General features: G+C 45.5%; 1 protein-coding gene across 2 annotated transcripts; it reads right to left on the reverse strand.

Annotated features, from left to right (window-relative positions):
* Window positions 1-2,419: 2,419 nt before the first annotated feature.
* On the reverse strand, window positions 2,420-60,120 carry LOC147453873 (uncharacterized). 2 transcript variants are annotated; one of them, XM_086515938.1, is made up of 7 exons: window positions 59,425-60,120; window positions 23,273-23,348; window positions 23,052-23,176; window positions 22,886-22,956; window positions 3,053-3,134; window positions 2,895-2,940; window positions 2,420-2,665 (listed from the first exon to the last, which is right to left on the reverse strand). In XM_086515938.1, exons 1-6 carry the CDS (start codon window positions 60,100-60,102, stop codon window positions 2,920-2,922), a joined length of 1,053 nt encoding a protein of 350 aa, XP_086372064.1. In that variant the 5' UTR covers window positions 60,103-60,120; the 3' UTR covers window positions 2,420-2,665; window positions 2,895-2,919. The 2 variants fall into 2 exon arrangements, with proteins under 2 accessions (XP_086372064.1, XP_086372063.1); XM_086515937.1 differs by having other exon boundaries at window positions 2,420-2,940.
* Between the last annotated feature and the right edge of the window lie 11,969 nt (window positions 60,121-72,089).

Genomic DNA, 72,089 nt, shown 5'->3' on the forward strand with positions numbered 1-72,089 from the left:
GTTGACCCCAGGATTTGCTCGATTATTTTGTTGCTCGGTAATACACACTCACCAATTTGTATAACTCTAAATAGGCCCACCTCATTATACAAAGTTTTTAACTAGTGTTTTTAAATGTGTCTTGGGTCATTTAGAGTTTGTAGCCAGCTTTTCGTCTCAACAATGTGCACAATGCATCAAACTTGACAACTTGAGGGTTTCCTTGCATCATAAGTCTCCTAGGAGAAAAAGTCTCAATGTGTTTTGGGTCATCCATAGTTTGCAACCAAATTTTCGTTTAAAGTTTTCTCTAGACTTTATTACCAGCTATGTTGTACGTAGATTTTCAACATTTTTGATTGAGGATTTTAAGACATTTTGTACAGCGAAATGTTCCTTTTACTGAAGATTTTCTAATTCTTTGGTTTTCCCGCTCGCTTGATTCTCACAAGGTAGTGGTTGTTGCGATTGCTGCAATTTTAAAATGTTTTGGAACTAACTTCAAACTCTAGGTTGGATTTTGGAGAACGGAAGGTGATTTTGACTTTGGAGCATCTCAGCTTCTAAAACAATCGCTTTTATATCTAACAAGCTTGAAGTTATTGACTCTTGAATGCCATATACTTTGAGATTGAGATCAATATCGAGGATCAGTTGGTGAGACCTTTGTGATGTAACCCCAAGGTTGAGGGTTCGGGTGTATTCTCCTCCCCTATTGGGGGGGTGGTTCCCATGATTGCCCCTTGAGGGTGTAATGTACAGTTGTAAATACATGATATGTGTATAGTTTCTCCCTACTACCTTCTCTACGCTGATGGTGGAAAAAAAATAAAATTAAAAATTAAAAAAATCGAGGGTCATATCGGGAACTGAGATTGAGATTCACACTTGTTGCTTGTCGTGAAGTGATCTAGGATAGTCAGGTGGTTAGAGCTCCTTTAGGAAGATTGGGCTACTATTATAATTAATGATATCAACACAAGAAATACCTTCCTCCTCACATCTATTTTTTGGTCTTCTTCCCCTACCACCTCTCTTTTCATACACCATTCTCTATTTTCTTATGTGGTGTCAGAGAAGACCAATCCTTTGACCAAGAAATCTTATGAGAGAAAAATAAAAAACAAGAGGACTTGATCAAAAGACTTTGTGTGTATTTAAAAAAAGCATAGACAAAACCAAAAACGAGAATGTGAGGTGACAAAGATAAATATTTATTCATATTTGGCTTGGAAAACCAAAGCATCCCTAGTTGCAGCACCAAAGGTGGAGACACTTCCTTCACATTACTAAGGGTGGGTTCATTTTATAGTAGGATCACCCCTCCTGCATAGGCTTCTATTTATCATAGGAAAGCTTTGGAGCTCTTCCCACCAGCTAGAGATAGAGCGTTAGATACACTTTGGTACCCACAAAGCAAGGGATTTTCCAGCTATGTGACCTAAAGCATGAGACAAGGGATCATTGCATATGTTGGTGCCCAATATATTATGAGATACAAGGACAATTTCATTATCTCCTATGAAAGGGATTCAAGCCCTTGTTCAAGATGATAGACTATGCTAATCAAAGATATTCTAGTTAAAATTACGTCATCACATGCATGCTTTATTACAAAGTTTTACACTAGCAAAGAGCCCATTTAGAGGCATGCGACAGGCTTCTTCTAGTGCAGTAGGACCTAGGGGGGTGTCCATCTTCCAGAGGAGCAAGACCTAGAGGGGCCATGACACGTTACTTTTCAGGTCATGAGATTCTCCCAGGTATAGCTACAAAGTGATTGATATATTTTTTCCCAAGTTAGGCTATAAACCTCATTATCTTTCCCCTGTTATTGTTTATCTGGTGGGTCTCCTATGAATTGACCTTTTGTAAATCATGACCCATAACATCATAGAACGTAAGACTTTTGTCTATATCTATGCCCATCACGGTCATAATATATGTTAGCCATGGCATAACATTGAAGTTTTAACTTCTTGTGGATGCTACTTTGGCTCTGTAAAGATTTTTAGATTCAATTGGATAATATCGTTCGGGTTTCTAATTGGGTAGAATCTACCTGATCTCAAATGCATCAAGAAACAAGCACCCTTGCAAAACCCTAACATGTTACCTCTTTAAATGCTCCCAAAACTTCGACTTGGAATCACCTCAAGCCGCAATGCTCTAGCCCTTGCAATTTGCACAACAAACACTCGACGGCTTTGAGCTCATAACCGCTCTCTTAGTCAACATTCTTGATTTCACAAAGCAATTACGCTTTTGACACGAAACCTATTTTGGTGCTTGAGGGGTAGTCCACTAAAGAGATCAAGCTTTGGGAGATGGGCCCCGGTGCTTTCTATTCAACTAGTAACAGGGATTTTTTGCAACACCCAATCAGTCTAAAATTAGACTTGATGATTGTATTTGAACTTCAAGCTTAAAAATGTCGATATATGGTGAATTTCTGAATTCCTCCTTATGAATTTCAAAATTGTAACTTTTGTTGAACCTTCATGTAGCCTTGCAAACCAGCAAATAGGTGTGCAGCACTCACAGCGTACCAATACACAGCATTTTAATCTGGAGTCGATAATAAATCAGATAACAAGTTGGTTGATTGATTGTTCACAATTGGCACTGATTGGGAAAGGAAAGACCTTGGTATGGAGCACTCTGGTGTAGCATGTGATATTATAACCTGTTTAAGAAAAAAATACAATGGGTCACAAACAAGGAGAACCCATGTGATTTAGAGTATTCCACTGCCTGCTGTGGCCCATAGCATTTCCATCACACTAGCACTATCATGTAATAGCAATTTTCCTTTGAGAGAACAAGCAACACTGGCCCGATGCTTTAACTTGATACTGTGCATTCAAGATTGTACACAGAAGTGAGTATAGCGGTATTAATGGAGATCAGGCTACCTTGAAAGCAAAAAGACAAAGTGTCTCATTTAAAAGGCTTTTGACCCTGCAAAACACAAATTAATAAAATTCTATGTTAATTGATGAAAAGTGAAGTCAAGCACAAGAGTTCCATAACTCTGACAACTACAATTTTCAAAAGTGCTGTATGCTTTCACCTTGGAAATCAACAGCTCATTCGTTGCTTGCAACACGGTCTTGTCCATAGTAAGAATTTTTGAGAGTATATTAGGATTCACTCTGTGACAAAAGGGGAGGGGGAGTTGAATCATTGCAATGAGTACAACATTTTCAGATAAGACACAAAGACAATTAAACAAAAAACTCACACTACATCAATAAAAAAGTCCCACAACTCAAAGCAGCATCTTTACCTCAGTCATGCATGCAGCAAGATTGATGCATAGATTGTATGATTTGGCTGTTCTGAGAGAGATTACAAGGGGTATCTTGGCACTTTATGAGATGGTGACAGGTACAGTGCGTGCGCCAGAGGGTCTATCAGAGACACCGTTGGAGTGAGGCAGGAATGTCCACCCTCTCCTACTCTTTGTGGTTTCTACGTTGGTGACATATCAGATTATAATGATAAGAGAGGGTGATAGAGGTGTACAATTATCACGCACTCAGACACCCTCGTTGCTTTATGCAGACAATATTGTTGTCAATGCTAACTGCCAGAGGGGCTACAAAGACAGTTAGGTGCATTACAGAACGGTGGATAGAAAAGAATTTGTTTGTGGAACTTGGCAAGACTAAGGTGATGATATTCAACATCACAGCACAGCGGGTGACAAAACCAGCACCAATGTTTGCTTAGGGTCAGGAAGTGGTGGAGAATGTAAGTGTCCTAAAAATATCTGAGAGCCATTTTTACAAGATCCTCTTTCTCTATGAGAGAGGCAACAGCTTCGAGATTGACACGAGGATATGCAACCCTGACAATTGGAGCAGATGTCCTCATTGGTACAGTTTCATGTTACAGGCTTGGATACTCCAAGCGAGAAATCAATAGCAACAGACAAACAAAAACTGCAAATAACTGAACTGAACTTGGAGAGAGAGAGAGAGAGAGAGAGAGTCGACACGGAACAGCAGAGTTCGGTCCCTAGATGCACTTTCACCAAAGACTAGCGCCCCTTCCGCTATTATTGTTGCACAAAGGTCCAACTCCCCGAGGGTCCAGCTCTCTGAGACTCTGCGTACAGATGCACCCTAGAGATTGCCCCAAGAGCTCTTATAAAGAGAATAAGGGATGCCCAAAAGCTCTGGTCCAAAAGCACTTGGCACCAAAAGCCCAACAGCTTGCGCCAAATCAGCCAGCACAAAACATGGAAATCCGTACAGCTATGCCACGTCATCATGTCAATGATTTTACGGACATCTGGGACAGCCCTCACGCTTTTGTCTTTTTGAGATTAGGCCCCTCCGCCGGTGTTCTTCAAGTTAGTAGGGGTTAGGTTTTTAAAACCCTAACCCCCTAGGCCTCTTGGCCACAAGAGCGAGTTCTTCTCGGTTAGAGTTTTTAACTGTAACCCCCTAGTCCTCTCGGCCAATCCTTCCAGTTCAGCATGCCACATTAGAAACTTGTGACATGCCCCCTCTTGAAAGAAATGTAATCGCCCTTTGATTACGCTTGCAAAACAAACGAAGGCCAAAAACTTTCTTCAGTAGACACTCACTCTATGTACTCAGGCATCAGACTACGCAAATCCAGCACTTTCACAAAGATATCAATCATTGATCAAATCACATTTCCTTGGAGGGTCCAAAATACACATCATGATCATTGTAATTGTAACATATTTAGCAATCACATCCAAACCACACTGATCTTTTCACGGATGTCTTGATCTACTAAATCTTGTTACAATCTGAGATGTAGCTTTCTTTTCACATTTCAAGCACACCATGCCCATGACCATGTTACCATATATGTGGTAGTGACGTGTGTGAGCACAGGACCGCCGGGGCACTTTTTCCCTCACTAGAATGTTTTTTCCCTGTGGATTGTATATACACCCATCATTCTAGGGCTAACTTTTTATTTGCACACTAAGCAATACACTCTCTATTGTGTGCCTTGAGCTTCTTCATCTTCTCCAAGCTGTTTATGCATCCCTGCAACCGTAGTTCCAACAATTGGTATCAGAGCACGTTGCATCCTCCCAGGCATAGTTACCAGCACCCCCCTCGTCACTTTCTTCGATTTCGGTGAGCTTCAGAGAGCGTCAGAAAGTTGATAAATACTTTGGGAGAACTCGTAGAGCATGGTGTGCTTAGATTTTCGATTGGGGCTCATTTCGACCTCCATTTCCACTACATGCAAAACTGTGCTAGAAATTTCATCCTTTTGTAAAGAATTTTTGTCAGAGCAATTTTCTACAAAACATCCTTTTCGGGTTGCGCTATATAGCACACATTAGTCCTGCTTCATTTTTCCTCTTTCGGGGTAGTTTTCACATCAGGTGCAGTCACTCACCATGGGTGACAACAACATGGATGTTTTCAAGATGTTTGCTGCGGAGGAAAAATTGGATGGAGATAACTACCCAATGTGAGCTTATATGATGACGCGTGTTCTTTGTGTCAAATGGCATCTAGAATGTTGTGCAAGGCATTGATGTACGTCCCGCCTTCTATGGATGCACGCTTTGTTGAGGATGTTGCAGGTTCTAACAGATCTGTTGTTGCTAGAGTTGTTTTGCCTATGGCTGAGGCTGAGCAATCTCGTCGGGATGTAAGAGATGAAGAGGCTCATGCATTGATTGCATTATCTGTTAAGCGCACTATTACTCCTCACATTCACTAGGCAAAATCAGGAAAACAGGCTTAGGGATACTCTGGCTGGTCTTTATGCAAGTCGCCATGAGGCAAAATTTGCATTGTTGCATAAAGAGCTGTAGTCAAAGATTATGTAAGAGGAAGATGACACGAACACTTTTCTTGTTGGTATCAAGAATATCAATGAGCAACTCATTTCTGCAGCTGAAGTTATTTCTGGCAATCCACTTATATAGATTGTTCTTGAAGATGAGTTGCTACTCTTACTAGACTTTTGCTCGTACTTGGAGACTTATGACCCAAGGAAACTCTCAAGTTGTCAAGTTTGATGCATTGTGCACATTGCTGTTACAAGAGTCACTTTCATGAAAAAATAGGGCTAAACAACGTGCAATTGAGCAGGCTTTTGTTGCTCCTCAAAGAGGAAGTGGTAGTAATAATGCAACCACTTATGGAGGTTCTTCTATGAGTAGCAGGTCACCTATGTCTAGTGCCTCTGCTGGCAGCAACTCCTCTGGAAATTCTGGTGAAAAAGACAAGAAGATGATGCGTTGCCACTATTGCAAGGCTAATGATCACTTGATCAAGCAATGCCCTAAGTTGAAGGCCAAAGAAGCCAAGAAGAAAGAGGCTGGATCTACTACCAAAATAGCTATTGCAGAATCTTTATAAATGGAGATTGTGACAATTATGTAGATGCAGAATGGGCATTCAATGTAGAGTGTACTTATGATCCTTCTGTCCATGATGCATGTATGTTAGTTGCTACAAAATTACATGTTTGGTACTTCGATAGTGGTGCTACAAAGCACATTACTTCCCATCGTGACTTGTTTACCTCTCTCCAGGTTGTTCCTCACCAGAATACGGTCATTTGTGCCAACAATGCCTCTTATCACTTCAACGTAGGTGGAAAGATTGTGGTAACTACTGCGAATGGTAGTTCTTTCACACTTGTTGATGCGCTTTATGTACAAGGGATCAAAAAGAACGTTTTGTTTGTATTTGCACTTGCAATCTTGTTGTCAGATTTGTGGATGACAGATGTACAATTCATGATCTCAGTTCTGGTATTGAAATTGTTGCATCTGGCATTTTGTGTTGTGGGCTGTATAAGCTCACTTTGTATGACAAGTGGGGTAAAAGTTTGCAACTGTAGTTGTGGATTCAAAGGCTGTTTCGATGCAAAACTTTGGCATGCACATTTGAATTGTGTGAGTTTGTTGCATTTGCAAAAATCTGTCTTGCCACATCTACAATAATTGTTTATACATGACTTTATGCTCTTGCACAAGACGTATATCCACATCTTGATCTACATGAGAGCCAAAACCTCTACGAAAAAAATTATGTCTAGAACCGTTGTGCCAATGTAATGCAAGCAATGAAATTCCAAGTGACAATATGTAAATCCATGAGTCAACCAATGATGAATCTGAAACCTCAAAGGCATACATCAACCGTGTCAACAGCTAGAAAACTGAGGATCAATGCCGAGCCCTCTTGATCCCTGGCCGAAGCCGTGGAACAAGAGCTAATGGAAGCGCATCCTCATCATGTGGTAGTGCTCATCGGAGTTGTCTTGAGACAAAGGAGCAAGCAACTGTAAACCAAGAACCGAAGTAGTCAGAAGAGCATCCGCGTGTGGAGACTACTGCCGACTTCGACCGTACTCGCATGGTGTGAGGGATCGGGGAAGTATGTTCCACAGACAGAACATGTGGTAAACAATACCATTCCTCAGTATGTAGCCATTGTATAGCTCTTATGCTCTTTGCCAATCTATCTAGAGCAATGCATGATGGAATGCATCTTGCCCAAGTTTGGATAGCCTACAAGGTGTGGCAAAGAACAAAATCCATCACTGTAACCTCTGTCCATGTCTCGATGCCAACAAAAGATAGGAAGAAGAGGAGCATGGGACTCTGCCTACTATCTAAAAAAGAGTGTGGCTTCTATGCACGCAGTAAAATGTACAACCGATAATGGACTAGTGGTATCACTGTTGTACTCAGCTCTAGAGAACTGCCAAGCTGACAGCGCACAAGCTATGAAGGATCGAGGAACATGAGGGTGGTGGGACACATAGTAGATATGGGGAGGATGGAGTGCCATGGGTGAGGGTGGGTGGCAAGGGTGCAATGTTGTGGGGGGTGGTGAAGGGCCTAGTGAAGATTGTAAAGGTGGGAAATCAGTTTCCATAGACAAATGTGAGGTAGCCATGGGCGGATGCTGCAAAGTAGAGGGTATGTCCGGTAGTGGCTGAACCACCTAAGTAGTTGAAACCTGTGAGACTGTTGGAGAGACTTGGGTGTTGTGTTGCAGGAGGCTGTGCCCGCCGAAAGGTATGGCGACGAGGGGCCTTCTGCCAACCCTCCGCTATGCCCAGAGGTGGGGGAATTACCGGCCACTTGTGGCTGTTTCCTACTTCCATATCTTGATTTAGTCATCATTGTACATATCTCATTTTTTCATTGGAAAAGTCTTCCCTCATGCTGATGTAGCCCCCCCCCCCCCTCTTGTTGGGCAGTTTGTAGCTCAATGGGCACTTTTATTAACTAATAGAAGGATCTTTTTCTTGGAAAAAACATCTTATACAAGAACTCACTGATATTTCCATCGTACATCTTTGAAAAGTTATCATGGCATTGCATAAACCAAATGGAATAACCAGATACATGAAACTCACTGATATTTCCATCATACATCTTTGAAAAATTATCATGGCATTGCATAAACAAAATGGAATAATCAGATACATGAATGCTCACCATTCAATGATAAAAGTCCTTGTAGCTCTATGATCTGGTGCAATCTTTCATCAAAAACATGGGGAGACTCTCCCAATGAGAAAAAAGTATGTACAATAAAGGCTAGATCGCGAGATGGAAGAGGAAAGAGCCACACTGGTGGAAATACGATCCGGCTGGAGCCGACAAACTGAGTCAAGAGAGTCGCAAAATCGAACGAGTTATAAAAGCTCTAGATCGGCCGGAAAACTAGGATGTAATGCCCGTTTTTAAGTGTAAATAACCTTATAAACTTAGTAGCCGATCAGTATGAAAGCAGTCAAATGTTTTAAACATTAAACTAAGGCTTAAAACACAGCAAACTAGCATGGAAATTTGGAAAGGCCAGCGCTGGCAAATTGCGAGCACTTCTCCCTCTCTCTCTCTGGCACCATCTGGCAAGAAATCAGCATACACAAGCGTTATAAGGAGAAAGCGCTACCAATTGGTGTCTGTCTGCAACAGTTTCCACCCAACATAGGAGACTCTCCTCTCTCCGCTCTCAAATCAGAACGTTCTCTCTCTCTCTCTCTCTCTCTCTCTCTCTCTCTCTCTCTCTCTCTCTCTCTCTCACACACACACGATTTCCTTACTCTGGGATCCGTCCAAGCCGTGCAAAGGCTGTGAAGCCTAAGACGAAGGCAAAAGGCAGCCATAGGAGCTTGTGTGTGTCCCCGCGGGGAAAAGTCGCACTCAGACAAGCACAACACCAGCTGTCCATGAAAATTTCAGCATTCTAACGCGTTCCAGAAGTAGAATTCAGCCAAGGAAAACTTGTGTGGGCATCTACTGTGCAAGCAGATACCAACAAAAGCCACTCCCACGCAGAAATTCTTAGTACGAAGCAAACTTAGTTGATCACGGCTACAGGTATGAAAAATTTCAGCCAATAGGCTTATGAATTTCATGCATTATGCATCAAAATAGTATTTGGGATACGAACAACGTATGCCGTTTCAGATTTATGTGCTTGTAATTTTTCAAGAAGTAATTAAAAAACTCCTTCAAGGGGGAGGGACCAACCCATCTTCTAGTCCCTAGTGCTGTGTCCGTCTTCAGCGTCCTATTCTCTTTTTTCTTTTGTGGAATCTCCTATGAAAAGCTAGATTAATTTTAAAAGTTATAAGTTCACACTTCCGTTTTGTGACAGTGGTATCAGAGCAAGATCCTCTTGTTTCCTTCTTAAGGAGAGACGGTCCTTGGTAGAAAAATACCCGTCATGGCAAGACCAGCAGAAGAGCTTGAGCAACTTAGACAACAGATGGCAGAATTACAAGATACTCTCGCTCAGCCAGAAGTGCAGAAAGTGCTTAAGACCCTTGAAAAAGGGAAAGCAAAGCATTGTTATCCGGAACAGGAATGGGGAGGAGAAAGGGGGAGGGGGGGGGGGGGGGGGGGGGGGGGGGGGGGGGGGGGTCGGAACGGGAACGAGGCCGGAACGGTCGACTAAAGTAAGGCTTAAATTACCTCCATTAAGCTTAGTCCCAAATCAACTCCTAAACAGACCAAAACCTGCCCTCAAACTGGCCCAAATATGTCCCCCAAACAGCCTTAAATCTGCCCCCAAATGCCTACTTTTTCCCGTTCCGCCCCGCCTTCCTCCCTATTTTGGAACACCGTTCTGGTTACACCCCGTTCCGGAACGGCGTTCTATTCCCGACTTTGTTTCGGGAATGGGACTCATTTGGCACGCCGTTTCGGAATGTTTGGGTTGCGTTCCGCCTATTCCCTATTACATTGAAGCAAAGATGGTGGAAGAGCCACCTCAAAATCCCCTAGTACCAACTCACGGAATAACTAGGGCCCCAACACGGCCTCAGAGAAACCCTGCAGTAGCAACGTCCCGGCAACATGAAAGAAGAAGAAGAAATCCCTTCGCCGACTTACTCGCCAAATTACTCTTTCATGAAGAACCTGGACAATATCATTCCTGATGAGGAACTTGAGCTGCCTCCAAACACAGAGACCATGGACGACTATAACCAAAGGTTTCTCGACGTCTACCTTCCAGTGTCCTTTAAGTTCATTTCCTTGGAGGACAAGTGCGAGCGATACACCATTGGACTTCCATCACCATTGCAGGAATATTATCTATCCAAGCAAGTCTCAACCATGCAAGAACTTATGGACCATGCCGCAGTCGGCTACAAACTGATGAAGGGAAAGTTGGAGTTTACCACAGAACCAACTCCGGCCACCAACCAAAACTCTCGGCAACACAGAACAAATTCTTGAGAGTCTCGTGAAACCCAACCTCAAAGCCTCGTCTGACACAGCGTCAACGAGAAACCCTTTTACAAGAAGGAGGCCGATGTTTCAAATGTTTTCAAACAAGACATACATTCACTACATGTCCTGAGCGGGCCTCGACGTCTATAGAGCAGCCTTCTGCTCTCACGATAGAAAGATCCGCAAGGCCACCTCTAGCTAAGAGAGCTAGACTTGCTATTGGACTAGTCCTTGATATCTATGGCATACGCCTTGAGACTACAAATGAATTGTGTTGAGCATATGGCACAGTCAACGGCTTGAAAGCCCTTATTTTCTTTAACCCCGGAGCTACAGAGATCTTCATCCATCCAAAATTCTTGAACCAGATGCACTTTGATTATGATGCAGACGGTGGAGAAATTGAAGTTGAGCTAGCCATGGGGCAAACTCAAAAAGTGGTACCACTCATTGGTGCTCTTCCAGTGACGATTTCCACATTATGAAGTTGGGCAATTGCGACGTTCTCTAGGGCATGCCTTGGCACGACAAGAATGATGCGACTCTCCACATCCTGAACCGAACCATTACCCTGATGCAGAAGGACAAGCCAGTCATCCTTAAAGTTCGATTGTCCGAACAAAAACCTGAATGAATTTTCTAGTTGTATTGTAGTTAGATACTTTTGAACTCTGTTTGAGAAAGTATTGTTTGAATTTGTTTGAAATGGATTGTATCTGTTTTAAACCTATCTTGGTACTGATTTGAATTGTTTGACTCTGGTTTTAATACTTGTTTCATTGATTGGCAATTTTACTCCCGAGTGGAGCAATGAGAAATGTTGTTTTGGTATTTTCTGAACCTCGGAATGACGCAGACAAGATGTTTGGGGAGGGTTTCGTTGTATGCTTGAAAACCTCGGAACGACGCAGACGGGATGTCTGGGGAGCGTTTGGTTGTATGCTTGAACCTCCAAGCGACGCACGCTACGGTCTGGGGAGCATTTGGTTGTACCAGTCCTTTGAACTCATGGTGTCACAAGACGAGCACCATGTGCCAATAGAAAAGAATAGACTGAACAGACTTTTAGCACTTCATTAACAATTGAATTGAGAAAGAAAGAGAGAGAGAGAGAGAGAGAGAGAGAGACGACACGCGACACGGAGTGGCGGAATTCCACCCCAGAGAGTATTGGCCCCAAACCTTGGCGCCCCTTTCGGTATTTCTTTATATTGCATCAACATACTACAAGCCGGTACTCCAGACTCTGCACCTTCTCCAAGAAGCATGCCAGAGAATGAGCCCTAGCCTCATATTTAAAGGCCCTTGGCTTGAAAAGCAGTTACAGTGAAAAGCCTTCAAAACTCAAAAGCATCTGGTCCAAAAGCAATGCTCAAAAGCTGCCAACGTAAAATCCGGAATTTCATACAGCTGCCACGTCAGCAACCAACGCAAAACGCGGAAATCCATACGGCATGCCACGTCATCAGTCAGTGTGATTTTCGAAAATATGCCACGTCATCCACTAGCTTCGCAATTCTTTTGTGTGTGTGTGACTCCTGCTTTATTTTAATTCTTTATGTCACTTGGGGCCCCATCGGACAGGGTCCCCATAAGTTGGTAGGACTTCTTCGTTTTCTGCTACTTGTTCTTCTTAGGGTTTAGGCCCCTCGGCCAACATTTGCAAGTTGGCTCAATTCTTAGGCTTTGACATGTCAACAGTTTGTGACGTCTCCCCTTCTGGAAAGAGAGTATTCGTCCGCGATTACGGCATATTTGCAAAACAACTCAAGTTAGCTCAAAAGTTTCTGAGGGTCATTCCGAGGGACAATCAGTTTGCTCTTTTTATTAAGGAGTTAGCTTCTCCTTTCTGCTCTTTTGATCAAGGAGTTAGCTTCTCCTTTCGGCTGTTTTGATCAAGGAGTTAGCTTCTCCTTTCGTCCAGATCGGAACTCTTGAAATTCCGGCGTAGTAAAATAGCCATCACACCCAGACCGTACTGATCTTCCCCGGGTGTCTTGATACACTAAAATTACTTACCCAAGCAATCTCATCCAATTAGGAATATTCAGTAATTGGCACATCACAATGCAACACAAATGCTCACATATGCATGTTGCAAGACATAGAAACATAAAGTCGCCGATGAACACTCCTCCCGCATAACCTAACAAGGTCTGGGCCGGGAGATATTCAACGACTCCCTCATCACTCCTCCAGCATAACCTAAAAAGGTCCGGACCGGGAGATATAGAGGCCTTTTACAACCAAACGCCCCCCTGACCGCAGTCTGCGTCGTTTGGAGGTACTGAGATTAACCACTGCTTAGACTTCTTAATACTCCTCCCGCATAACCATCCAGGTCCGGGCCGGGAGTCACAACAACACTTACTTTACAAGCATACAACCAAACAGTCCCCAGGCATCGGCCTGCGTCGTTCCGAGGTTTTCTAGCATACAACGAAACGCTCCTCAGGCATCGGCATGCGTCGTTCCGAGGTTCAAACAATACCAAAACAGTATTTCTCACTTCTCCACCCGGGAGTAAAATCACCAATCAATGAAACCAGTATTAAAACCAGAGTCAAACAATTCAAATCGGCACCAAGACAGGTTCAAAACAGATATCATCCATTTCAAACAATACTTTCTCAAACAAAGTTCAAAAGTATCTAACTATAAAACAACTAGAGAGTTCATTCAGGGTTCTGTTCGGACAACCGAACTTTGAGGACGATTGGCTTGCCCTTCTGCATCATGGTGATGGTTCGGTTCCGAACATGGAGAGTTGCATCATTCTTGTCATGCAAAGGCCCAACTTCACAATTGCCCAACTTCATGATGTGGAAATCAGCTTTTCCATGATAATCTTGAATAGTCTCTTGAATAGTCACTGGAAGAGCATCAATGAGCGGTACCACTTTCTAAGTTTGCCCCGTGGCTAGCTCAGCTTCAATTTCTCCACCCTCTGCATCATAATCAAAGTGCATTTGCTTTAAGAATCCTGGACGGATGAAGTTCTCTGTAGCTCCGGGATCAAAGAAAATAAGGGCTTTGAAGCCATTGACTTTGGCATATGCTCGACACAATTCATTTGTACTCTCAAGGCGTATGCCATAAATATCAGGAACTAGTCCAATAGCGGGTCTAGCTCTCTTAGCAAGAGGTGGCGCTGGGGTTCTGTGCGGGCGTCGGTTCCTCTGGTATATTAGTGCGTTTGGGACAATTAGAATGATTATGCCCTGTTTGAAAGCATCCAAAGCATCGGCCTTCTTGTAGTAAGGTGTCTCGTTGTTGAGGCGTCAAACGAGGCCTTTGCGGTTGATTTTCACGAGACTCTCAAGAATTTGTTCGTTGTTGCCGAGAGATGTGGTTAGCGGCCGGAGATTCTTCTATGGTAAACTCTAGCTTTCCCTTCATCAGTTTGTAGCCGACCGTGGCATGGTCCATAAGTTCTTGCATGGTAGAGACTTGCTTGGATAGACAATATTCCTGCAATGGTGATGGTAGTCCAATGGTGTATCGCTCGCACTGGGCCTCCAAGGGAACAAATCTAAAGAAGGACATCGGAAGGTACACGTCGAGAAACCTTTGGTTATATTCGTCCATGGTTTCGATGGCAAGCATTTTCAAGTTGCCCCACTCTGCCAAAATCCGAACATCGAAGTCATGTAACTACGTGCAAAAACTGTCTTGAAAGCTTGCCAGGTCCTTGGAGCATGTTGTTGTGTCGCGATTGAACTCCACCATTGCATAGTATTATCTTTAAGAAATCCTGCTACTCAAGAAATCTTGGATTCTTCTGTATAGTTCCCCAAAGCATAGATGTTGTCGAATTGTTGTAGGAACTGCAATGCTTTCTTGCGATCTTTCACCCCGAAAAAAGTGAAAAATTTGACTGTCGTGCCACCATCTTTGAAATCTTTGCATTGGTTAGGCGCATATCCAGGGTATGGATAATAAGGGTATCCATATGGGCTCCAACCATTGTAGCCTGGTGGCGGTGGCGGTGGCGGCGGCGTGGTGGTGGGGGCAATGGCAGTGGCAAAGGCGGTTGCACTGGATCAGGGTCAGATGGTTGCACCATATTCCTGAAGACTCCCTCGATTGGAACAGACGGCTGAGAAGGTTCCCGGTTGGAAGCTCTCGTACTTTCTGGTGCCGGAGGAGGAGGTACCACCTGGGGGATCAGAGGGGGTAACATGTAGTTCAAAAATTGTTAAAAACTTTGCAGCATCGAAAGATTCTGTTGAGGATGCCGCGAAAGAATGTCGTGAAGCTCATTGAGCAGAAACTGCAAATATTCTGTTGAATCCATGAATTCCAAGTATTGGGTTCTTTATGGCTTATGCCCTGTACGACACTGCGATGAAGACGGGAGCGCGCCCGATGCGCGATGAAGTAAGGGTGGGAGTGGCTAATAAGTCTGGGTTGGAGGACGAAGATAACTCAAATAAAATTCCAAAAAGCTCTGTCTGCTCTTTTGTCGGACCGGTATGCTTTCAGAAAAGCACACGCCTGATGCTCTGATACCACTGCCACAAGATGGGCACCACGTGCCAATAAAAAAGAACAGATTGAACAGACTTTTAGCACTTCATTAACAATTGAACTGAGAGAGAGAGAGAGAGAGAGAGAGAGAGAGAGAGAGAGAGAGAGAGAGAGACGACATGTGACACGGAGTGGCGGAATTCCACCCCAAAGAGTATTGGCCCCAAACCTTGGCGCCCCTTTCGGTATTTCTTTATATTGCATCAACACAGTACAAGCCGGTACTCCAAACTCTGCACCTTCTCCAGGAAGCATGCCAGAGAATGAGTCCTAGCCTCATATTTAAAGGCCCTTGGCCTGAAAAGCAAGCACAGTGAAAAGCCTTCAAAACCCAAAAGCATCTGGTCCAAAAGCAATGCTCAAAAGCTGCCAACGTAAAATCCGGAAGTCCGTACAGCTGCCAAGTCAGCAGTCAGCGCAAAACGCGAAAATCCGTACAGCATGCCACGTCATCAACCAGCTTCGCAATTCTTTTGTGTGTGTGTGAGTCCTGCTTCATTTTAATTCTTTATGTCATTGAGGGCCCCATCAGACGTGGTCCCCATAAGTTGGTAGGACTTCTTTTTCTGCTGCTACTTGTTCTTCTTAGGGTTTAGGCCCCTCGGCCAGCATTTGCAAGTTGGCTCCATTCTTTAGGCTTTGCCACGTCAGCAATTTGTGACACATGGCCCAAACCTTTTTAGGTTATTTGAGGGGGGAGTGACGAGGTAGTCACTGATTAGCTTCAAACCGCAAATCGTCCATCTCCGAGGAGTGCTCAACGACGCTGTTCTTTGTGTCTTGTCACATGCATATGTGAGCATTTGTGTTGCATTGTGATGTGCCAGCCACTGAATATTCCTTTTTGGATGAGATACTTTTGGGAAGTCAACAACCTAGGATATCAAGAGTTCCGATCTGGAATGAGACTTCTTATTGGATGAGATTCTTCTGAGAGGCCAACGACCCAGGAAATCAAGACTCAAGAGCTCCAATTTGGAATGAGAAAACTGATTGTCCCTCAGAATGACCCTCGAAATTTTGGAGCTAACTTGAGTTGTTTTGCAAATGTGTTGTAATCGCGGACGATTACTTTCTTTCAAGAAGGGAGGATGTCACAAGCTGTTGACGTGTCAAGACACTGAAGAACGGAACCAACCTACAGATCCCGACCGAGAAGCCCAAACCCTAAGAGGACGCAGCAAAAGAAGTTCCAACCAAGTTAAGGTTCCCGTCTGATGGGGCCTAGAGTAAAGCAGCCTACACACACACACACAAAGCATAGAAGCTGATGAAGTCGCAGCAGAAGTACGGAATACTGAAATTTATGCTGGACTACTAGCGTGGTAGTTGTACGAACAATATGGAATTCTGCAATTTGCGTTGACTTTGCTGACGTGGCATATTGTACGGATTTTCGTGTTTTGCGCTGCATGTTGACGTGGTAAGTGTACGGATTTCCGTAAAACGTGCTGACAGCTTTTTGGGTGCAGCGCTTTTAGACCAGATGCTTTTGAGTTTACTGCTTTTCATGTAACTGCTTTTGAGGCCAAGGGCCTTCAAATATGTGCAAAGGCCAGTCTATGGCACTCTTCTGGGTAAAGGTGCAAAGCACGAGTACCGGCATTGTACCGAGTTCAAGCAATATAAAGAAATACCGCAAGGGGTGCCAAGGTTTGGGGCAAATACTCTCTGGGGTGGAATTCCGCCACTATGTGTCGCGTGTGCTCTCTCTCTCTCTCTCTCTCTCTCTCTCTCTCTCTCTCTCTCTCTCTCTCTCTCTCTCTCTCTCTCTCTCTCTCTCTCTCTCTCGGTTTAGTTGTTGAAGTGCTAAAAGTCTGTTCTTTTCCATTGCCACAACGTGCCCTTCCCGTGACAATAGGACCGACTGTAGACACTTGACACGACGGTCATCTAAAAGCTACACTTGAAAGATGCCACAACCGAGCATGAAGAGCTCCAAGATGCTGCCTTCGGAGCCACTAGGGCAGACTGGAGTCACTTCCCAAATGTGCCGTGTAAAGGGGAGAGGCCCACCATGCACCCAACCAATGTCCAGCCCAAGTAATGTATAGTGGCTGCCTCAATACTGGCTAGGTTCTCCGTAGTCAAGTCATATGTCCAGGTGAAGGGTGCGTGGACAGTCATCGTGATGCATGGTGCAGGTGTGGTGGCCGCCATGGATCAAGAACTAACTAAGGGTAGAAGTCTCTCTCTCTCTCTCTCTCTCTCTCTCTCTCTCTCTCTCTCTCTCTCTCTCTCTCTCTCTCTCTCTCTCTCTCTCTCTCTCACACACACACACACACACACAAATGAACGCATAAGCTTTTTAACCATTGTAAGCTTTGATGGACTGCTGTGGGTAGATGATGGATCACGAATGTAAAAGATGTGCATCTGACAAGGTAAAATTTGTAGTGCCAGAGAAAAAAATAACTTGGAGAGGGCTAAAAATCCCTGCTACAGAGAACTCCAATCGTTGCTAGGAACAGTAAAATTGTTGATGCGAGGATAAAAGTCCCCCCCCCCCCCCCGGCGAGCTTGGAGCTGCAAGAGTGCAACAAACTGCGGCCCTCCAGGAATGGTAGAGCCGGGCAAGCTTTGAAAATGCTGATGGCTGCAACTTTGCTAAGAAGCTCTTTTTTGTTGATCTATGGTGTAATGACGTGCGAAAGGGCCACTTTTGTAATTCGCTGCCTTTGCAGACTCTTATTTCACTCCAGTCTTATGGTTGTTCGCATAAACCTTTCTTGCAAGAAAAAGATCCTTCCTTTAGTTAATAATAACTGCCCAAGGGCTACAAACCACCACTGCAGGAGAAGGCTAAATCAGAAAACATGGGGAAACTCTCGCAGCGAGAAAAAAGTATGTATAATGAGGGCTAGATCACGAGATGGGAGGAGGAAAGAGCCACACTGGTGGCCGGAAATGCCATCTAGGCGCACCCTGAACCATGGTGAAGAAAGGCCCAGGGCGCCAGAGTCGCACGAAAGTCTCTCGACGCTCCCGCATGCGGTCGGAGCTGCCCTGAAGGCTCTCAAGCTGACCCGAGTGTATGAATTAGCTCCAGCCAAATGTCACAAACAGTCTTTGCCGATGGGACAAGGCAAGCCTCGAAGATGCGAAAGCAGCGGACCTGCCAGATGAACCAGAGTGTCAGGCCGCATACGAGCTCCCAACACCACTCTCTATCACTGCACCACTCCTGGGGGATGGCTCCGTGGCAAGTTGAAGTGTAGGTCGACCCCTCTGGAAACTATCATCCTGCTGGTGGAAGCCAACTCAAAATGGAGCGCAGGGCCCGTGAGAGTGGACCAGGCTGTAGCACCCCAAGTGTAGTGTCGGGTTGTGGAAAGGGTTGGCATCAACCGAAGAACCCGAAGCCAGACCTGTTGTGCCATATGGCAGTTTCAGGAGTCCTTTAACCACAAGCTTCCCAAGGAGGCCTCTACTTTGCCGTGCTTGGTCAATGAGCTCCAGCCCTCCCTGAGAACATGGTAACGTGATGACCTGCCAAGACACTTTGGCCTGGGTTGACTTGGTGTCACGCCTTGACCACAACAAATTCTTGATCAACCTCTCCGGATGGCTGATGCAGTAGCTCAAAAAAATCGAGCAAGACGTGATGTACCACATGGTAGCCAAAAGCACCTGGTTGGCCACTACAACTTTGCCAGCCAAAGAGAGCCGTGCCAATATCCTGCTCTGGAGACAAATCCAATCCAGCTTGATAGGCCAAATAACGTATAGAAGTCCCTGGGGCGACCAATCAGGCGTAGGAGCACTGCCAACCCAGAAAGCTACAATCTTCCTCCAGTTGATTGGTGCTCCTAATGCACAACAAAACACCTCAAGAGCTTGCTCACATCTGCGCAGACTGGCCTCATGGCCCTCCAAGTACATGCCTAAAGTCGTCGGCAAACTCAGCGTCTAGCAGCTCATCTCCCCTAATAGGGAGCTCTAAACCACGCAAACCAACCTCCTATGAAGTCAAAAATCTGCTCATTGCCTCAGCATAGAAGATAAAGAGCAAGGGGGCAAGAGGGCAACCCTATCTAATCGAACGCGTGAGCATGAAGCGTTCCCCTCTTCCCCCTGCCAAGAGCACCTGACTGTGCGCACATCTGTAGAGAGCTGACACTCCTCTGATCCAAGCATTTGAAAATACCATCCTGCGCAGAGAAGTCCCAGTCGACTCCATTGTAAGCCTTCTCAGAATCGAGAAGGAGTATCACAAGATCCTCTCCTCGAAGACATGCGAGGGGCAGACGCCTCCCAAAAGGTAAATATGTTGTCAAGGATACTGCACTCCTTGACAAAACCTATTTGGATCTCATGTATAATGCTCTCTAGTAATGGTTGAATCCTCAAACTCGGAGCCTTTGCTAAGATTTTGTAGGCTGAGTTGAGAATGGTGATGGGCCGCCACAGTAGAATCTCATCCAAGGAGCCTCCCTCCTTGGGAATAAGGTATATAAGACCCTCACTCATGTTGTCAGGCATCTCATCAGTGTGCAAAATGTGCTAGTAGACACTACATAGATCCGACCCAAGCAGCTCCAAGTACTTCAAGAAAAAGCTCGGAGTCAAACCATCCTCCCCTGGGCAACTACCTCGGGGGAGTGCCATGAGGGCCTCATGGAGCTCATCTAGCTGGAGAGGCATCTCTGGTCTCTGACCCATCTCCTCAGTAACTAGGCAAGGCATCTGTGCCCAAACTTGCTCTTTGCATGCACCCTGGCAATCTGACTGTGGCTCAACTGAAAGCAACTTACGATAAAAGTCAGTAGCACTGCAGGCATATCCTCAAGCTCTGAAGCTACTGGCCCATCAGGTCCCCCTTAACTGGCTAACACTAGTGCGCCCATGGTGAGGCCTCACAGTCTCAAAAAACTCCCCAATAACTCTGTCGCCCACCTGGTCCACTGAGATGCCTGCCGATGAAACGCAAACTCATGACGCCGCTCCTCAATAGTGGTCAGCTCCTGTCGAGCATGCTGCATCTTCTTCTCCAACAAAGGACTATCAGGGTGGCGCTCCTGCATCCGATGTAAGGAAGCAATGCCCCGTCGGAGACACTTCTCCTCCTTGGTTGCAGGCAAGCGAGCTGCAGACTCCTGAAGGAAAAGGAGACGAAGTTCAGCAAGTCCAGTGGCCACTCTACTAGCAGGGGTGCCCTGAGTGCCCAAATTCTTTGTCCAAAGTGCCACCACCCGCTCTCTGAGCTCTGTATCTAGCAAAATCCTCTCGAGGATGTGCAGCATCGCACTCCCACTCCTCTGTCTGTTTGTCAAAGTAAGAATCACTGGCGCATGGTCTGAAAAGTAGTCCCTGCCAGAATGCAAACAGATCCATGTCACAGTTACGGTCACTACGTATAAGCGATCTATCCGAGATAGATTCACTCCTCCTACTCTGTGGTCAGAGCGAGAGAAAGATAAGCTGTCTAGGCTTGCATGCTGCCAAACATCTGAAATCCTCAAGTTCATACATAAGCGCTTCCAAGCTGCTAACTTTACCCCGTACATAGTAAAATGGCTACCTCCAATCCTATCTGAGGGGTCCTCCAACTATTGAAGTCTCCCCAGACACACCACTGCTCTACATGCGGCAAAGACTCTACAATATACGACCAAAACTCAGCTCGTGCACTTGCCACATTAGGTGCATAGATGTTCAAGAAGCCCATGAGGCAACCATGAACCTGCATAGAAATCCACTCAGCCCTGCCTGGCACAATAATACCTCCGCCCACAATGGCTTGCTCCAATGAGTCGGTAATAGTCATACATACACCTCCTTGGATGCCTCCAAGCCCAAAAGCAGCTAGCCAAAAGGTCTCATAATAGCCACCTAGAATCTGACCACATCGCCGAATGCGGCTCTCACAAAGATGATGCTCCTGAAGCATAAGAATATCAATCATACCATCCACAAGGCATCTTTGAAGCTCCTGATGCAAACGGCCCCTATAACGCTGAAACTAGGGCCCACCTAAACCTTGCACACATTCCATCAGATAATCCTCATGGGATCAGTGAGAAAAGACTGATGCTGCAACACCAGCCAGCCTCGCTATCTTCGAGGCCTACGTCGATGGGGAGTAATCCGCATCCAATCAACCTCTAGATAGGTGCGTCTGAAGCGACTGTCCCACCCAGGCCCAAGCAGAGCGCGCAGTCCGTAGGGCTATATCCTCCGTCCAAGAATCCACATGTACAAATACATAGCAAAAGGGAATCTGAGTGTCGGCAAAAAAGTGAACCACAATGTGCCTACATCCTGCTGCATCCAGTGGCATCACAGTGAACTTGGCTAGAGGCCAAAGTGTGTGTGTCAAATTTTTCACCCCCAAGTCCCTTGTGTGGTGTGAGAACTCTAGAGCCTTGACCTGGAGCCAATCAAGAACTGTGTGCAAGGTCCACTCCGTGTGATCCCTGCCACACAACGGAAAGGAGACGCCTACCGTTGTATCCAAAGCCTCGGTGCCTTTGGCTGCTAGAAAGAGGACGTGAACTCAGCATGCTGCCTCAACATCGGAAGATGGGTCGCCGAGGAATTGGGTGAAGCTATAGTCAAAGAAATCCCACCGTCCACCAGTGTTCGGGAAAAGTGTGCCTCAGCTTAGTCTTGAGCCGGTTGCAAAATCAAAGTAGCCGGTTGAGGGGAGGGCAAGAAGGAGAAAATTCCGCTTAAAATACATATAAAATAGTGTAATGTTGCAAAAATATTGGCTAGTATTGTAAAATTTCCAGTTCAGATTTGTTTTGGAGGGATTTTTGTATGTTTGTGAAAATAATGATTTTTTCTCGAACACTGCCGTCCACCAATGTCAAAACTGGTCAACCCACAGGGACTGATGCAAAAGGAGAGCCGTGTACCAGAAGTGGCGTCCTCAAGTAGGGCTGTCCCTCCTGAGCCATTCGGCTTGTAGCGAAAGCACTACCAAGAGAACGTCGAGCTGCGGATGAGTGTCCAATCCCCTGTGTCGGGGAGGAGTGTGTTCTCCTGCTAGAACGAACATGCCGAGTTAGTCCGACGAATTGCTGGCAAAGCCCGGCACGGAGAGCCGAAGCAGGCGGGGGGGGGGGGGGGGGGGGGGGGGGGGAGGATAGGATGCGGGATGGGGCAGCAGGGAGTGGGCTGGGCTGCGGGCAGCGAGCAGGGTAAAGAGGGGGGGAGGGAAGCGATGCGAGGGCAGCGAGACGAGGGGGAGGGGTGTACGCTGTGAGGCGGGAAGGGGGGGAGGGGGGGGGGGGGGGGGGGGGGGGGGGGGGGGGGGGGCGATAATGGCGAAGCAGGCCTGGGAGGGTGCGAAGCAGCAGCAGCAGCGAGCGATTTCGTTCCACATGCAAATTTTCTATCTACAGTTCCTCGGCTGTTCGGAGAATTAATATGAGGATATTGAAAGAGCCAATGACAAAATATCTATAATCAACACATAGGCAACCCAAAAGGGTTCGTTTCTTTTGGGTTGAAAAAGAAGGGAGGGGGGGACGGAGCGCATAAGGTGAGGCACCTCCCAAAGCCTTTCAAGCCTTGCTTTCCTCCATAATCATACTGCCAGTAAAATAAATAGTTGCATCCTCCACGAATTAAACATAAATAACATATAACACCGTGAAATTTATATGACTTCATCATCTGAAACAATAAATTGAGTGATATCAAAGAAGTTACCTAAGCATTGCTGCCGCATAGAAAATGTAGCCTTTGCTAGCAGATAACAAGTCTAACAATGCCTGAATCCCCTGTTGCCACCAATTTTGTTGGTTGGTTAGCTGATAGAATACTCCAGCAATCCATCACCTATAGTATAGAATAAAAGGAAAAAACTAAAGGATACCTTTGCAAAATCTGGATGATTAACCCCAATTTTATCTCCACTACTTTTCCTCCCTGGTTCTGCTGGTAAGAGACGAAGAAGCTCTGGAGGAGCCTCGTAGCCTTGAAGCTTCACAGGCCGCCTAACTAGTCATGATCCCCGAAGGATGGCCCACCCAGAACATAAATGTCAAAACTCTCATAAAGCTAATCAAAACATGTGACTAAGACCAAAAATCTCACCTTTGGCAGCAATAAGTAGCCGTAGGCGACTCATCGCAACAGCTCGATTTTTATGCTGTGATCGATCATCCACAGCCTATTTTGTGAAACCAGCGATGATAACTTCAAAACAGTTTCCATCCAGCTATTCGAGATTAAAGCATTCACCCAGTTTTAAAAAGACCAAAATTTCATATACTGCAGGCATAAGAACTTTAATTTGATCCTGAGCCAGCAAGCAGCGAGCAAGCAAAAACAATATCCACTTTAAAATAACTGCTCCACAATCAACAGATTTTTTTGAAAGGTACCCTATGCTTCTACTATCATCAAACATAAACTATAAACACAGCGTTGAACACTTCATACATTGGAATTAGGGTTGCAAGAATGCACATACAACTTGGAGAAGAAGAGGCTCAAGCCCACAGAAAATATTCGTTTGTGCGTACCAGACAAGATAAGTTAGCCATACAACGCATGGTAAAGAAGATATTAAGGAAAAGGTAGAGGTAATGACGGGGGGGGGGGATGCTGCTTCTTATTACATAACCGATGACATGCAAGAGCACACTTGTAACAGGCTTGGACACCCAAGCGAGAAATCAATAGCAACACACGAACAGAAACTGCAACAATCGAACTTGAAGAGAGAGAGAGAGAGAGAGAGAGAGAGAGAGAGAGAGAGAGAGAGAGTTCCGCTTCCAATGCATTGGCGCCCCTTTCGATATTTCTCTCTTTATTGCTCGTTCACAAAGTAGAACTGCCGAGGGTCTCCTTCTCCGCGATGCTCCCAAGCTTACCTGCGGAAGAGCGAGCCCTGGCCATGTATTTAAAGGTATAAGGAGGCCCTAAACTGGGCCACCGCCCCAATAGCTGCAACATCTCCAAAAGTTGGCTGGTGAAAAGCTGACACCAAAGTTCCCCTAAAGCTGGCCATACGGACTACCACATGGCAGCCCGCAAAATCCCGGCATGATTTGCGGAAGCAACCACTAGCCTTGTGTCTTCGCAAATTATTAGCCACGCTTTTTGTGAAGTTACCGGTTTGTTCTCAACTTGCTCCCTAGATGTTTCCTTTGGACACTTCGCAAGAATGTGCCCCACACCACTAACACTTGCCCTCTTTATAGTACTCTGCACGCTGCTCTACTGATAACTTCAGGCCAGTGTTTCTTTTTCTGTTGCTTGCCCTTCTCTTTTTTGTCGTCAGAAGAATCTTTTCCTATGGAAGCGGATATTGGCTTGTCCGTAGGATAAGTCAAAGAACCGGAATGCATACCAAAACCTTCCTTGACATGTCCCATAAGCCTCTGAATAGATCTAGCTTCTGCTTTAGGCAATACCGCCGAATCGCTTTTGGGTGTCCACAACAAAACCGCTCGACCTGCTCCTTAAAGGCGATGATCTTAGGCTACTGGCAAAAAAGTATCCCAAAACCTCAGGCAATCAACAACCAAAGAGTCTTCCTTTGTCATCCTCAGACGATGCCGAGTCATGATGACATCCTCTTCGTACTCTTTCGCTAACCATGTTGAAGTGAAGATTCGTTTAAATTTTAGGTCCTTCTTTGTGCAACAGAAGGGTAGACCACAATGTCTGGGCGCTAGACGCCGCCTTTCGTACCTTGGAGGCTTTCGAGAAATAACCTCTTGAAAAAGCGATGTCACTGTTGTATAAATGCAAGGGCTTGATGGATATCCTTGAAGCCTGAAAACGGGTCAAACTTGACTACTTGTCCTCCATCCTTGAACTCCTTGGGTCTTCTTGCCCTTTTTCTCAAGATGGTCATACTGAGCCAGAAGTGTCATGTGACACATCCAACCCTATGTGTCCGTGGACAAGCTACAGCATGATCAGGCTCCAATCAGTCCAGTCAGTCTAGATTTAGAAGTGATATGGCACTTTTGTGAGTCTATTCGTAGACCGTGCATGCCCAGCCACTTAGTGTAGATGCATATCCTTTGGTTGCACACAGCATGATCATCAGCATTCCCATCAGATTCCATCAGGGGAATTTTCCAGTGCATTTAGCCTATTTTCCCTATTTTTCACTTGTTAATTTAAGTGACTTTCCAACAAAAGTAGGTAGGGCAATTTTGCTAAGTTTGTATATAAGCAAACTAGAGCTAGCACCATTTGGCAGAAGAGGCAACAGGAGCCAAGCTCAGCAGGCAACTTCTCAACAGGACCTTGGTGGTTTCCCCCGCCAAGCAAGAAGACCATCGCCAGAAAACCCATTCCACTAGCATTTTTGGAACAGCACCAGCCTGGCGTTTTGCATCAGCACCATCACCCATAGGTCCCAGCAGATAACGTTTTTGCATCAGATCTCCCCGAAGAAAAAACAGCTTCCCTAGCGTTTTTGGATTTCAGCATATGCAGAGATTTCAGCATCAGAAGACCTACAAGATCAGCCCAAAGAAGTAGCAGATTCAGCCCGGTAAAAATCTCAATTTTCAGCCCTAAACCTACAGAATTTCAGTGACAAAGAACCACAGAAACAGCCCCAAAAATCAGCGTTTTGGACCCACAGCAGATTTCAGCCCATAGCATTTTTGGACAGCAGTAGAAAGATTGTAGATTTCAGCCCTTGGGTCGGTCTCGTCGTCCCCGTCGTCATCGCCGACATAGTCTAGACTTGCATCAGTCTCATGCATACAGTTTGTGCAATCATAAGTAGACCACTCTCGCCGACGAGAGTGGGGCCTTCGGAGGAGGGTTTTACAATGTCTCTGGTGTCGTATCTCTCTTCTCTCTCTATCTCTCAGTCTCATACACTTGCACGCACAGTGTCCATTCACTTTGTTTGTGATCATAGCATTCTCTCATTAAGAACGGAAGGCTCTACCTTCCATAAGAACAAAAGGAACCTTGAGCACAGTTCGGAGCACTCATCTTGAGCAAAATGCAAACATTCATTTCGTTGCACCTAACATTGGCAGCAGCGCTTTGACAGTGTTCTGTATCACTCAAGGAAAGAACCACAAGAATCACAAGAATTTTTTTTGCTTGTTACGGTCGCACGAACACAAGTTCGCTTGGCGTGTCGATTCCTAATCGTGTTTTTGAAGAGTGACAGGAATCCCAAGAAAGAAGGGCTTGTCCAGCCTCCCCTTGTGTCTCTTTTCACTCATTGAGAGCAGACCGTGCACTTAGCGGCCAACCAATCGACATGAGGTGGGAAAAAGCAACCTTGGTGTGAGCGCAAGGCCGCCAAGGGGTGCACCCGCGGAAAGGAGTAGAACTCGGATGAAGAGAAGATCCTTCTCAAACACGGTTTGCAAGCGAAACGAAACCCTCAAGAACCTCAAGAACCCAAGTTCCTAGTGAACTTAAGAACCCAAGACCACAAGAACCCAGGACTTTAGAATGGTCATCACTCGAAGCGGAATGGATACTTCGCTTGGAGATGGTGAGCATGAGAGAGGCGAAGAAGAATTTTCCCCACCAGGAGGTTTTTCCGACCCTCCCCCTTCCCCATCTACGTCAAGGATTGCGCTAACTCCTATGGAGGAGTTGGAGCTGATGTTTATGGAAAGGAACTTAGAACGCGAAGCAAGAAATACAGAAAGAATAACAGAAATGAATCGCAGACACGCAGAAGACAAAGCAGAAAGAGAAGCACAAAGAAAGGCAAGACAAGAACAGCGCGACCGACACATGCAAGAGTTCTTGCGACTCTTTTCTCAAGCTCAAGCACAGATGCAAGAGATTCGGGAAAAGGAGACTCTCTCAGTCTCTTCTTCTCCAAAGCATGACACACAGGATTTGCATGATTATGAGAAGCATGATGAATTGAATGACAATGATTTGCATTATGATTTGAATGATAATGATAAGCATGATGATTTGGATGACAATGACAAGCATGATGATTTGCATGATCAAGATGTGATTTCTCACAAGCATGATGATTTGCATGATCAAGATGTGATTTCTCACGAGTAGGATGATTTGCATGAAGATGATGTGATTGTTCACAAGGATGATGTGTTAGTGGATGCTTTTTCTAGCGAAGCTAACCTCGTTGTAGATTCGATCAATCACGAAGAATCGATCTTGGCTTTCGAGTCGAGGTCCACAGATCCCCCACAAAAAGATTCGATAGATCCCGATGAATCGATCTTGGCTCTCGAGCCTAGGTCCAAAGAACCCTCACATGAAGTATTATGTGTTCACATGATTGATACGCACGCATTGTTCGAGTGTTTCATTCGTGATCGTTTCCTGTATTTTAGTCAGTGTCTTTATGTGATCCCTTTTCCTAGGCATGACATATTGTACGTTGAGCACGTTTCACTCATGAATGAGCACGAATGTATGCGGATTGTTCATGAAAAGCTGAAAAGTATGCATTCAAGGACGTCACATTCCATGTCTCTTCCTTGGCATGACACAGTTGTAGAAAGAGCACATGAAAGTATGAGCACCAAGCATGGGCATTTCCATTGTGAATTGCCACAGTTGATTGATTTCGATCAAACAGAAAAGATTCGATCTCATTGTTTGCATACGTTTGGTGAACCGTTTCTCACTCGGTCTCTATGTTCATCTACATTGCATACACAATCTATTAGGACGACAAGATTTTTTTCACTCACTTTACATGGAATGGGTATGTTCATGGTTTTACGTTGGAAATGGTTTCAGGAATTTTCAGCCATGGAGATTCTTGAAGAGAAAGAAGCATGACTCTCGACGAAGTTGAAGCATCGAAGGAGCCACAGAGGACTGTGTCGCTTTCGGTGCGGCCCAAAGAAGCAAGCGTTGCAGACCTTTATGAAGTTCAAGTACCGCACGACCCACAAATCAGAGTGGGCCGGCGAAGAGTCCCTTCCAGGATTCCGGATGCTATTGGCGATCTCCCTCGACGCCATACAGTTCGGTACCAGTACCTCACTTTGGAAAGGAGGGGATGTCACGTGACACATCCAACCCTATGTGTCCGTGGACAAGCTACATCATGATCAGGGTTTAGTCAGTCCAGTCAGTCTAGATTTAGAAGTGATTTGGCACTTTTGTGAGTCTATTCGTAAACCATGCAAGCCCAGTCACTTAGTGTAGATGCATATCCTCTGGTTGCACACAGCATGATCATCAGCATTCTCATCAGAATCCATCACATTCCATCACGGGAATTTTCCAGTGCATTTAGCCTATTTTCCCTATTTTTTTGACATTTTTCACTTATTAATTTAAGTGACTTTCCAACAAAAGTAGCTAGGGCGATTTTGCTAAGTTTGTATATAAGCAAACTAGAGCTAGTACTATTGGCAGAAGAGGCAACAGGAGCCAAGCTCAGCAAGCAACTTCTCAACAGGACCTTGGCCGTTTCCCCCACCAAGCAAGAAGACCATCGCCAGAAAACCCATTCCACTAGCGTTTTTGGAACTGCACCTGCTTGGCGTTTTGCATCAGCACCATCGCCCACAAGTCCCAGCAGATAGCGTTTTTGCATCAGCTCTCCCCACAGCAGAAAACAGCTTCCCTAGCGTTTTTGGATTCAGCATACGCAGAGATTTCAGCATCAGAAGACCTACAAGATCAGCCCAAAGAAGTAGCAGATTCTGCCCGGTAAGAACCTCAGTGTTCAGCCTTTACGAACCTCTGTTTTCAGCCCTAAACCTGCAGAATCTCAGCGACAAAGAACCACAGAAACAGCCCTAAAAATCAGCGTTTTGGACCCGCAGCAGATTTCAGCCCATAGCATTTTTGGACAGCAGTAGAAAGATTGCAAATTTCAGCCCTTAGGTCGGTCTCGTCGTCCCCGTCGTCATTGCCGACATAGTCTAGACTTGCATCAGTCTCATGCATACAGTTTGTGCAATCATAAGTAGACCACTCTCGCCGACGAGAGTGGGGCCTTCGGAGGAGGGTTTTACAACGTCTCTGGTGTCGTATCTCTCTTCTCTCTCTATCTCTCAGTCTCATACACTTGCACGCACAGTGTCCATTCACTTTGTTTGTGATCATAGCATTCTCTCATTAAGAACGGAAGGCTCTACCTACCATAAGAACAAAAGGAACCTTGAGCACAGTTCGGAGCGCTCATCTTGAGCAAAGCGCAAACATTCATTCCGCTGCACCTAACAAGAAGTACTGGGGGTTTCCGTTTCTTCCGAGAGTGCTCGAATCAATGTCTGCACTGTCACAGGATGAAGTGTCCTCCTCCAAGCTACTAGAATGTTTGCAATGCTTTCTAGACTTCTTTTGGGATCCGCTTTTCTTGCTTTTCAATGTCTTTCCTTGCTTCTTTCACTTCTTTTCCTCCTTGCTAGAGTTAGAGGAAGAAGAACTCTCTGAACTGTCTAAAGACAAAGACGAAGACGGAGAACTCGGTTCATCCTCGAAGCAAACACGCTTCTTGGATTTACTCGCTTTCTCAATACTAGATTTTCGACCTAGGTAGCCGGGATAATCCTTTGAATGGCTCGTCTTCTGAGATTGCTTTGGTGGGTGATTTGTCAAACACTTTGAGTACTTTAGGTACTTCAGGTCCTTCAAGTACTTAATCATCCGTTTGGCAAAAATGTCAACATGTAGTTGATGCTGATACTACATCCTGTCAAAATCTCTTGGCGGGAACGGGCCATGCTCTTTCCCCGATTAGTCAAAAGAAGGTCGGGTCCAATTGGAATCTCCGTTGGTTTCTGCTGCTCGTTAGGATTGGGGTTGACTTCATCTTCTTGAAGCTGGGTAGTCCAAGGAGCAGTTGCCTATCGGCCTGATTCACTGCGAGAATCCATGTGTTGGGGGAAAAGGGACCGGATTCTTCATAGAAGAAGAATCGGGTGAGCTCTGATACCATTGTAATAGGCTTGGGCACTCCGAGCGAGAAATCTACAGCAATAGAACTGAACTTGAACAGAGATAGAAATGAAAATGAACTGAAATGAAATGTTATATTAAACGTCTTCAAAAGGCCAAAATGACCTATGAGACCAAACTAATACAATCCTTGTGGATCTAATCCAATGTCTGGGTACAAAAATAAAATGAAGGAAAGCGAAAAACTAAACTAAAAGACTCAAATCATCATCGTCGTCGTCAATGCGGCGGAGTTCCAATTTGAGATGCATTGGCCCAAAGCATGGCATTCCTTTAGGTATTTCTTTCTTATTGATGCTTCACAAGGTACAATGTTCGAAGGTCCTCTCTCTGCAGTGCTCCCAAGCTAATCTGCCAAAGAAGAGGCCCTCGCAATCTATTGAAAGGCCCCTGGCCTAAAAGCATACAAGCGAAAAGCTCTTGTCCCCTAAAGCAACTCCTCCCCAAAACCTTACACCCATAGGACCGATTTCTGTAAAACGCGGCATGTCTGGACACTGCCATGTCAGTCTGGATTTCCACAGTTTGCGGGCTCTGTCCGTACGACAATCACGTCAACACTTGTATGCCTTTGCTTTATTTTGAGTTAGAGTCCCTCGGCCACTCTTTATGAGTTGGAGGTTAGGTCGATAAACCTAACCCTTTGTGCCACGTCACAAACTTGTGACAACCGCTCCATTTGCTCCAAAAAAGGATCTTCCAAAAAGAAGCTATTGGCAAGAAGGTATCCCAAAACCATTGACAATAAGTAGCCAAGGTATCGTCTTTCGTCATCCTCGAATAATTCCAAGCTGTAATGACGTCTTGTCCATACTCCTTGGTCAACCATGTCGAGGTCAATAGTCTCTTGAACTTTACCCACCTTTTCGGAGCTTTCTTATGCAAGAGCAAGTCGACGACCATGTCTGAGCATTACCTTTAGGAAAAGACGCCGCCTTTTGTACCTTGGAGGCTTCTGAGAAGTGACCCCCAAGAAAGTCGTGTCAAACTGTTGTATGTAGGCAAGAGCTCAATGGGCATCCTCAAAACCTAAGAAAGAGTAGAACCGTATGACTTGACCCCAATCCTTGAACTCTTTGCTCTTATTTTTCTTCTTTTTCACCTAGTCGTACTGAGTCGGTCTCATAAAATGGTTTGCTTCTTACCATAGATGGTACCAAAAATGAGAAAATCACTAACTTTCTAAAGAGGATGAGGTGTCCTCCTCTGAACTGCTAGATTGCTTTTTGAGCTTTCTAAACTTCTTGGATCTGCTTTTGTTGTTCTTTCTCCGTTTCTTCCACCTCTTCTCATCCTCACTAGAACCACGGGATGAAGAACTGTCTGAACTCTCTGAAGATGAAGATAAAGAAAAACAAGGGTCATCCTTGAAGCGCACACGATTCCTTGATCCACTAGCCGCCTCGAAAGTCGATTTCCAGCCTAGGTAACCCGAATAGTCCTCTGACTTGCTTTTCTTCCAAGAGTACTTTTTGGTTTTCATCACCTAATTGACCTTCTGCTCAACAACTTCGTCAAACTCTTCCTGCCCATACCTGCACCCGAACGACATCTCACCATCGAGAGTGAACCTCATCAAGCCGGTAATTCTTCAATACCTAATGTAGTTCAGGTCCTTGAAGTACTTGATCATCCATTTGGCACATGTGTCAACCTAAAGTTGACGTCGATACTCTGTTTTGTCGAGATCTCCCCCCGGAAACTTGCCATGGTCTTCTCTCGATTCCTTGGAAGGAGGCTTGCTGCTGTTGGAATCTCCGTCGGTTCTTTTGTTCCCTCGTTGCGATTGGAGTGCTCTTCATTTTCCGAAGTTGAGTAGTCGGTGGAACACTGTCCTCTCCGTCAGATTCACTACTAGAACCCATGTGTGCCACAGAAGGTGGATCGGATCCTTCGTAGAAGAAGAATTGTCTGAGCTCTCATACCACTATAATAGGCTTGGACACCAAAGCGAGAAATCGATAGCAACACACGAACAAAATCTACACCACTTGAACTTGAATATATCTATCTATATATATATATATATATATATATAGAGAGAGAGAGAGAGAGAGAGAGATTTTTAACGTCTATTGGAGGCCGAAATCGGCCTACGAGACAAATCAAAGTACATGAGGTGGGTATCCTCTGTGTAGCCGTAAAGGATAAAAGGTACAAAAGTAAACTATAGAGAGAGAGAGAGAGAGAGAGAGAGAGAGAGAGAGAGAGAAGAGTCGACACAAAGCAACGGAGTTCTACTTCCAAATGCACACGCCCCAAAGACTACTTGAGCCACGTGGACAAGCTACTACTTCAGGTCAGCATCAGTCTTCGTTAGCACAGCTTAGGATCAAGACTGGACTTTATTAGCCCCTAGAAAGACATGCATGATCAAGCATGTCAATAGTTGCATACCTCACTTGCACAAGCATTCATAAGTCTTCTAAGCATATGAACAATCCCTAAATTCACTTAGGCCATATATTAATAAATAAGCCCTCTTTTAAGTGGAGTGATGGGTTGCTAGATAATGCTCGACCCCCTCCTATTTTCCTACATATGAGAGCCTTGCCTCTCACTAGAGCATCAGAAGATCACCAGAACCCAATACCCCTTGCATGCAGTCAATACTCATAGCACCCAGTACCATCAACCTTCAGCCATTGTGTTTTTGCATCAGCATAGTCTAGCGTTTTGCATCAATACTAGATCTCCTCAATGATAGGAGCAGATCGCGCTCTCCGAGCTTCAATAGCGAGCTAGCAAGCTATGGAGGGTAAAGCCTCAAGCTCACCATGGTGTTAGGGTTATGGTTAAGAGTAACTAGGGTTAGGCTAGTGCTTAGAGCAAAAGCATAAAGGTAGAGTGTAGACACAATGATAAGGTTCAGAGTGCAATTGATTCATTAGAGAGAAGCCTCCTAAATAGGCTTAGTGCTTTACAATTATTGGCTACTGCCATTGCATCCTCTTGCTATAAGACCATATCATCATCTCATCCTTCCTAGGTGGCTAGAGAGGTCCCCACACAAGCCACAAGTTGGGCTTACCCCAACAATTGCCCCCTTAAGCCAAACTTGGGCTTTACGAAGATTTCATCTTTTATGGTGTCATAGTACCTAGGTCTCTTGTTGGATACATCTGCAAGGTTCTTGTGATACATCACGACGGTTCTCACTGGAATTAACACTTCACGATTCTAAATTGAATACATCATGGTGATTCTCAGCGCATTCAACAAACATGGTTCAATCGGATACAACATGTAGGGTCTCATGAGATCCTAAGGCTCATACAAAGCTTTATGTCAGAACAAATTCATGTGGAGAGGGAATTGTCTCCCCTTCTCGTGTATCATTTCGTTGATAATGTCCTTCGTGTTGTAGTCATCATCTTGTGTTGTTGTTGACTTAAATTCATGGCATGTTGATCTTGATATTCTTTTGTTGTTGGTCCATTTTGTCAAGGGTGCAATCTTTATGGCCGATGGTGAAAGGCATGCGTACATTTCAAGTGCGATGTTTGTGGGTGTGTGCTCATGTGAAAGAGATAGGGTGGTCCTACCACGTACAAGTGTATACGGGCAATGTCTGAACCCGTGGAAGCGTGTGCAAGTTCCTTCATGCACATATATTTCATACATATCATGTGCCAATTCAAAATGGTGCACAATTTGACATACATTGCCCTTTCTAGTGGCGGGTTGATTGGGGCCGTCAAGAATCAGTGTAACCGGTTTGAGCTGCAGTTGAGTGCCGACGAATGAAATTAGCATCAAAGGGAACCCAGCTAGCTCAAAAAGGGAAGAATGTGGGCTTAGGGATGTGGTGAGCCATGGGAAATAGAGCCTGTGTCCTGAGTGGGACCAATGCTAGGCTTAAAGAAGTGATGGAGGAAATAAGGCCAAGTGGTTGTGGGAACCTTGGCTTAAAAATGAATTTTAATAAAAAGACAAATTCCAATAAATTCTAATTCGAAACTCGCGCAGGCAATGACGAGTAGTAGACAGCAACGTTGGTGGCAGTTGTTTGGCAGCAAGGTAATTCGAGCTAGCTAATGCAGTAGGCGGTGAGGGTTGAGGCTCATCAGTACTGCAACAACAATTGATGTGGCATGGGCTTGTGGTGACGAGCCGTTGCAAGCTCACGGGTAGAAACGATAGGGTCAAGCATTCAAGGCCAACCAAGTGAAGACCATGTCACAGACTTGGGCACCCCAAGTCGGGAATCTTGCATGACACACGAGAGAATTACATAAGTACTTCACAACTTTAAAATCATAGTTCAATTTGGTCGACACGGCCCGGTGTAGTTCAGTGCCCCGAGCCCAAAGATTGGCCCCCCTTTCGGTATTTCTTTTATATAAATGCTTCAGCAAAGTACAACTCCCGAGGGGTCCTCTGCTCTCAGACTCTACGTCCAAATGCCTTACAGTCCGCCAATTTCATTTTAATTTTCTAGTTTCCCGTTGGGGCCCCGTCGGCAAGGTGCCCATAAGTTGGAACAACTTTATCAATAGCCCTTTGTCTCTTAGGCATGCCATGTCATCAATTTGTGGTGAGGAGGGGCGAGCCAAGAGCGGTCTTCAATAGCGGACGGTAATGACGAGGCAGCATTGGCAATGGCGGTCTTCAAGGTTGTCGAGGAGCTCGGAAGCAAACACGTGTACAAAGCAACTAGCGCACCACCTGTGTGACGATGCAATGGCTGGAAATCAGCACGCATGTGCCGTGGGCATAAAGCGGTGAATGATGAAGAGAATGGCCACACGAGCTGGAGTGACAATCGGCGTTCACACTACACAGATCTAAGATGCTTCTTTAGTTTGATTGAGCGCTTCTAATGTCCACCCATAAGGCTTTGACTAGAAGAAATGAGTGCCTAGCACAGCAAGTGGTGCAACGAGTAGTGGTAGCGCTTGATTGTAGGTCACGTGAAAAGCCAAAGCATCTCGTTGACTTTTTTTTTGGCAAGAAAAGATCCTTTCATTAGTTAATAAACTACCCAAAGGCTACAAAACCACTTCTGGTAGAGAGGGCTACAACGGAAACATGGGGAGACTCTCCTAGTGAGGAAACAAAGTATGTACAATGAGGGCTATATCACAAGATGGGATGATGAAAGAGCCACACTGGTGGCCGGTAGTGCCATCTAGGCACACCTTGAACCATGGTGAAGAAAGGCCCTGGGCGCCGAAGTCGCAAGAAAGCCTCTCGACACTCCCGCATGAGGTCGGGGCTGCCTTGGAGTCCCTCAAACTCAACCTTGAGTGAGGACCAGCTCCAGCCAAATGTCACGAACAGTCTCTGCCGGTGGGACAAGGCGAGCCTCGAAGGTGCGAAAGCAAAGGGCACGCCCAATGAGCCAAAGTCTCAGGACGCAGACGAGCTCCCAACACCACTCTCTATCACTGCACCACTCTTGGGGGATGAGCTCTACGGCAGGCTCGAGTGTAGGTCAACTCCCCTGAATCACTATCATTCTGCTGGTAGAAGCCAACTCAAAATGGAGCGCAGGGCCCGTGCGAGTGGACCAGGCTGCAACACCTCAAGTGTACTTTCAGGCTGTGGAGAGAGCTGGCATCAGCCACAGAACCCGAAGCCAGACCTATTGTGCCAAGGGACAGTCCCACAAACAATGACGCTGACTCTCCACTGGATGGCCACAGGCTACACATGCTGCCGAGAAGCCGCTGTGTACCAACCACCTCCCAACTGTTGTAGCCCTGTGTACAACTAGCCACTGAAACATAGAGACCCGCCTTAGCTGTGTGCTGTCCCACAACCGCTCCCAAAAGACTGACAAGAACTCGACAGTGAGACCCTCCTCCTACCAATGAAGTGTTGCAGTTGGGCGTGCCTTGCTTCATATTGTCAGTATCTGTCGCCCCAAACGAGCTGTGCACTAGAAAAAAGGAGTTGGTGGGTAATCGGCCGAAGAGAAAGCCGCCAAAACCACTCACTCGGGTCCCATTGCACTCGTACCAGAAGGCGGCTCTCTCCAAGACCAAATCCGCCAGTGTCCTGACTCGAGATCTACTGGGTCAAGATCTATGACGCAAGTCCTCCCACACATGCCCACAATACGGGTCCTCTGGAAACATCACTCTGCAACCTATGGCACCTCAATTGAGACCCTGTGTAGATGACCCTCTCCTTCAACCTCGAAAAACATGTGGGGTACTGACTCCGAGCAAGCCCTAACTGCAATGAGGACCTCCAAACGCGTGAAGGCCCACATCCATTTGGGAGCTGCTGCCTCAAGAGGGGTATGCCACTCAACAAGTATAGCCTTTATAATATCCTAACACATGTTAGGTGCAGCGGAATGCATGTTTGCGCTTTGCTCAAGATGAGTGCTCCGAACTGTGCTCAAGGTTCCTTTTAGTTCTTATGGAAGGAGAGAGCCTTCCATCTTATGGAGAGTGCTATGATCACGAACAAAGTGAGTGGATATTGTGCGTGCAAGTGAATGAGACTGAGAGAAGGAGAGAAAAGAGATACGACACCCGAGAGGTTGTAAAACCCTCCTCCAAAGGCCCCACTCTCGTCGGCGAGAGTGGTCTAACTTTGATTGCACAAAGGTGTACAATGATGATGCATGGACTGATGCAAATGGGGGCTATGTCGATGACGACGATGATGACTTTAGGGCTGAATTCGGTCTTCTTTCTATCTGTTGTCCACAAAGGGGAAGATGCTAAGGTTCTAAGTGATCTTGGGGCTCAATCATATGGCTGAAAATCTCTGTTTTTGTCGAGGGTTCTAGGCTGAATAAAAACGCTGATCAAGCCAAGCTTTTGCTGCGTCTTGCTGCTGTGTTCGTATGCTGAAAACGCTGATGAACTGCAAGTTAGGACAGCGTTTTAATGGGCTGAATCCCTGCTGTAATCACTGTCATTGGCTTCGTTTTTCAAGGCTGAATTCTGATGTAAAACGCTGGTTCTGCTGATGGTTTGCAATCCCAAAAACGCTGGGCTTTGGGGCTGCCTGAAGAGGGTAAAAACGCCAGGCAAGAGAGCACTTGGATGGCGATGGCTGAAACTGGGAAAGCGCCAAGGTGATGGCTCTGCTGGCGATACCAGAAAACGCTAATGGCTGAAATTGGGGGTGTATCTGCAACCAATTAGGTTGAATCTGCTGCTGTCCAATAGGGCTGAAAACGCTGCTGTTCTGATGCGGTTTGGGCTGAAAACCAAAAACGCTGATGCACTGCTAGCGTTAGTTAAAAACGCTGGACTTGCTGAGTATGTTGCTGGCGATCATTGCTGAAAACGCCATGGGATCTGGTGCTAACGAGGGAATGCAAATACGCTACACAAGCTGATGGTGATGGCGATGATGCAACTGAGAAAACGCTGGGGCTGATGTGTCTATGGCGATGTTGGAGACCAAAAGCGCCAGGGGGTTCCTATTGGGGTCCTGCTGAGAAGGTGCCTGTCGAGCATGTGCTCCTGCTGCCTCTTCTGCCATTTAGTGCTGACTTTGGTTTGCTTATATACAAACTTAGCAAAATTGCCCTACCTACTTTTGTTGGAAAGTCACTTAAATTAATAAGTGAAAAATGTCAAAAATAGGGAAAATAGGCTAAATGCACTGGAAAAATCCCTTAACTGATTCTAATGGATTCTTATGGGATTTCTGATGATCATGTTGTGTGCAACCAGAGGATATGCATCTACACTAAGTGACTGGGCATGCACGGTCTACGAATAGACTCACAAAAGTGCCAGATCACTTCTAATTCTAGATTGACTGGACTGACTAAACCCTGATCATGTTGTAGCTTGTCCACGGACACATAGGGTTGGATGTGTCAGTGACAACACATGCTCTACACCCCCCTCATGCCTCATAGTTGGATGCTTTGTACCTCCTTGGGAAGGCCTAAAAACTGTAGCAAGTCACCAAAAGTGAGGGTTGGACCCTCTGCCATGGGACCCCAAGAAACATGAGGCCTGCTACCAACCAAGTGGCCCCTCTAAGTGCTAACCATGGGGTTCCAATCAAGTGGACTGGTGCTGCTCCGCGCCCCTCCTCAGCTGCTCCCAAGACCTAAGCCGGCTCACAGCAAATCGGTCCTCCCAGCTCCTGCTCAGGCCAACACGGCACATCTCTATAAAAATCCATCTGATGGATGAGCTCCAAGGGCCACCCGTATGAGGGGACTCGAGCACAAATCCGGTGCAACAGCTCGTTCCAGGGCTTCTCCCCTGGAAGAAGTCCTCTTACCACAAGCGTCCCAAGGGGGGCTCTGCTCTGCCGTGCTGGGTCGATGATCCCTAACCCTCCCTGAGGACATGGTAAGGTAATGACCTAGGTGCGAGGACACTTTGGCCCAAGCTGACTGGGTGCCAGACCCTGACCACAAAAAATTCCTGATCAGCCTCTCTAGTTGGTTGATGCAGAAACTCGAAAAGATCCAGCAAGTCGTAATGTACCACATAGTAGCCAACAGCACCTGGTTGGCCAATACAACTCTGCCAGCCAAAGCAATTTCCTCCTGATGGAGAGGAGGGGAGACAACTAATGGAGAGTGTAACCTTGGAGCTCTGATACCAATTGATAGGAGCGGATCGCGCTTTCCAAACTTCGATGGTGAGCTAGCAAGCTATGGAGGGTGAAGCCTCAAGCTAACCATGGTGTTAGGGCTATGGTTAGAGTAATTAGGATTAGGCTAGTGCTGAGCAAAAGCATAAAGGTAGAGTGTAGACACAATGATAAGGTTCAAAGTGCAATTGATTCATTAAAAAGAAGCCTCCTAAATAGGCTTGGTGCTTTACAACCATTGGCTAGTGCCATTGCATCCTCTTGCTATTGGACCATGTCATCATCTCATCCTTCCACAAGCTACAAGTTGGGCTTACCCCAACAATCAGCATATAGCATAGCATGCGGCATTTGGTCATTGCATCTGCATTTGGGCAAATAATCTAAAGCAAGTACTTGCTTTGGCAACATAGCAAGGGGGCCCTTGTAACAAACTTGGACACCCCAAGTCTAGATTCTGTCGCACCACAAAAGAGATTCACTTAAAATACTTCACGATATCTGAGTCGACACGGCCCGGCATAGTTCCGTGCCAAGAGAGATTGGCCCCAAAGACTGGCGCCCCTTTCGGTATTTCTTTTTATATTAATCTTTGAGCAAAGTACAACTCTTGCGGGTGCTCGCTCTCAGACTCTGCATCCAAATGCTCTGAGAAGTGAGACCCTTGGGATTTATTTATTGATACAAGGGATGCTAAAAGCAGAGCCCCAAAAGCAACTTGATCCAAAAGTTGCCAGTAAAAGCAGTCAGCGCAGTTTGCGGAAATCAGTACAGCCACGTCAGCACTGTCAACGCGATCAACGAAAATCCGTACGTTTTACCACTCAACAGTATTTACGCAGGCTAATTTTTCTTTGAATCTCTTTTGTCCCCTCAACAATATCCCATAAGTTGGGAACATCGTCAATAGGTTATGCCGCGTCGTCAGTTTGTGACATACCCCCCCTCTTGAAAGAATGGTAATCACCTTCTATTACACCTGCAAAACAAACAGAGGCCATAAACCAATTCAGTAGACACTGACTCTAAGTACTGACACACTAGACACGACACATCTAGTACTTGTAGAAAGACGACAGTATCATCACTCAAGGACAGAAGCACAAAGAACCACATGAACTTTTTTTGCTTGTTGTGGTCGCACATAACCCAAGACCACTTGGGCGTGTCAATCCCTGATCTGTATCTTTGAAGAGTGGCAGGTAACCCAAGAAAGAAGGGCTTGTCCAGCCTCCCCTCGTTCCTCTTTTCCACTCATTAAGAGCGGACCTTGTACTTAGCAGCAAGTCAATCTTCGTGAGGTGGGGAAAAGCAACCTTTGTATGAGCGCAAGGCTGCCAAGGGGTGCACCCGTAGGAAGCAGTTGAGCTTGGGCAAGAGAAAAGCCTTCTTACACACAAATTGCAAGCCAAGAACCTCGAGCACTCCAGAAACTCAAGAACCCCAAGAACTCAGTGCATGGTCATCACCCGAAGCAGAATGGATACTTTGCGTGAAGGTGATGAGAGTGGAGTTGGAGAAGACGAAGTTTCTACACCAGGAGGATTGTTCTCCGATCCTCCCCCATCCCCATCTACGCCACGGATTGCACCAAATCCTATGGAGGCTTTGGTCAAGTCGGTGATGGAGGTGATGCTACAACAAGAGGTGCAATCCATTGCAATCTCTTTCAGTTGGGTCAACTTCCAAGACAAGCTCAAGGCTCGCTTCATGCAACCACAGTACCTTGATCGGTTAAAAAAAGATTGGCGTGGTCTTAAGCAAAATGGATCCCCTGTTATGTCTTTTTCTAACCGTATTGTAAGGTGCAGCGGAAGTGAATGTTGAACTTTGCTCAAGATGAGTGCTTCGAACTGTGCTCAAGGTTCCTTTTACTTACGGTCTGAAAATGCTAAGGACTGAAATCTGCAAATCTTTATCTGTTAAATTCTGACTCTATGTCGATGACGACGCGACAACGACACGCTGAAAATGCAAATGCTGAAATCTGCGTTTTCCGGGCTGAAACTGCAAACTTCGATGGATCTGACCGTGTGGCGAGAATTTGTTGCGGGAAGGTGAGATCTGCGAGGTTTGGGACTTGTTCTGCAGTGAGTCTATGCTGAAAACTGAAAACGCTGGTCTTCTTGTTGGTTCTGTCGCGAAGATCTGCAAAAACGCTGAGGTCTTGCTGATCCCAAAACGCTAGGCTGAATTTTGTCTCCTTGCAAAAACGCTAGGGCTTTTGCTAGTTCTGTTGTCGCCGATTGTCTTGCAAATGCAAAACGCTAGGCTGATCTATTGTTCTACTGTCGCCGGGATTCTGCAATGCAAAAACGCCAGGGGCTGATCTTGTCCCAAAACGCTAGCTTGTTGCAGATGGTGCAAAACGCTAGGGTCCTGGTGGGGTCCTGCTGAGAAGGTGCCTGCTGAGCAAAGGTGCTCCTGCTGCCTCTTCTGCCAGAAAGTGCTAGCGCTAGGTTTCTATATGTACAAACTTAGTAAATTTGCCGTACCTAGTTCCCAACAAAAGTCACTTAAAAATAATAAGTGAGAAGTGTCAAAAGTAGGAAAAAGAGTTCTATGCACTGTAAAAATGCTCCTGATGGGTTCTAATGGAAATCTGATGATCATGCTGGGTGCAACTAGAGGATATGCATCTACTCTAAGTGTCTGGACATGCACGGTCTACGAACAGACTCACAAAAGTGCCAGATCACTTTTAATTCTAGACTGACTTGACTGAACTGAACCTTGGTCATGCTGTAGCTTGTCCACGGACACATAGGGTTGGATGTGTCACATGACATCCCCTCCTTTTTAGAGTGAGGTACTGGTACCGAACTGTATGGCGTCGAGGGAGATCGCCAAGAACATCCGGAATCCTGGAAAGGACTCTTCGCCGGCCCACTCTGATGTGTGGGTCCTGCGATACTTGAACTTCATAAAGGTCTGCAATGCCTTCTTCTTTGGGCCGCGCCGAAAGCGACAAAGTCATTTGTAGCTCCTTCCACGCTGAACACGATTCACTCATCAATGAGCACGGATGTATGCGGATTACTCATGAAAAGATGAAATGTTTGCACCCAAGGAATTCACATTCTATGTCTCTTCCTTGGCATGACACAGTCTTAGACAAAGCACAAGAAGGATTGAGCATTAAGCATCCGCATTTCCATTGTGTTTTGCCACAGTTGATTGATTTAGATCAGAAAGTCAAGATTCAACCCCATTTTTTGCGTGTGTTTGATGAACGGTTTGACACTCCGTCACTTTGTTCATCTACATTGCATGCACAGTTTTTTCAAAGAAATAGAGTTTTTCCTATCACTTTACATGGAATGGGTATGTTCATGGTTTTGTGTTGGAAGTGGTTTCAGGAATTTTCAGCCTCGGAGATTCTTGAAGAAGGTAGACGCATGACTCTAGATGATGTTGAAGCATTGAAGGAGCCTCAGAAGAGACTGTCGCTTTCGACGCGGCCCAAAGAAGCAAGCGTTGCAGACCTTTATGAAGTTCAAGTATCGCATGACCCACGCATCAGAGTGGGCTGGCGAAGAGTCCTTCCCAGGATTCATCCAAACATTGTTGGCGATCTCCCTCGACGCCATACAGTTCGGTACCAGTACCTCACTTTGAAAAGGAGGGGATGTCACGTGACACATCCAGCCCTATGTGTCCGTTGACAAGCTACTGCCTACAGCATGACCAGGGTTCAGTTCAGTCAAGTCAGTCTAGAATAGGAAGTGATCTGGCACTTTTGTGAGTCTGTTCACAGACCGTGCATGACCAGACACTTAGATTAGATGCATATCCTTTGGTTGGACACAACATGATCATCAGATTTCCATAGAACCCATCAGTAGCATTTTTACACTGCATAGACCTATTTTCCCTATTTTTGACATTTTTCACTTATTATTTTTTAATGACTTTTGTTGGAAACTGGGTAGGGCAATTTTGCTAAGTTTGTATATATTGAAACCTAGCACTAGCACCATAGTTACAGGGGATGGAGGGGACGGACCCTAGGGACGGGGGACGCCCGGTTCAGGGACGGGGACGGGTGAGGACAGACGGAAAAAGGGCTGCCAAGTGGGAACGCAGGCAAAACGTCCCGGGGATGGGAGGGGACTTTTTTAAAAATTTGAAAACCTGATCATTTCTAGTGGCTAGTTCCTCTCCAATAGCCATATGTTTGAACTTTGAAGCACCCCAATGGCTATAAAAGCCACCCTTTGGGCATAGTTACAGGGGACGGGGGGGGACGGGCCCTAGGGCCGGGGGACGGCCGTAACCGGGCCGGGGACGGACGGGGACACCTTGGGACGGTCGGATTTTTGGCCGGATGGGCAGGTCGTAGGGGGACGAACGGGGACGGCCGGGAACGGCAATTTTCAGGCGGATAAAAATAGCCGTTTTTGACCATTTTAAACGGCTGTTTGTAGCCCAACTGCCATATTTTGGGAGGGCTTGGCCCTTGGGAGGCTATAAAAGCCCCCTTGGGCCTCTTAATACTTATTCCCTCAAGGCTCAAGCTCTCCTCTCTACTCATAGCCTCATTGCTCAAGGCTCAAGCATGACTACGCGTCGTAGCCCGTACGCTCTACACTCTACCCTTGAGTCTCCACTCTCTCCCTCTTCTACCCACTTTGAAGCTCTCCTCTATTCTCTCTCCACACAAGCTCTGCTCTAACTCCTCTAACTTCTAAGCTCTACTCTCTCGAGTCTCTCCACCATCATGTCATCTCAAGCCAACTCCACTTCTCAAGCTGGTTATTCTCCAAGGAGGCCCGCCGTGCAAACATGTTCGTGGTGGGATGAAGTCGACTTTAGCACGCGTAGCAAAGGTGGCGGTGCAAGACCATGAACATGCAAGCTATGCCCATACAAGAGAACGGGTGGTTCAAACAAAGTGCGAGCCCATCTTCTTCATGAACCGGGTCACGAGGTGAAGTTTTGCCCTCGAGTAACTCCCGAGAAGAGGTTGGATCCTCTTGAGAAGCTCACGGTGTATGAGGTCGCGGAAGCAGCCAAGAGGGGCCGTTTTGTTGCCGTTGATCCCTCCGCCGCCGCGACACCACAAGAGCAAAGGGAAGCCAACCTTGACGACATCTCTCGAGGCTTCAAGAGCCATGCATCTACACCGTCCTCTTCCGTTCCGCATCGCCAAAGCACTCTCAACGAAAATTGGAACCCTAAATTGAAGGAAGAGGTGGATAGGTCGGTTGCCCGATTCTTCTTCCACGACCACATTGCCTTCCATGCTTCGCGGTGAGTTTCCCTTGGCATATGCACATTGCAATCTTCCATTTTGTATTCATAATGGGTTCTAACTTCTCGACTCTCAACTCTCCATACTAACACAACATGCTCTAATTTGTGTTGATAGGTCTCCATACTTTCGAACCATGGTTACGAAAATAGGGGAATCTGGCTCCTCTTATGTGCCACCTTCATCGGAGAGGCTTCGCACCACCCTCCTTGACAAAGAGAAGCTTGCTGTGGAGCAAGCGGCCCAAGCAACAAAGGATTTGTGGGAGACCAATGGCGTCTCTCTCCTTGTAGATGGATGAAGCGACACCCGCAAGCGGTCCATCCACGGGGTGGTGGCCTACTCTCGGGGGAAGATGTACTTTGTGGAGTCACATGATGCATCCGATAGTGACAAGGCCGCCGAGATGCTTGCTGCAGAGTGGACAAGCACCATAGAGATCACCGGCCCGGAGAATGTCATTTGTATGGTTGCAGATGGAGAGGCGTCAAATAGGGCAGCCGGGGCTATCATTGAGGGCATGTATCCCAGCATCCATGTCACATTTTGCATGGCGCATTGCCTCAATAACCTCCTCAAGGACATAGGGAACTTGTCATGGATTTCACCCACCATTGGTGACGCCTCTCGAATTGTCTCCTTCATGCTCGACCATCAAAAAGTGCGCCATGAATTCTCAAAGAGGAGCCACTTGTCCTTGCTCAAATATTCAGAGACAAGATTTGCATTCAATTGGCTTATGCTAGGCCGCTTGTCTACATGTGCCGGAGCCTTAAGGGGCCTCTTTCTCAGCGATGAGTTCCAGGCCATGCCGGAGTCTACATCAGCAACAGGATTGAAATGCCGAGAATGGGCCGATGACGCCGCTTGGTGGGAGGAGGTGAAGACTCTTGACGCCATGGTCAAGCCTATTCTACACCTACTATCATAATAATCAATATCTAATTCTCCTAAATGATTTTCTCATGTTAAACTGATCATTTAATATGGGGAAGTGCCAGGGGAGAAAAAGCTAGAATATTGGTTAAGCTAGCAGACCGGCCACAGTAGGGATCCAAAGGAGGGAAAATAGGGATCCAAAGGGAGGGCCATCTGCAAAAGAGCCATGTGCAACAATGGGCTAAAAAGACCCTAAGGTTCAGCCCATTAAGACTTCCAAAATGCTAAGGTTCCAAAATTCAAAGGTTGTGTCCAAAGGTCAACCTTAAGGGAATTGGATGCTTTATGTGTGAAAAGTCTTTGCAATCCCTACTTGGGAGGGGGCGAGCCTTGCATGTAGAGGATGAGAGAGAAAGCCACAAACACACACAAGCTCTTTTAGTGAGTCTCCCGCCACCTCGGCGGAGATGGCTCCACGAAGACAGCGGGCTAAACGCTCTCCATCACCACCAAAGCGGAGAAGACCATCACACTCTTCTCCACACCATAATTCAAAGAGGGATGATAAAAAGCAAGAGAAGAAAAAGGCGAGAAAGAGGACACCCTCTTCTCCATCTTCTTCATCCTCTTCCTCCTATGAAAGTGATGGTGAAGACGACGAAGATCAAGACAAGAAAAAGGCGAGAAAGAGGTCACCCTCTTCTCCACCTTCTTCAAATTCTTCACCTTCTGAAGAAAGTGATGGTGCAACCTTTGAACCATCAAAAAGAAGAGGCCATAGGAAATCCTATGCCGCATGGAAGAGGTCATCCAAGCTGAAGAAGTTCAAAGAGGGAGGGAAGAGCATCTCTTTCCTTACCTATGATGGCACCTTTGGTGCTACGGACAAAGTCTTGGTCTTTATCCAACAGTTCGATGCGGCGTTTGGAGATGAGGGCTTCACAGAGTCCTCTAAGCTACGCCATGTAGCTATGCACTTTCAAAAGTCCGCCAGGCAATGGTGGTCTAGCCTACGAGCCAACGGTGAAGCTCCACGAACATGGAAAGCTTTAAGAGCTTCCATTATGAAGCAGTTTTTGGCCACCGATGCCAAAGACAAAGTACTCACCGAATGGCGAAGCTTAAAGCTCTCTCCCTATGAATCCATCCATAAATATGTAGACAAGTTTTGGGACCTACAACTCAAAGCCACTGTCTTCAAAAAGTTGGATTTTGGAGAGTAAAAGCAACAATTTTGTGCGGGCTTAGCCGAAGAAATGGCGGAGTATGTCAACTCCCAAAGGCCACGTACCATATCGGCGGTAATACACCATACTATGGTGGCCTCTCGAATCAATTTCCAAACGTGGGCTAAAAGAAATAATAAGCCCACGGAAAACAAGGGTTCCAACGAGCCTAAGGGGAAGGACAATGTCCAAAAGTCTCCTAAGGGCAACTCCAACAAAGCTAAAGAGAAGGGAGTTTACAAAGGTAAAAACAAACTCTCTCCTGAAGAGCTTGAGCATTATCGCAAGGATAACCAGTGTTTCAAGTGCGGCGAACAACGTCACCATGAAACGTGTTTCGATAGGTCGGGACAGGTGAAACGTTTCGGGCCTTGAAACGTTTCGCTCAGCAAATGAAACACAAGTTGTTTCACTAACAACAAGTTACCGCAGTTTTAGTTTCAAAGTTGCTAAACACACTTTTCGGTCTCACGTTTCACTGTGCTCTAATTTTGGACTGAAATGTTTCGTGGTGAAACACCACGTTTCAGGGTGAAACGTTTCGAGGTTACGCTGGCGGCGAACAAGGGCATGCGTACCGCGCTTGTCCCCAAAAGAACAACCGCCAAGATCCTCCTAGAGCTTCCTTGGTTGAAATCCAAGAGGAGGAGACTCACCAAACTCACCACAAAGGATCTCCTCTATGCCATGCTTGGGGAAAGGTAAGAGAACATGATGCTTTTATTCTCTTTGACCCTGGTTCTACTCACAATTTTATATCTATAGAGTTGGCCACCAAGCTAGGCATACAAGCCTACGAGATGGGAGATGTCCTACCCGCAGACAGTGCTTTCAAGGGGCAAGAAGCTTCAGTCACTCCCTTAATCGGGAAATTGAGGCTTCATGTCCAAAGCTATGTGGACAAAGAGGACTTCTTTATCTCTCCTCTCAAGCATGAGGATGTAATCCTAGGGACACCATGGTTTGACCGCCTGGCTGCCAATGTTAAATTTCCTGAAAGGAGAATCTCCTTTAAGTTCAGGGAAAAAGACATGTATATAGATGCTAAGGAAATGGGTAACACTATTTCCATTGTACATACACCAGCTTTCAACAAGTCAATAAAGAGCTCTATTTCCGTGTACATGATTTTTGTTAAAGATTCTCAAAATGAACCTAATGCTTTAGCAAAAGAAAATAAAAGAAACCAAAAGGAATTAGAGTTATCCAATTTTCTCAAGGGGTTTCAAGATGTTTTTATTGACGACATCCCTTGTGAGCTACCTCCTAAACGAGGTAATGATGACCATGCAATTGAACTTCTTCCAGGAAGTTCACCGCCTAACAAACCTCCTTATAGAGTTTCTCAAGCTCAACAAGAAGAGATTATGCGGCAAGTACATGAGTTAGTTGAGAAGGGCATGGTTAGGCCTAGCTCATCTCCATTTTGCTCACCTGTGCTATTAGTGCAAAAGAAAGACGGCACATATCGTATGTGTGTCGACTATAGAGCACTAAATAGGATCACTATCAAGAATAGGTTTCCCGTTCCACGGGTAGAAGACCTATTTGATAAGCTACAAGGATCGACCTACTTCAGTAGGATTGACCTAAAAAGTGGCTATCATCAAATAAGGATAGTTGATCAAGACATTGTAAAGACCGCATTTCGCACCACATTTGGTCTTTATGAATACATTGTCATGCCTTTTGGCTTGACCAATGTACCAACCACATTCAACCGCTTGATGGAGAAGCTATTCAGGCCTCATCGAACCTTCACTAGAGTGTTCTTTGATGATATTATCATCTACTCTAATTCATTAGACGAACACAAGCAACACCTCCAGGTAATATTTCAAGTTTTAAGAGAGAATAAACTTTATGTTAATCGAAAGAAAAGTGAATTTTTCTTGCAAGAGATTCAGTATTTAGGTCACATTATCTCTCAAGATGGCATCCAAATGGATCCATCAAAGTTAGAGGTAATAAAAGGATGGCCTAAACCAAAGAATCTTCATGAACGAAGAAGCTTTATAGGTATGTGTGCATACTATAGACGCTTCATAGAAAAGTTCTCACAAATTGCGGGACCATTACATGACCTAACAAAGAAAAGCGTTAGGTATACATGGTCTGCCAAGGAGAACAATGCTTTCGAAAAGCTTAAAGAAAAGCTTATCTCTCAACCTGTGCTTACACTACCGGATCTCTCAAAACCATTTGAGGTCCAATGTGATGCTTGTGGTGATTGCCTTGGAGCTGTTTTGCTCCAAGAAGGGCACGCCATAGGCTATGAGAGTCGAAGACTCGACCCTGTTGAGCAAGCTCTGGGCATATATGAAAAGGAACTCCTTGCAGTTCTACATGCCTTAGACTCATGGAAGCACTATTTATTAGGGACTCCTTTCATTCTGCGAACGGATCACCAAAGTCTTAAGTACTTCAGGACGCAGACCAAGCTCTCCGACAAACAAATGAGGTGGGCAAATTTCCTTTCGCAATTTCATTTTCATATTGCTCACATTGCTGGCAAGCATAATCAAGTAGCTGATGCACTCTCAAGACGGTCGAGAGTGAATGCGGTTTCCATAGCAACTCACAATGATCTATCTTCAATGATAGATGAGTATGCTATTGATCCCGATTTTAGAGATGTGATTTCAGCCCTTGCATTAGGGAAGAAAGAAGAACCATTTACTTTACAAGATGGTTATCTTCTCTACGGCAATAGACTGTGTTACTAACTCACTACGTGAGAAAGTAATGTATGAATCACATGCTCCACCTTATGCGGGGCATAGAGGGATTCAGTCTACCATGAATACCATGAAACATATTTCTATTGGCCTACCATGAAAGTGAACATACAAGAGTATGTTTCTAAATGTGTGGTATGCCAAAAGACAAAATTTGATAGAGGGAAGCAACTTGGATTGCTTCAACCTTTGCCAATCCCTAATTCACCCTCGGAGAGCATATCCATGGATTTTATCTTTGGATTGCCTAAGTCTATCCATGGGAATACGGGAATATGGACGATAGTAGATAGGTTCAGTAAACAAGCTCATTTTATACCTGTCAAAAAGACTATCAAAGCCCATCAAATGGCAACCCTCTTCATTTCACAAATTTTCAAGTACCATGGCTTGCCAATGTCCATAGTGTCGGATAGAGATCCTAGAATGACCAATAATTTCTGGAAGGGTCTCTTTGAGAATTTAGGGACAAGGCTAAACTTCTCTTCGGCCTATCATCCACAAACGGATGGCCAAAGTGAAATAGCTAACCTAACAATTCTCGATCTACTAAAAGCCTATGTAACGAAAGTAGATCAAAGATCCCAATGGGAGAAGTACTTACCCTTAGTGGAGTATGCTTACAATAACACTGATGTCATAATAATCAATATCTAATTCTCCTAAATGATTTTCTCATGTTAAACTGATCATTTAATATGGGGAAGTGCCAGGGGAGAAAAAGCTAGAATATTGATTAAGCTAGCAGACCGGCCACAGTAGGGATCCAAAGGAAGGAAAATAGGGATCCAAAGGGAGGGCCCATCTGCAAAAGAGCCATGTGCAACAATGGGCTAAAAAGACCCTAAGGTTCAGCCCATTAAGACTTCCAAAATGCTAAGGTTCCAAAATTCAAAGGTTGTGTCCAAAGGTCAACCTTAAGGGAATTGGATGCTTTATGTGTGTACCAAAAAGTCTTTGCAATCCCTACTTGGGAGGGGGCGAGCCTTGCATGTAGGGGATGAGAGAGAGCCACACACACACACACACACAAGCTCCCTTTACACAAAGGGAATGAGGGACACATGTCAGCTCCCTAGGCAAGATGCCCACAAGGTGTACCCAATTCCTATTGGATGGCCTTGGAGGTGGACCAATGAGAATTAGGCTAGAGTAAATCTAGTTTAATTAATTTAAAAACACTTAATAAAAGAACCAATGAGAATTAAGTCCTCTAGAAGACTATTGGACAGTCTCCCAAGGGGTCCAATGAGCATTCAGCAGCCCAATGGCTTGCCTGATTCCTATTGGCCAAAAGGCAAAGGGGTCCAATGAGAGTTTAGTTGAATTATTAAATTACCTAAAGCTCTCACAAAAGGGGAAAGGGGGACACATGTCAGAAGGCTATCACTTATGCTGCTTAATAGTCATTGGCTAGCCCTGGGGAGGTCCAATGGGAGGATAGCAAGAGCAATTAGCAAGAGGGCTCGCCCAAGAGAGAGAGGGGGCTGATTTTTGCAAGGCATTATCACACACACACTCTCACACAGTCTATGTGAGAAGCAAGAAAAAGACTATCTCTTCCCAAGCTTTAATGGAGAGCTCATCACCCACTCCAAGCTTGTGAGATAGAAGCCTACATCGACACACTCTTGGCATGTGGATGCAAATCCAACCAAGAGCCAAGCTTCAATGCATGCTCATCTCCTCTATCATGCTAATTACTAAGCTAAGCTATGCTAATATGAGTGATTATGTGAGGAGATGTACATCTTTCTCGTAAGATACTCCTTCCTCTCAATCTACTCTCATACCCTGCTAGCTCTCACCATCTTCGAAGGTGTGCGAGGTCTTGGGTCTGAGACCGGGGATAATTGATGTTGTGTTTGCTAAGTGTTTTGCTTAGTGCATGAAGCTTTCATCTTCATTGCACTAGCTAGTCTTGAAGAAACACAAAGAATTGTATTGTACAATGTCTCTCTTGATGGGAGAAACCATAATACAAAGCCTTTTGGAGGGGGGACCGGCTCCATGCAAATCCGGTCCTCAACTGTTATCCATAGCTTAATTTCTCTCTCTTGAAAGTATTGTTCATGCTATCTAACTAGGTGTTATGCTTTTTGTTGCTCTCTCCACCCAAGCACTCTTGTAATTCTCATTAGGAATCTATTCTAATGAAATGCCCACTATGTTCATGCTAATTTCCGCTACACACAAGTTCTTAGGCCATTAAATGTTACACCTACTTCGAGTGGTGGATGGCTTGCAGCCATGCATTGGCAAAGTCTACGAAGCCATGGATCGGATGATAGAGGCACTTGAGAAGCTTGTGTCTGACCCTGTTCAGTATGTGGAGATTCATGGCTTGTGTGAGTCGAGGTGGAATGGATACTACTCTCCACTTCATGCGGCAGCTCATGTGCTTGACCCTGAGTTTTAGGGAAGGCGTCAAGAGACCGACAAGGAGGTGAGCAAAGGATGGCGGCTTGCATTGGAGCGCCTTGAGCCTAGCAGTGACATTACGCGCAAGATTAGAGACGAGCTACTCAACTACAGGCAAAAGAAGGGCTCCTATGGATGTGTAGATGCACAGCTTGATCGGAACAAGATTGGCTCGGTTTTGTGGTGGGAGGACTATGGAGGAGATGGCCCACATTTGCAGCGCTTGGCTGTTCGTGTCCTTAGCCAAGCATGTACCACTAGTTGCTTGGAGCAACTATGGAGTGTGTACAGCCACATTGCCTCTAAGAAGAGGAATCGCCTTGGGGTTCAGAGGGCCAATGATTTGGTATTTGTGAGTGCTAACTTGCGCATGCTTGCCAAGAGCGTCACACACAAGGCAGATCCCTTCACTGAGTGAAAGATGGCACAAGAGAATCCATCTATGGCCGATACTCTTTTGGAGGAGCTAGAGGAGGACTTCGAGCCTCAATGCGAGCCTCCCGAGCCCTCATACGTCGCTGACGACCTCGACTACAACGACAATATGGAGATTTAGCAAGCGAGCACTTCTTGAGTTTGATGATCATTGATCACTCGACTCTCGAGTCTAGACTCTTGAGTCTACGACTCTACCTACTACATAGCCCTTTGTACTTTTTGTTATCCTTGAGGCCTCAGGCTTGTCCTAAGTCCTTTAGGCTTTTTGACTCTTGAGCCCTTGTGGCATGCACTTCTCATTTTGTATCCATCGATCATCGATGTTTTATTAGCACATTTCCGCCTATATGACTCGTGTTCTTTGGTCTATTTAGTGTAAATTTATGGTCAAAGTGATGCTCTATGTGTGTGGCATGTGTGTAGGTCAAAAAATGCCAAAAAAAACTCTCTCTTTTTTTGCCGTTCCGACCCCCGTCCCCGCTTCCTGACTGTCACGTGACACATCCCAACCCTATGTGTTCGTGGACAAGCTACACTATAGCAGGGTTTCCGTCAAGTCCAGTCAAGTTAGATTAGAAGTGATCTGGCACTTTTGTGAGTCTATTAGTAGACCGTGCATGGCCAGTCACTCAGTGTAGATGCATATCCTCTGGTTGCACACTGCATAAGCATAAGCATTTCCATCAGATTCCATCAGAGTCAGTTTGGGGATTTTTCAAATGACTTTATCCCATTTTTCCCTATTTTTCACTTATTTATTAAGTGACTTTTGTTGGGTACTCAGTAGGGCAAATTGGGTAAGTTAATATATAAGCAAACCCAAGTTAGCACCAATTGGCAGATGAGCAAAGACACAGCAGGCTTCCCCAAGCAACAGGTGTCCCACCCTCTCTCAGCAAGACCCTCTCCAATCCCTTGGCGAGGCCACTCCCTTCCCTCAGCGTTTTCCTCATCGCCATCGTGATCCCTTCCCTTGGCGTTTCCAGGACCAGCCATCGCCATCCCTTAAACCTCTCAAGCCTGGCGTTTTCTCCCTCCGCTAGTGGCAGCCCCTAGAAACCACTAACGCTAGCATTACCCTTGCATCAGTAGCGATCCCAAGCACCAAAACGCAGCAAGGAATTCAGCCTTCAACCTGCAGGAAGACCAGCGTTTTATCATCAGCGTTCAGCCATTAAAAACGCAGCAGACACTCAGCGTTTTCAGCCGGCAGCAGTTCCTTCAAAAACACAGTACCCAGGCACTTCAGCGTTTTTCCCTCATTATTCCAGCCCTGTAGGGACAGTCATTTTCAGCATTAAAACAGCAGTAGAAACAGCCCATTTCAGCCCCGAAACAGTCCATGAAAATCAGCAGATAGAAGATCCCTATTTTCAGCCACGAAGTCGTCGTCGTCATCACCGTCGTCGTCATCGGCATAGTCCCATTGCATCAGTCCATTGCATTCGCATTGTACACCTTTGTGCAATCAAAGTAGACCACTCTCGCCGACGAGAGTGGGGCCTTCCGAGGAGGGTTTTACAACCTCTCGGTGTCGTATCTCTTCTCTCTCCTCTCAGTCTCATTCACTTGCACACACAATATCCACTCACTTTGTTCATGATCATAGCACTCTCATTAGACGGAAAGCTCTCTCTTTCCCTAAGAACTAAAAGGAACCTTGAGCAATAAAGATCACTAATCTTGAGAAAATACAACATTCATTCCGCTGCACCTTACATTGACTTTTGCCGTCCCGTCCCCGTTCCCGACCCCGACCCCGATTTGCCGCCCCATGTAACTATGCCTTTGGGTCCTCATTTCTCGATGTTTTATTAGCACATTTGCGTCTATATGACTCATGTTCTTTGGTCTATTTAGTGTAAATTTGTGGTCAAAGTGATGCTCTATGTGTGTGGCATGTGTGTAGGTCAAAAGATGCCAAAAAAACTCTTTTTTTCTTTTGCCCTCCCGACCCCCGTACCCGTTTCCTGACTTTTGCCGTCTCGTCACGGTCCCCGTTCCAGACCCCGACCCGCCGTCCCATGTAACTATGGCTAGCACTTTCTAGCAGAAGAGGCAGCAGGAGCACCTTGCTCAACAGGCAACTTCTCAGCAAGAACCCCCCCCCCCCCCCCCCCCACACACACACACAGCAAGGCCTAGCGTTTTTTGCAACACAGTATCAACACTAGCGTTTTTTCACCATAGACCAGCCCTCGCATTTTTGCATTTGCAGGCCAAACCGCTGACAGCAGGATAGGAGAAAAAGGCACAGCAGGCTTCCCCAAGCAACAGGTTCCCTCCCTCTCTCAGCAAGACCCTCCCCAATTCCTTGGCGAGGCCACTCCTTCCACCAGCGTTTTCATCATCACTTGCATCTCCATCCATTGGCGTTTCCAGAACCAGCCATCGCCATCCCAAGCCCCCACTTGCCCTGGCGTTTTTACCATCCCTTGGCAGCAGCTCCAACATGCTACTAACGCTAGCCAACAGTTGCAAATCCTCAGCGATTTTAGCATCAAAACGCAGCAAGATTCAGCCCTTCAGTCTGTAGAGAAACCAACATTTTATATTCAGTTTTCAGCCCTTGGAAACACAGCAGATACTCAGCGTTTTCAGCCGGCAGCAGTTCCTTCAAAAACGCAGCCTTACCCTAGACACATCAGCGTTTTTCCTCATCATTTCAGCCCCGACAAGAACAGTCAATTTCAGCCACAAATCAGCAAGGAAAAGCAGTCAATTTCAGCCACAAATCAGCAGGGAAAAGCAGTCAATTTCAGCCCCCAAAGTAGCACCGATTCTCAGCCTTGCCCCTTTGTGGACAGCAGATAAAGAAGCATCGAATTCAGCCCTAAAGTCTTCATCGACATAGTCACCGTTTGCATCAGTCCATTGCATACGCATTGTACACCTTTGTGCAATCAAAGTAGACCACTCTCGCCGACGAGAGTGGGGCCTTCGGAGGAGGGTTTTACAAACACTCAGGTGTCGTATCTCTTCTCTCTCCTTCTCTCAGTCTCATTCACTTGCACGCACAATATCCACTCACTTTGTTCGTGATCATAACACTCTCCATAAGACAGAAAGCTCTCTCTTTCCCTAAGAACTAAAAGGAACCTTGAGCAAAAAAGATCACTAATCTTGAGAAAATACAACATTTATTCCGTTGCACCTTACAGACGAGGTCCAAAGAACCCCCACAGGAAGTATTATGTGTTGGAATGATTAGTCAGCATGCATTGTTAGAGTGTTTCATTCGTGATGCTTTCCTATATTTTAGTCACCGTCCTTATGTGATCCCTTTTCATAGGCATGACATATTATACGCTGAACACGATTCACTCATGAATGAGCACGGATGTATGCGGATTACTCATGAAAAGATGAAATGTTTGCACCCAAGGAATTCACATTCCATGTCTCTTCCTTGGCATGACACAGTCTTAGACAGAGCACAAGAAGGATTGAGCATTAAGCATCGGCATTTCCATTGTGTTTTGCCACAGTCGATCGATTTAGATCAGAAAGTCAAGATTCGACCCCATTTTTTGTGTGTGTTTCATGAACGGTTTGACACTCCGTCACTTTGTTCATCTACATTGCATGCACTTTCAAAGAAATAGAGTTTTTCCTGTCACTTTACATGGAATGGGTATGTTCATGGTTTTGTGTTGGAAGTGGTTTCAGGAATTTTCAGCCTCGGAGATTCTTGAAGAAGGTAGACGCATGACTCTAGATGAAGTTGAAGCATTGAAGGAGCCTCAGAAGAGACTGTCGCTTTCGACGCGGCCCAAAGAAGCAAGCATTGCAGAACTTTATGAAGTTCAAGTATCGCATGACCCACGCATCAGAGTGGGCTGGCGAAGAGTCCTTCCCAAGATTCATCCAGACATTGTTGGCAATCTCCCTCGACGCCATACAGTTCGGTACCAGTACCTCACTTTGAAAAGGAGGGGATGTCACGTGACACATCCAGCCCTATGGGTCCGTGGACAAGCTACTGCCTACAGCATGACCAAGGTTCAGTTCAGTCAAGTCAATCTAGAATAGGAAGTGATCTGGCACTTTTGTGAGTCTGTTCGCAGACCGTGCATGACCAGACACTTAGATTAGATGCATATCCTCTGGTTGGACACAGCATGATCATCAGATTTCCATTAGAACCCATTAGTAGCATTTTTACACTGCATAGACCTATTTTCCCTATTTTTGACATTTTTCACTTATTATTTTTAAGTGACTTTTGTTGGAAACTAGGTAGGGCAATTTTGCTAAGTTTGTATATATAGAAACCTAGCGCTAGCACTTTCTGGCAGAAGAGGCAGCAGGAGCACCTTGCTCAACAGGAAACTTCTCAGCAAGACCCCCCCCCCCCCCCCCCCCCCCCCGCAAGGCCTGGCGTTTTTTGCAACACAGCATCAACACTAGCGTTTTTGCACCATAGACCAGCCCTGGCGTTTTTGCACTTGCAGGCCAAACCGGCGACAGCAGGACAGCAGAAGCCTAGCGTTTTTGCAACAGACCCCCAATTCAGCCCTGGCGTTTTTGGAGCAGCATAGCAGACTAGCGTTTTGCAGTTCCATCGCGACAGAACCCAGAAGAGCACCAGCGTTTTCAGTTTTCAGCATAGACACATCGCAGTAGAAGTCCCGAACCTCGCAGCACCCTTGTTAAAGTGCATCCAGATGATAATCCTACAGATCTTCTGACCAAGAATCTCCCAGCAGAGAGGTTTGCATATTGCCGCCAGATGATGGGAGTTGGATGAGTAAGTGTATAGTCAATTGATGTACCATAGTTAGCTGATTCTTTCATCTCCCAAGGCACATTGCCTTTAGGTGGGAGGTTGTTAGGGAATAATGTTTATAAAGGCATTTTAAGCCTTGAGTCCAAGGGCGCAAATGTGAATGGCCCTTGGACCCTTAGGTCACTTACTCATAATAAAGAGAGAGCCCCAAACTCAAAAAACGGGCTCTTCTCCCAAAATCGTACACTACTCTCTCTCTCTCTCTCTCTCTCTCTCTCTCTCTCTCTCTCTCTCTCTCTCTCTCTCTCCACGCCTGTTCCTGCTACACGCTCCTCCCTTCTTCTCCATGGCCATCACAAAGAGGCACCAAGTAGGCTTCTTCTTCTTCACACCCCCCACAATCATTATCATGCAAATCATGTCTGTCGTGCTTTGGAGAAGACGAGACTGAGAGTCTCCTTCTCTTGATTCTTTGCAATCTGTGCCTGCACATTAGAAAAGAGTCGGAACAACTCTTGCATGTGTTGGGCGGGCTCTCTGTTTGGCCGCCAAGCGCGTGAGTGTTCGGCTCTTCTTCTCACCTTCCCGCAGTAGATCCTCGCCGCACAGTCAGATCAGCCCGCGTTTGTAGATTCAGCCCGGAAAACGCAAATTTCAGCATCTACGTTTTCAGCACGTCGTCGTTGCATCTTCGCCATCGACATCGTCACCGACATAGCATCAGAATTCAGCAGATAGAATATGTGCAGATTTCAGCCCTTAGCACTTCCAGATTTCAACCCGTCTCGTCGTCGACATCGTTGGCAAGTCCAAGCATTGTAGAGATTTGTGCAATCAATAGTAGACCACTCTCGCCATAGAGAGTGGGGCCTTCGGAGGAGGGTTTGACAACATTCTGGTATCGTATTCTTCTCTCTCTATCTCTCAGTCTCAGCACCTTCATTCACAGTGTTTACCACTTTGTTTGTGTCCATTGCACTCTCTCACTAAAGGAACGGAAGACTCTCCCTTCTGTAAGTAAAAGGAACTCTTGAGCACAGTTTGGAGCACTCATCTTGAGCAAAGATCAACATTCACGTCCGCTGCACCTCACACTCAAGGGAACCAAGTTATGGATAGAAGAGGAATTGACTACCAACCAGCTGAAACTCAAGGCAAGTGAGATCAAGAAGATACAGAAGCCCGCAAGCAAGGTAAATGGGTGGTCTATCGGGGTGGTAAAGCGGTCATCCAAGAGTTTCGACTCCTAAAACGACGCCTCCATCCCTTGACCCCTCTTAGTTTTTTTTCCCTTCGTTTTGAACTATTTTCTTTTACCCTATCGATGGTCCCTCATACCTTAACGGATATGTATCCCACGCCTTCACTCGAAGGAATCATTGTACTGTTTTTTCAATTTTGTTTTGGTCCCATAGGTCATATCTGACCTCGGTGAACGATAAATCTCTCTCTCTCTCTCTCTCTCTCTCTCTCTCTCTCTCTCTCTCTCTCTCTCTTCAAGTTCATTCGTATGTTAAAATTGATTTCTCGCTTGGAGTGTCCAAGACTGAAACATGACTCTATCTCAGTCCATTCGGATCCGATACGATCATGCAACATCATCCATTTGTGGCATTTGCTCTTGCAAAACTCGAGGCAAGTGCATTAAACTCAAGGGCGGCTTTTCCCTCTCGAGCTATGTCCTCATGAACTACAAATTCTCTCACACACAAAGAATGTGGTAACTTGCGATGCTCTGGGTCACAAAACACCTATAAATGAGCTATAAATGCAACTGTTCTCAGCCTCACTTCTCAGATTTGCTAGCACTCTAGTTCAGCCCCCGGGGATCTCTAGCGTTTTTTCCAAGTTGCCCCTCCCTCTTGCTGGCATTTTCTTGAAAATCTTGAACGTCTCGTTCAGGTGCTTGCGAGTATACCTGTTTGCTTGCAGTCTTGATCCTGGACTACACTTATCTAAGGAGGATTCTCTCTCGTTCTCGGATTAATGTGACCATACCGAAGGACTGCGGAGAATTCTGGGGCGGGTAACATTGTCATTGACATGGGATGAATCCTTCAGCAACCTAAGAAGTTTCTGTGAAGAGTTGAACAAGTTATTTGACGGGAAGATTCTAGCTCAACGGTGTTTCCCTAGGACCAAAAGCTTGACTCTAGCAACAACCAGGATTGAATGGTGGGAATGTTATAGGCTTATGGCCTTATCCTAGTGGTGTAGACTACGATTAATATTGGCCAGCATTCTCTAGGAACACAAACTTACTTCCGGGAAGGTGGGGTAGATATCGTAGTACCAATGCTCATGGGATCAGCCTCCCTTATCTTTCTCGATCGTACTCTACACCAGCTTGGACATGTTTAGACTATGAAAAACATTCAGGACATTTTTCTATACGTTAACAAGGTTTGCAACCGCATAATGCCTATGAAGAGGGCTGCTGCCTCCAAGAAAAAGTGATTTTCCACAAGTTTGGTGAGCCAGCCCATTTCCCAAAAAACTGCCCAAAGAATTCTGATTTTGCTAGTGTTGCATCGAATCCAAATTCCACTGAGGCAGCTACTTTCACTCGTGCTATAGGACATTATGGTTTTGTTTATTCACATAAAGAGCTTGGCACTCACGGAGATATTGACCTCTTCGCACTCCTATTCTCGCCAGTATTTGGCCATTATTATGGGGGTTTCTCAATCTCCTCGTCACTTTTCCAAGCAATTTATCAACCTTGTTGCACATCCATCGCAAAACCCCTTGTCACATTATGATTTGTCTACTCACATAAATAGCTTGTCAATAGTCGAAACACTAATGGAGCTATCCACCTCTTCAATCTCCCATTCTCGCCTGTTTTGACCATTACTAATGGGGTTTTTTCATTCTCTTCATCACTTTTGCTGCGCAGTTTGTCAACCTTGTTCTGCATCCATGTCACAACTAGCCATTAATTCTGCCCTTAAAAGCACTTCGGCGGTTTGTAATTTCTCAAAACAATCACAAATGATTCCACGTCTGTCACAAGACTCTGTCGTACACACCAGGATGGAAAAAGCATTTCCTTTCTTCATTTGAAGAAGGAGGTGGGGAAAAAGAAAGGAGGGAGAAGGGGGGGGGGGGGGGCCGGGGCGCGCTACCTGAGATACTACGCCCGTTGGAAGATGGGTAAGGCGGACTCCACTGTCAGTTTTGTTTCGGTGCTGACCACCAGGGCCAGAAGCTCGAAACGTGTCCATGCGACACTGCGAGAAAAGAGAGCTCTCGGAAAGTGCAAGGTAATCAGCATGGGCCTCAGGGCGAGCACCACATCGCTTGCTCCAGTCTTCTTGCTCTGAGATCCTTGCTTCATAAAACTCCTCCTCTCTCCGAAACCACTCCTCATCTTCAGCCTGAGTCTTATACCACTCTTCATCAGGATTGGGCAATGGACTTACGCCTTCATCTTTCTCCAAAGCAGCAGTCCCGAAGTTCTCTGAACCTGATTGAAACCATGAGTCTGAGGAGATATCTCGAAGGTCCCACTCTTCGTCATTAGTGACAGCTGTTGGCGATGGCGCCCTCGTACTGTTCAAGTTGACATGTGGTAACTGGGATGTCAGCGAAATGAGCCTTCTGCTTGAAAAGAAACGAGGTTCAACCAGTGAAAACGATGAATAGGATGAGCAAGAAGATGAAGAAACACGGAGGCGGTTCAAAGTCGCCATGATGACTACTTGACTGTGCCTAATGCAACTATCAGCGAATTTCAAGCGGAGCATGGCAACAGCTAGCCTACATCGCATTGCGAGCAGAACTGTTACTTGCCACACGGGCATATTGGCTGTGCCGCGTGTCAAAATGGTCGCCCTACGAGAGAGAGAGAGAATTTTAACGTCGTGGAAAACTATCCCAAGAGACATGATCGACGAGGAGAGTTGAACTCAAGACTTGTTATTCAAGAGGGAAATGGCTTGACCAATATACCACACTTGGGCGATAGAAAGAGAATTGGTTGGATAGAGAGAACTAGTCAATTCCTGGATGTACAATGAGCGTATTCAACATGCATTGATTAGGCCGTTAGCATATATCTCCATTCAAAAAATTAGCAGCAAATTACCACGTGTCGGTGATTTTTGAACGGCTCTATCGTTATTCTTATCGCGCGCAACTTGTGAAATTACCATCTGCAACAACAGCGTGCAACTCCACTTATCCTTGCACTTGGAAGGCATGTGGCCTTACGGAAGACGTTGACATGGATGTTGGAGATAGGGATATGCACAACAAGGGTAGGGCTAAAAAGCTCTAGGTTGTTTTCAGTTTCCTATCCAGAGTGTGTATGGACTCTTGGAATGCATTGATTATAGGATTTTCCTCTGAGGAGAAATCTCTAGTCTGTTTTCAGTAGATGCAATCACCTACACATGCATCTTGAAGGCATGTGGCGCAAGATGCTGATATAGGCACGAAAATTCACAATTATATTGTTTGTCATAGTTTGTTGAAAAAAGATGTTGTGCTTGGCACTGTCTTGGTTGATATGTATGTCAAATGTTGTGATGGTGAGAAAGCACAAAAAGTGCTTGAGGAGCTTCCTGTCCGGAATGTCACCTCTTGGAATGCACTAATTGTGGGATGTGCAAAACAAGAGCGGGGCAGGCTATTTTCAGTGGATGCAAAGTAAGTTTATCTCTCCAAATTAAGTCATCTATACTTTCGTCTTGAAGGCTATGCTTACATCTTGAAGGCATGTGGCCCTACGCAAATGCTCAAGGAGCTTCATGGTCGAAGTGTGGACTCTTGGAATGCACTGGTCACGGGATACGCACAATAGGGGCACTACCAAAATGCTCTAGGCTATTTTGAGTTGCCTATCCAGAGTGTGGACTCTTGGAATGTATTGATTGTAGGATTTGCCACAAGAGAAAGCTCTAGTTTGTTTTCAGCAAATGCAACCACCTACGCATGCATCTTGAAGGAATGTGGCTCTACACAAGATGCTGATGTGGGCACAAAAATTCACAATTTTGAAAAAAGATGTTGTGCTTGGCACTGTCTTGGTTGATATGTATGCCAAATGTGGTGCGCTAGAGAAAGCACAAGAAGTGCTTGAGGAGCTTCCTGTATCGAATGTCACCTCTTGGAATGTACTTATTGTGGGATACGCGTGACAAGAGAAAGGCCAAAAAGCTCTAGGCTGTTTTTAGTGGATGCATCTCTCCAAATCTAGTATGAATGTATATGCTTGCACCTTAAGGCCTAGTGGCCTTACACAAGAGCAGCGTCAAAGGCTGCTGGAAAAACATGCCATGCTTGGCACTGTCTTGGTCGATATGTATGCCAAATGTGGTGTGCTTGAGAAAGCACAAAGAGAGATTGAGGAGCTTCCTGTTGCCTCATGGAATGCGTTGATATGGGGAAGTGCACAATAAGAGCGGGGCCAGAAAGCTCTAGGTTGTTTTCAATGGATGCAAAGCATTGGAAAGCACTAGTCATCGCGCAAGATACGCACAACAAAAGTAGGACCAGTTGTGGGATGTGTGCAACAAGAGCAGCGCAAGAGCTGTTGAAAAAAGATGTTGTGCTTGGCACTCTCTTGGTCGATTTGTATGCCAAATGTGGTGTGCTTCAGGAGATTTCTGTCCAGAATGTTGCCTCTTGGAATGCAATGATTACGAGATGTGCACAACAAATGTAGCGCCAGATTCCGGAGTGTGGACTCTTGGAATGCACTGATTATAGGTTCAACCAGTGAAGACGATGAATAGGATGAGCAAGAAGATGAAGAAACACGGAGGCGGTTCAAAGTCGCCATGATGGCTACTTGACTGTGCCTAATGCAACTCTCAGCGAATTTCAGAAGATGAAATCACCTAAGCATGCGTCGTGAAGGCACATGGCTCTACACACAACCGGAGCAGGGGTAGAAAGATGGCGTGCTTGTCATTGCCTTGGTTGATATGTATGCCAAATGTGATGCGCTTGAGAAAGCACAAAAAGTGCTTGAGGAGCTTTCTTTCCGAATTGTCGCCTCTTGGAATGCACTGAATGCCAGATGTGTGTAGCAAGAGCAGAGGCAACAAAAAGCTTTAGGCTGTTTTCAGTGGATGCAAAGCATTGGAATGCATTGCTCACGAGATATGCACAACAGGGGCAGGGCTAGAAAGCTCTAGATTGTTTTGAGATTCCTATCCCGAGTGTGGGCTCTTGGAATGCACTAATTGCATGATTTGCCCTAGAGGATAAATCCTTGTCTGTTTAAGTAGATGCCATCACCTACGCATGCATCTTTAAGGCATGTGGCACAAGATGCTGATCTGGCACAAAAATTCACAATTATATTGCTTATCAGAGTTTTTTGGAAAAACAATGTCATGCTTGGCACTATCTTGGTCGATATGTATGCCAAATGTGAAAGTAGGAAAAGTGCGAGATGCTTCTTGTCCGGAATGTTGCCTCTTGGAGTGCACTAATTGTGGGATGTGTGCAACAAGAGCAGGGCAAGAAAGCTCTAGGCTATTTTCAACGGATGCAAAGCAAGTGTATCTCTCCAAATTCATTCACCTATATTTTTGTCTTGAAGGCATGTGGCTCTATGCAAGAGCTTCCTATTCGGGGTGTGGACTCTTGGGAATGCAATGGTCATGGGATACGAACAACATAAGCAAGGCCCAAAAGCTATAGGCTATTTTCAACTACCTATCTAGAGTGTAGACTCTGGGACTGCACTAATTGCAAGATTTGTCAGAAGAGAAAGCTCTAGACTATTTCCAAAAAATACAGCCACCTACACATGCATCTTGAAGGTATGTTGCTCTTAGCCAAGATGTTGATATGGGCACAATAATTCACAATTATATTATTAGTCAGAGGGTGTTGAAAAACGATGTCATGCTTGGCACTCTCTTGGTCATATGTATGTCACATGTGGTGCGCTTGGAGAAAGCACAAAATGTGCTTGAGGGGCTTCATGTCCGGAATGTTGCCTCATGCAGAATGCATTGTTTGTAGGATACGCACGACAAGAGCGGGGCCAGAAATCTCTAGGCTGTTTTTAGTGGATGCATGTCTCCAAATTCAGTCTGAATGCATACGCTTGCACCTTTAAGCCCAGTGGCCTTACACAAGAGTAGCACCAGAGGCTATTGAAAAAAGATGTCGTGTTTGGCACCGTCTTGGTCGATATGTATGCGAATGTGTTGTGCTTGAGAAAGCATGAAGAGTGCTTGAGGAGTTTCTTGTTGCCTCTTGGAATTCATTGATTGGAAGATGTGTGCAACAAGAGCAGGGCTAGAAGGTTGTTTTCAATGGATGCAAAGCATTGGAATGTATTGGTCATGAGATACACACAACAGGAGTAGGGCTAGTTGAAGGATGCATGCAACAAAAACAGTGTCGGACGCTATTGAAAAAAGATGTCGTGCTTGGCATTGTCTTGGTTGATATGTATGCCAAATGTGGTGTGCTTGAGGAAGCACGAAAAGTGCTTGAGGAGCTTCCTGTCTGGAATGTCACCTCTTGGAATATGCATTGATTGCGAGATGTGCGCAACAACAGCAACACCAAAGTCTGGGGTGTGGACTCTTAGAATGCATTGATTGCATGATTTGCCACAGGACAAAGCTCTAGTCTGTTTTTAGCAGATGCAATCATCTACACATGCATCTTCAAGGCATGTGACTCTACGCACAATAGGAGCATGGCCGAAAAGATGTCATGCTTGGCACTTCCTTGGTCAATATGCATGCCAAATGTGGTGTGCTTGAGAAAGCACAAAAAGTGCACGAAGAGCTTTCTGTCTGAAATATCCCTCTTGGAATGCACTAATTGCGAGATGTGTGCAATAAGACCAAGGCCAGAAAGCTCTAGGTTGTTTTCAGTGGATGCAAAGCATTGGAATGCACTGGTTGTGCGATATGCACATAATGAGCAGGGCCAAGAAGCTCTATGTTGTTTTTAGGTTCCTATCCGTAGTGTGGACTCTTGGAATGCATGAATTGCAGGATTTGCCCCATAGGAGAAAGATCTAGTCTGTTTTTGGCAGATTGAATCACCTACGCTTCCATCTTGAAGGCATGTGGTGCAAGATGCTAATATGGGCACAAAAATTCACAATTATATTGTTTGACAGAGTCTATTGAAAAAAGATGTCATTCTTGGCATTGAATTGGTTGATATGTATGCCAAATGTGGTGTGCTTGAGAAAGTTGTCGTGCTTGGCACTGTCTTGGTCGATATGTATGCCAAATGTGGTGCCCTTCAGAAAGCACAAAAAGTGTTTGAGGATCTCTCTGTCTGAAATGTCGCGTCTTGGTATGCATTGATTCCGCAACAATAGCCAAAGTCTGGAGTGTGGACTCTTTGAATGCATTGATTTTAGGATGCTCTAGTCGGATTTCAGAAGATGAAATCACCTAAGCATGCGTCGTGAAGGCACATGGCTTTGCGCACAACATGAGCCGGGCTAGAAAGATCTCGTGCTTGGCATTGCCTTGGTTGATATGTATGCCAAATGTGATGCGCTTGAGAAAGCACAAAAAGTGCTTGAGGAGCATCTTTTCCAAAATGTCGCCTCTTGGAAAGCACTGAATGTGTAACAAGAGCAGAGGCAGGAGAAAACTTTAGGTTGTTTTCAGTGGATGCAAAGCATTGGAATGCACTGGTCACGGGATACGCACAACAAGGGTAGGGCTAGAAAGCTCTTTGGCTGTTTTGAGCTTCCTATCCAGAGTGTGGGCTCTTGGAATGCACTAATTGCATGATTTTCCAGAGAAGAAATCTCTTGTTTGTTTTCAGCAGATGCCATCACCTACGCATGCATCTTTTAGGCATGTGGCACAAGATGTTTTTATGGTTACAAAAATTCACAATTATATTGTTTCTCACAGTTTTGTTGGAAAGCCAAAAAGCTCTAGGCTATTTTCAACTACATATCCAGAGTGTAGACTCTGGGAATGCACTAATTGCAAGATTTGTCACAAGAGAAAGCTCTAGACTATTTCCAAAAAATGGAGCCACCTACGCATGCATCTTGAAGGCATGTTGCTCTACGCAAGATGCTGATATGGGCACAAAAATTCACAATTATACTGTTAGTTAGAGGGTGTTGAAAAAAGGTGTCGTGCTTGGCACTCTCTTGGTCATATATATGCCACATGTGGTACGCTTGGAGAAAGCACAAAATGTGGTTGAGGGGCTTCATGTCCGAAATGTTGCCTCTTGCAATGCCTTTTTTGTAGGATACACACGACAAGAGCGGGGCCAGAAAACTCTAAGCTCTTCTTAGTGGATGCACATCTCCAAATTCAGTTTGAATGCACATGCTTGCACCTTCAAGCCCAATGGCCTTATACAAGAGTGGCGCCAGAGGCTGTTGAAAAAAGATGTCGTGCTTGGCACTGTCTTGGTCGATATGTATGCGAAATGTGGTGCACTTGAGAAAGCACAAAGAGTTCTTGAGGAGTTTAGTGTTGCCTCTTGGAATGCATTGATTGGAAAATGTGTGCAACAAGAGCAAGGTTAGAGGGTTGTTGCCAATGGATGCAAAGCATTGGAATGCACTGGCCATGAGATACACACAACACGAGTAGGGCGAGTTGCAGGTTGCATGCAACAAGAGCAGTGATGGATTCTATTGAAAAATGATGTCATGCTTGGCATTGTCTTGGTTGATATGTATGTCAAATGTGGTGCGCTTCAGGAAGCACAAAAAGTGCTTGAGGAGCTTCCTGTCTGGAATGTAACCTCTTGGAATGCACTGATTGCGGGATGTGCGCAACAAGAGCAACGCCAAAGTCCGGAGTGTGGACTCTTGGAATGCACTGATTGCATGATTTGCAAAGGACAAAGCTCTAGTCTGTTTTTAGCACATGCAATCACCTACACATGCATCTTGAAGGCATGTAACCCTACGCACAATAGGAGTAGGGCCAAAAAGATGTTGTGCTTGGCACTGTCTTGGTCGATATGTATGCCAAATGCGGTGCGTTTGAGAAAGCACAAAAAGTGCATGAGGAGCTTTCTGTCTGAAATATCGCCTCTTGGAATGCACTAATTGCGAGTTGGGTGCAACAAGAGTAGGGCTAGAAGGCTCTAGGTTGTTTTCACTGGATACAAAGCATTGGAATGCATTGGTTGTTCGACCAGGGTTGTGCGATATGCACAACAGGAGCAGGGCCAGAAAGCGCTGGGTTGTTTTTAGGTTCCTATCCGAAGTGTGGACGTTTGGAATGCACTAATTGCAAGATTTTCCCCATAGGAGAAAGATCTAGTCTGTTTTTGGCAGATTCAATCACCTACGCATCCATCTTGAAAGCATGTGGTGCAAGATGCTAATATGGGCACAAAAATTCACAATTATATTGTTTGACAGAGTGTTGAAAAAAGATGTCGTTCTTGGCATTGTATTGGTTGATATGTATGCCAAATGTGGTGCGCTTGAGAAAGTTGTCATCCTTGGCATTGTCTTGATCGATATGCATGGCAAATGTGGTGCCCTTCAGAAAGCACAAAAATGCTTGAGGAGCTTCCTGTTTGAAATGTCACCTCTTGGTATGCAATGATTGAGCAACAATAGCTGTGCCAGAGTCCGAAGTGTGGACTCTTGGAATGCTTGATTTTAGGATGCTCTAGTCTGAATTCATTAGATGAATTTAATTAAGCATGCATCTTGAAGGCACATGGCTCTACGCACAACAGGAGCAGGGCTAGAAAGATGTCGTTCTTGGCATTGCCTTGGTCGATATGTATGCCAAATGTGATGCACTTGAGAAAGCACAAAAAGAGCTTGAGGAGCTTCCTTTCCGAAATGTTGCCTCTTGGAATGCACTGAATGCGAGATGTGTGTAACAAGAGCAGAGGCAGAAAGCTTTACGCTGTTTTTAGTGGATACAAAGCATTAGAATGCACTGGTCACGAGATACGCTAACACGAGCAGGGCTAGAAAGCTCTTGGCTGTTTTGAGCTTTCTATCCGGAGTGTGGGCTCTTCAAATGCACTAATTGCATGATTTGCCCTAGAAAAGAAATTTCTTGTCTGTTTTTAGCAGATGCCATCACCTACTCATGCATCTTTAAGGCATGTGGCTCTATGCAACTGCTTGAGGAGCTTCCTCTTCAGGGTGTGGACTCTTGGGAATGCAATGGTCTTGAGATACGCACAACAGAAGCAAGGCCAAAAAGATCTAGGCTATTTTCAACTACCTACCCAGAGTGTAGACTCTGGGAATGCACTAATTGCAGGATTTGTCACAACCGAAAGTTCTAGACTATTTCTAGAAAGTGCAGCCACCTTTGCATGCATCCCACCTACGCATGCATCTTGAAGGCATCTTGCTCTACGCAAGATGCTGATATGGGCACAAAAATTCACAATTATATTGTTAGTCAGAGGGTGTTCAAAAAAGATGTCGTGCTTGGCACTATCTTGAATCATATGTATGCCACATGTGGTGCGCTTGGAGAAAGCACAAAATGTGCTTGAGGGGCTTCATGTCCTGAATGTCGCCTCTTGCACAATGCATTGTTTGTAGGATACGCATGACAAGAGTGGGGCCAGAAAGCTCTAGGCTATTTTTAGTGGATGCATGTCTCCAAAGTCAATCTGAATGCATATGCTTGCACCTTGAAGCTGAGTGGCCTTATACAAGCGTAGCGCCAGAGGCTGTTGAAAAAAGATGTCCTGCTTGGCACTGTCTTGGTCGATATGTATGTGAAATGTGGTGCACTTGAGAAAGAACAAAGAGTGCTTGAGGAGTTTCTTGTTGCCTCGTGGAATGCATTGATTGGAAGATGTGTGCAACAAGAGTAGGGCTAGAAGGTTGTTTTCAATGGCTTAGGGCCAGTTGCAGGATGCATGCAACAAGAGCAGTGCCGCTGGCTACTGAAAAAAGATGTCGTGCTTGGCATTGTCTTGGTTGATATGTATGCCAAATGTGGTGCGCTTAGGAAGCACAAACAGTGCTTGAGGAGCTTCCTGTCCGGAATGTCACCTCTTGGAATGCAATGATTGCGGGATGTGCAGCAACACCAAAGTTCGGAGTGTGGACTCTTGTAATGCGCTGATTGCATGATTTGCCACAGGACAAAACTCTAGTCTGTTTTTAGGAGATGCAATCACCGACACATGCATCTTGAAGGCATGTGACTCTACGCACAATAGGAGTAGGGCCAAAAAGATGTCGTGCTTGGCACTGCCTTGGTTGATATGTATGCCAAATGTGGTGCGCTTGAGAAAGCACAAAAGTGCATGAGGAGCTTCCTGTCTGAAATGTCACCTCTTGTAATGCACTAATTGCGAGATGTGTGCAACAAGAGCAGGGCCAAAAATCTCTAGGTTGTTTTAAGCGGATGCAAAGCATTGGAATGCACTAGTTGTGCGATATGCACTACATGAGCAGGGCCAGAAATCTCTAGGTTGTTCTTAGGTTCCTATCCAAAGTGTGGACTCTTGAAATGCATGAATTGCAGGATTTGCCCCATAGGAGAAAGACCTAGTTCTGCTTTTGGCAGATTCAATCACCTACGCATCCATCTTGAAGTCATGTGGCACAAGATGTTGATATGGGTATAAAAATTCACAATTATATTATTTGTCAGAGGTTGTTGGAAAAACAATGTCGTGCTTGGCACTATCTTGGTCTCAATATGTATGCCAAATGTGGAAAGCACAAAAAGTGTGAGGAACTTCTTGTCCAGAATGTTGCCTCCCCTCTTCGAGTGCACTAATTGTGAGATGTGTGCAACAAGAGTAGGGCAAGAAATCTTTAGGATATTTTTAGCAAATGCAAAGTAAGTGTATCTCTCCAAATTCATTCACCTATATTTTTGTCTTGAAGGCATGTGGCTCTATGCAAGTGTGAGAGGAGCTTCCTATTCGGGGTATGGACTCTTGGGAATGCAATGGTCATGGGATACGCACAACAGAAGCAAGGTCAAAAAGCTCTAGGCTGTTTTCAACTGCCTATTTAGAGTGTAGACTCTGGGAATGCAGTAATTGCAGGATTTGTCTCAAGAGAAAGTTCTTGACTATTTCCAAAAAATGCATCCACCTACGCATGCATCTTGGAGGCATGTTGCTCTATGAAAGATGTTGATAAGGGCACAAAAATTGACAATTATATTGTTAGTCAGAGGGCGTTGAAAAAAGAGTCGTGCTTGGCACTGTCTTGGACATATGTATGCCACACGATGTGCGCCAGAAGAAAGCACAAAAAGTGCTTGAGGGGCTTCATGTCCGGATTGCAATGCATTGATTGTAGGATACACATGACAAGAGCGGGTCCAAAAAGCTCTAGGCTGTTTTTAGTAGATGCATGTCTCCAAATTCAGTTTGAATGCATATTCTTGCACCTTGGAGCCCAGTGGCCTTATACAAGAGTAGCACCAGAGGCTGTTGAAAAAAGTTGTTGTGCTTGGCACTGTCTTGGTCGATATGTATGTGAATGTGGTGCACTTGAGAAAGCACAAAGAGTGCTTGAGGAGTTTCTTGCTGCCTCTTGGAATCCATTGATTGGAAGATGTGTGCAACAAGAGTAGGGCTAGAAGGTTGTTTTCAATGGATGCAAAGCATTGGAATGCAATGGTCATGAGATACACACAACATGAGTAGGGCCAGTTGGAGGATGCATGCAACAAGAGCAGTGCTAGAGGATATTGAAAAAATATGTCATGCTTGGCATTGTCTTGGTTGATATGTATGCCAAATGTGGTGCGCTTCAGGAAGCACAAAAAAGTGCTTGAGGAGCTTCCTATCCGGAATGTCACCTCTTGGAATGCATTGATTGCGGGATGTGCGCAACAAGAGCAACACCAAAGTCCAAAGTGTGGACTCTTGGAATGCACTGATTGCATGATCTGTCACGGGACAAAGCTCTAGTCTATTTTTAGCAGATGGAATCACCTACACATGCATCTTGAAGGCATGTGACTGTACACACAATAGGAGCAAGGCCAAAAAGATGTGGTGCTTGAAACTACCTTGGTCAATATGTATGCCAAATGTGGTGCACTTGAGAAAGCATAAAAGTGCATGAAGAGCTTCCTGTTTGAAATGTCGCCTATTGGAATGCATTAACTGCAAAATGTGTGCAACAAGTGCAGGGCCAAAAAGCTCTAGGTTGTTTTTAGTGGATGCAAAGCATTGGAATGCACTGGTTGTGCGATATGCACAACATGAGCAGGGCCAAAAAGCTGTAGGTTGTTTTTAGGTTCCTATCCAGAGTGTGGACTCTTGGAATGCACTAATTGCAGGATTTTCCCCATAGGAGAAAGATCTAGTATGTTTATTGTAGATTCAATCACCTACGCATCCATCTTGAAGGCATGTGGTGCAAGATGCTACTATGGGCACAAAAATTAACAGTTATATTGTTTAACAGAGAAGATGTCGTTCTTGGCATTGTCTTGGTTGATATGTATGCCAAATGTGGTGTGCTTGAGAAAGTTGTCGTGCTTGGCACTGTTTTGGTTGATATGTATGCCAAATGTGGTTCCCTTCGGAAAGCATAGAAATTGCTTGAGGATCTCTCTGTCTGAAATGCCTCTTGGTATGCACTGATTGCGCAACAATAGCAGTGCCAGAGTCTGGAGTGTGGACTCTTGGACAACACTGATTTTAGGATGAGCTAGTTGGATTTCAGGAGATGAAATCACCTAAGCATGCATCTTGAAGGCACATGGCTATATGCACAACAGGAGCAGGGCTTGAAAGATGTCGTGCTTGGCTTTGCCTTGGTCGATATGTATGCCAAATGTGATGCGCTTGAGAAAGCACAAAACGTGTTTGAGGAGATTCCTTTTTGAAAGTCGTCTCTTGGAATGCACTGAATGCGAGACATGTGTAACAAGAGCAGAGGCAGAAAGCTTAAGGCTCTTTTCAGCGGATGCAAAGCATTGGAATGCACTCGTCATGGGATACACACAACATGGGCAGGGCTAGAAAGCTCTAGGTTGTTTTGAGCTTCCTATCCGGAGTGTGGACTCTTGGAATGAACTAATTGCATGATTTTCCATAGAGGAGAAATCTTTTGTCTGTTTTCAGCAGATGCCATCACCTACGCATGCATCCTCAAGGCATGTGGCACAAGATGCTGATATGGGTACAAAAATTCAAAATTATATTATTTGTCAAAGTTTATAGGAAAAACAATGTCGTGCTTGGCACTATCTTGGTCAATATGTATGCAAAATGTGGAAAGCACAAAAAGTGTGAGGAGCTTCTTGTCCAGAATGTTGCCTCTTGGAGCGCACTAATTGTGGGAAGTGTTCAACAAGATCATGGCAAGAAAGCTATTTTCAACGGATGCAAAGCAAGTGTATCTCTCCAAATTCATTCACCTATATTTTTGTCTTGAAGGCATGTGGCTCTATGCAAGTGCTCATGGAGCTTACTACGATATGTATGCAAAATGTGGTGCCCTTTAGAAAGCACAGAAAGTGCTTCAGGATCTCTCTGTCATAAATGTCACCTCTTGGTATGCACTGATTGTGCAACAATAGCAGTGCCAGAGTCCGAAGTGTGGACTCTTGGAATGTACTAAATTTAGGATGGTCTAGTCAGATTACAAGAGATGAAATCACCCTAGCATGCAACTCTATGCAGGTGCTTAAGGAGCTTCCTATTGGGGGTGTGGACTCTTGGGAATGCAATGGTCACGGGATACGCACAAGAGAAGCAAGGCCAAAAAGCTCTAGGCTATTTTCAACTACCTATCCAGAGTGTAGACTCTGGGAATGCACTAATTGCAATATTTGTCACAAGAGAATGCTCTAGACTATTTCCAAAAGATGCAGCCACCTACACATGCACCTTGAAGGCATGT

The sequence above is a fragment of the Adiantum capillus-veneris genome, chromosome 7 (genome assembly GCF_014529385.1).
Source record: "Adiantum capillus-veneris isolate H3 chromosome 7, ASM1452938v2, whole genome shotgun sequence".
Classification (NCBI taxonomy): domain Eukaryota; kingdom Viridiplantae; phylum Streptophyta; class Polypodiopsida; order Polypodiales; family Pteridaceae; genus Adiantum; species Adiantum capillus-veneris.

Bases quoted from the DNA above. Each gene is read 5' to 3' on its own strand.
- LOC147453873 (XM_086515938.1), bottom strand. From the start codon at position 60,102: ATGCCCGTGTGGCAAGTAACAGTTCTGCTCGCAATGCGATGTAGGCTA. The intron at 23,349-59,424 runs GTAGCGCGCCCC...TTCACAAAATAG, and splicing joins CAACGGGCGTAGTATCTCAG to GCTGTGGATGATCGATCACA. The intron at 22,957-23,051 runs GTATCCTTTAGT...TGGTGGCAACAG, and splicing joins ATCATCCAGATTTTGCAAAG to GGGATTCAGGCATTGTTAGA.